This window comes from Sparus aurata, chromosome 3 (assembly GCF_900880675.1).
Source record: "Sparus aurata chromosome 3, fSpaAur1.1, whole genome shotgun sequence".
Classification (NCBI taxonomy): Eukaryota; Metazoa; Chordata; class Actinopteri; order Spariformes; family Sparidae; genus Sparus; species Sparus aurata.
In genome coordinates, this window is record NC_044189.1 from 19,824,651 (window position 1) to 19,879,277 (window position 54,627).

The window sequence follows — 54,627 nt, forward strand, 5'->3', positions numbered from 1 at the left end:
ATCTGTAACTCATGATGTAGTTATCAAAGTGATCTAACATCAGTTTCTTTTTCTGCTTCCACAGATGTCTCCACCAGCTTCCAAAAAAAGACTGTTTTTTGCAACAGTATCTGCTCTTGGCCTGATCTGCTGTGTTCTTACATTCTACATGTATTTTGAGTCTCCACCTTCTGTCTGCCAAATTGCATCTCCATTGCCCGAAGACAAGGATTATCCAAATGAAAAGCCCATAGTCCTGGTGTGGTTCTGGCCTCTTGGTGTGAAGTTTGATTTCAAAGATTGTTCTAAATACTTCAACATTGACAGCTGTGTTCTGACCGATGACAGATCCCTCTACAACAAATCAAAGGGAGTCCTTTTCTTCCACAGAGACATTGATGGGTATTTGTTAAACATGCCACAGGAGCTACGTCCAAGTTTTCAGAAGTGGATTTGGTACCATCTGGAGTCCCCAACGAACACGTGGAAGATACCAGGTCTGGAAAACCTGTTCAACCTCACACTTTCCTACAGAAGAGATGCTGACATCACGATGAGGTTTGATCTCACTGTCAGAGAAACACAAATGAAAGATAACTTTACTCTGCCCAAGAAAGACAAACTGTTGTGTTGGATTGTTAGCAACCACGACCCAAACACTGGAACAGGTACAAGAGAACAATATTATCGTGAACTGTCCCAACACATTAAGATCGACCTCTTTGGTGCAGCTTATGCAGGGTATCTGAGCCTTGAAGAGTACTACCCAACTGTGGGTAGCTGTAAGTTTTACCTCTCATTTGAGAACTCGCTCCACAGAGACTACATAAACGAGAAGGTTAACGGACCACTTGTGGCTGGGACGGTCCCTGTAGTTTTGGGTCCACCCAGAGAAAACTATGAGGAGTTTTTTCCCTCTGACGCCTTCATTCACATAAATGATTTCCCTGATGCAAAGTCACTGGCTGACTATCTGCTCTTCTTGGACAAGAACGATGAAGAGTACATGCGTTACTTTGAGTGGAGGAAGTTCTACTCAGTCACTCCTCATCTGCTGGGAATGGCAAATGAATTCACTCAGCCCGTCTGTCTCGCCTGTGACTACATGTCAAGAGACGAAGGCTACAGTGCTGTTCATGACCTTTATGGGTGGTACTTTTCATGAAAATGGCAATAGGAAAATATATTGATGGTGGCCCAAACATGCACATTAATACACAGATTAGTAGCTGGGGAAGCCCCTACAAAAATATTTTCAAATTTCTTAGAGGTCCTTTCAGGCCATTTTGCCACACCTAATCCTGAAGTTAAAATCAGTTTGATTATTTCCCCAGAAATCAAAGTGACATTTGACCCATCAACCATTGAGTTTGTGAACGATAAAATGTGGTGGCATCAGTTGATTGCCAAAGGAAAACTAAGTTTACTCTTGTCACTTGTATTCTGTTTGTGCATTGCTCAGATTATCACTGCTTTGATTCATCTGCTGTGTCTGTGTGTTTTTATTCATTTATGCTTTGTTATTAACTTAATAAAAACCATAATAGAGTTATTTCATGCTCTTATATGTGAATGTCACAGATTTGGATACTTTTTATTTTATTCTAGATAGACAGAGAGACAGACAGATAGGTAGATAGATGATAACGAGAGGTACAGCAATGCTGTACATCATCACCCCACGTTCACCTTTATCTTCTAGAGCATCCTGGGTAATGAAGTCTGTTTTTAATGTAACTCCAAATCAAATGAAATTAAATGCAGTTCTCCTTTTAACTACATATTTTACATATCAACAGTCTTTTTGAATAGGAATGTTAACTTATATTTCAACTTATTCATTCTTACAAATATGTTCTTTCAAAATAAATTCTCAACAAGTACTATATACAATAAAATGCTTAAGCAGTTACAAAATTAGTACTGCGTTAAATAAAATAAAATGTTGAGGTATTGTGGAGATTAAGATTCAAGATTCGAAGTGTTTGGTGTCATATGCACAGTAAAGAAACATGTTCTCAATTATGCAATGAATTCTTCCTTTTCTGTCCACAGAATGCCAAAAGTGTAATAAAGAAATATACATCTGAAATATACTTTCACATGTGCCTTTTACACATGGCACATGTGATAAATAAGAAAGAGCAGCAACAATATAATAATAATAATATATTATTATTATTATAATAATAATAATAACTATACAGCTGAAATCTGGGCAATAACTGTATGTATGTGCACAAAGGTAAACAGTAGGGACAGTCGTGAGGTAGAATTAACTCCTATCTGCTGTTTAGGAGTCTGATGGCAGTGGGACAGAAAGGGTTCTGTAGTCTGGAGGTCTTGGACTTAAAGCTTCTGCATCTCCGGCCTGAGGGTAGAAGTGTGAACGTACTGTACTGAGGGTGGGTGGGGTCTTTGAGGATGGAGGCAGCTCTCCTGTGGAGCAGTGGTAGATGCTCTGCAGAAAGGGCAGTGAAGTTCTGGTGATCTTCTCCACAGTCTTAGGTAAGTGGAACACCGGTGCAAGAGAATAAGGTTATGTGTGTGTTTTGAGTGAGCGTTGTAAAGTCTGATGGCAGCAGGTAGGAATGATTTCCTGAGCCGTTCCTTTAGGCAGCAGGTTGAAAGAGTCTGTTGCTCTTTAGCTTGTCCAGAGTTTTGTGGATGGGATGAGAGACATTGTCCATGATTGCCAGCAGTTTGGCGGTGGTGCTAGCAGTGGTAGCAGCATCCTGCCCCCCACCACCGCCTCCAGAGTGACAAGTACAATTGTTCAGTTACTTTATATTTTGGAACGCCTGTCTGTGGTTCAAGTAGTACATTGAAATCAGTCCTTTTTATCCGGCCTATCAAACTTGCCGCATGTTCAGGAAACTCTTGCGATGTAAATGGCAGAATGTTTGGGCAGAGCAGCAGGAGGACATCAGAAGGAAAACCAGGGAACCTTGTCTCAAGTTTCACCCAAATCAGTGAATTAACTTTTACAATTGTGTTCTCATACTGTGATCAATGAGTTCAGCCCCCCCAAAAGAATAGCTGCGCTGAATTTTGAATGATTTAACACTGATATTAAAATTCATGAGAACCAAATACACAATCTTTATCGAAATAAATTGTGTTAAAGTGAGCTCTCAGAGTTTCACATGCTGACACAGAGGCGGTCGAGGTAATGGGTGGGTGGCGCATCAGTCAAATATCACATCTGAGGAAGGTGCAAGCAGGATTTTAGAATTCCGAGGTCCAAAATTTAACATTACCCCTTAAATGATGACTTCTGCTGAATTTTGTGAAAACTATTTGATTTCAGATAAATATATTTCATACATTATAGCATATTACAATACAGCCTATCAGGCCTAAAGAAAACCTACACAGGTTGTTATATTCGTCTCAGTTATAGAATACTGTGGTAGTCAAGCAACTCCACAGTGGCAAAGCCCCAGGGATCAATGAGATACCACCAGAAATGCTGAAGGCTCTGGGTGTTGAGGGGCTGTCTTGGTTGACACGCCTCTTCAACATTGCGTATGGGTCGGGGTCGGTGCCGAAGGAGTGGCAAACAGGTGTGGTGGTCCCTCTCTTTAAGAAGGGGGACCAGAGGGTGTGTGCCAGTTACAGAGGTATCACACTACTCAGCCTGCCGGGGAAAGTCTACTCCAAGGTGCTGGAAAGGAGGGTCCGGCCGATTGTCGAACCTCAGATTGAAGAGGAACAATGCGGATTCCGTCCTGGTCGTGGAACAACGGACCAGCTCTTTACTCCGGCAAGGGTCTTGGAGGGGGCCTGGGAGTACAATCTCCCTGTCCACATGTGTTTTGTGGATCTGGAGAAGGCGTACACCGGGTCCCCCGAGATGTTCTGTGGGAGGTGCTGCAGGAGTATAGAGTGAGGGGGTCCCCTCTTAGGGCCATCCAATCCCTATATTCTCAAAGCGAGAGCTGCGTGCGTGTACTCGGAAGTAAGTCGGACTTGTTCCAAGTGGATGTTGGCCTCCGCCAGGGCTGAGTGTGAAGGGGCAGGGATGAGGATCAGCACCTCTAAATCTGAGGCCATGGTTCTCAGTAGGAAACCGGTGGATTGCCTACTCCAGGTGGGGAATGTGTCCTTGCCCCAAGTGAAGGAGTTCAAGTACCTCAGGGTTTTGTTCACGAGTGACGGGATGATGGGGCGTGAGATTGACCGGAGAGTCGGAGCAGCGGGTGCAGTGTTGCATGCGCTTCACCGCACGGTTGTGACGAAAAGGGAGCTGAGCCGGAAGGCAAAGCTCTCGATCTACCGGTCAATCTTCGTCCCTACCCTCACCTATGGTCATGAGATTGCGGGTACAAGCGGCCGAAATGGGTTTTCTTCGCAGGGTGGCTGGGGTCTCCCTTAGAGATAGGGTGAGAAGCTCAGCCATCCACGAGGGACTCGGAGTAGAGCCGCTGCTCCTCTGCGTGGAAAGGAGACAGTTGAGGTGGTTCGGGCATCTGATGAGGATGCCACCAGGGCGTCTTCCTAGGGAGGTGTTCCTGGCACATACAACTGGGAGGAGACCTAGGGGTAGACCCAGGACCAGGTGGAGGGATTATATCTCTTCTCTGGCCTGGGAGCACCTGGGAATTCCCAGTCAGAGTTAGCTGATGTGGCTGGGGAAAGGGAAGTCTGGGGCTCGCTACTGAAGCAGCTGCCCCCGCGACCTGATTTTGGATAAGAGGTTGACAATGGATGGATGGATGGACAAATGGATGGACAGATTGAACCATATAGTGATGAAACATATAGGCCATCATGATAATTTGGCCAACGAAGAACCATGGATTTGACACATTTTGTTAACTTAAAATTATCATTTTGATTTTGTAAGTTTTTGCTTCTCCTTTGGCCAACACACTGACCTGACATCAGCTGGACTGATTTAAATATTTACAAAAATACCTGATCAAAACAGGGCTGTCAACATTTTTAATTAGATTTAATACTTATTTCATATCATATATACAAAATGCGTTCGGCCCAGCGTCTGTTGTTGGTGAGCCGATTTTAAGACACTTTGTTTGAGTTTAAGGTTACACCAGCTATGGTTCTGAAGTATTTATGGACATCTGGACCATCACAATAGTGTAAACTCTGCCAGTGGGTAGGCTACCTCGTAACATACATCCATTTCGATTTTCATAGTTTATCAGTCTATGGTTGGAGAGATGATTTGCAAATACTCTGGTGTCTCTGTCCGTACTGAAGACATCACTGGTACTGACCTGATATTTTTTTCTCTCTCATCCTTGCTTTTAGGGTAGGTTCATGGTTGGTTGGCTTCTGCAGCGCCCCCCATCGTCAGATGATAGAAGTGACAAAGTAATACTTTGTTTCACTGATTCGAAAGCTAGTGAAATGATTCTCTCTGTGTATGTACACTAATAAACCACTGTTATTCCAGTGCCACCGATCAGATGAGAAAATCAGTTATTTTAGTGCAGTAAAATATTTACGCATCTTTCAAGCAGGACAACTTTTATGATGTGTACTTGGGATAAAAATACTGAGGTCCAGACCTCGGTGACATCATTGATGGGTACAGCCATAAATGAGAGGGGATAGAATTACTGTAGCATATCTACACACTCACCTCCCAAGCAGCAGTGTTATTTGAGTCAGTATTTTGATATTTGGACCAAACTTTCCATTTGCGTTACACATTTCTGCTTAGAAAATGTCATAATTGACTCAACTTTTTATTGCAGGAACCGTTTGTAATGTAGAAGTTATGCTCATCTGGATCCAAACAATGGTTTTTCATACTACATGTGGTTATACCATCTAATTAGAATTAGAATTAGAATTTTCCGTTCAATCTAATGTAGTAGTCTTCTTGACTGGCAGGTTTGCCATGGCTTCCAAGTCTTGTATTCTACAAAAACCCCATGACACTGATTCTGGTCCTGGCTGGATTAGTAGTTCTGTTTTTAATGTACTACAAGCCATCCCCATCTCCGAGATGCTGTCGAGATGTCTCCTCATCTAGGGCATCTGAAAAAAACTGTACTGCTGCTGTGGTTCTGGCCTGAAAACAAAGGGTTTGATTTTTCAGGACTGTAAGACACTCTTTAATAATGACAGCTGCCACCTCACCGATGACAGAGCTTTGTACTCCACAGCTTGAGAAGTCTTGAATAAAAAAGGCATTGAAGCACAAGTTTGCATATGCTATCTGCCAGGCCTGTCATCATGTTTAGGGAGTACAGATTTGTTGCTGATTTGTATAAGTGGTTATTGTCAAGCCTGGACAAAAAGGAGGAAGAACTTGAACTTGATGCTTTAGTCTCTCTATCTCTCCAACAGGCAGGCTGAAGACCCTTCTTAGCACTGGCTGAGTCCACCTGCGTCTAGACTTAAAACAAAATGATTGAAATCAAATTAACATGTACACATGCAATGAATAAACTAATTATCAGGCAAACATCTAAGTTTGTTAATCAGATTTCTCATAATTAAATAACTGCCTTTTTCCAGATGAAAGATATCAGATTATGATATTTTCTCTCTCTCTCTCTCTTTCTCTCTCTCTCTCTCTCTCTCGCAGTGTTGCACTCTTGCACTGTCAGCATGTTCAAATCAAATGTTTTTAAAAAAATGTATCAAAAGTAATGATAATTATAATAATTGCATTATACTGTATTAGTCCTTACCCTACCTGTATACACGTTCTTGTTTATTCAACCAGCAATACAAAACAATGGTATTAGGTGGAAGGTGGCAATAATACACTTTATGTGAACACATCTGACATAATACCTTTGTTCACTGTTCTAACTTCCACCACAGTCCATTAAATATCTTTACAAGAGGTAAAAGCTCCAAACAATCCCAAAACTAAAGGAAATACCTTCAAGAATAATCCAACATAAAACAATTTCTCAAAAATATATATTTATTGTGTTGTCAACAAACATCTGACAACTATGCCACAAAACTGTATGTATTCTAACTCTCTATCTGTAAAACAGTTTTACAGATAAGAGAGATAAGAGAGTTAAGACAATTAACTCTGGATAACTGGATAAAACCTTCCTGTAAATAAATCTAAAATGTCAGTAATATCTGATTCTGACATTTATATCCAGACAGTCTTTTAGAATGACAAAAATAATTAAAACTGCAAGCAGTGATGAACGGGCCCTCGCAGTCCCCGCGCGTCGGGCTGCAGTGTGCCGGACTGCGCTCTCACCTGTTACAAGCATGTCATGACGGGGAGAAAACAAGCAGTGAAGGTCATGTCAATCGGATGATGTTTGTCTGACTTCCTGTGTCCAGTGGGTGGCGCTATGGATATGACACAGTATTGATGCACAGATCTATTCATGGCGACTCCCTCTAGATTTCTGAGAGATTTGGCCGAGACAGGAAATTGTATGAAGAAGTTATTAGGACTCGATGCTTCATGACGAAGGATTTTTATGGCGGACACCGCCACGGCCAGAAGGTATGACATAGGACAAAAATTTTCCTAGCATGTCTTTGGCATGGTCCGAGTAGTATACTGACTGACTGTGAAGTTTGTGCTGTCCAATCTGTAGGAGAAAGAAGTGAAAGCATGATGTATGGCAATATTTCATAATGGCAGCCAAATTCAAAATGGCCGACTTTAAATGGATGTGTAGATGTATTCAAGGGAACACAGGTGGAAACAATCAGGGATTAGGGGAGACGTCAGACCGGTGACACAAGAGGAAGGGCAAGTGACCTGAAAGGGGAGGAGAATTACTTTTCAAAATAAAACATGAAATTCACAAGACAGAAAACCCAAGACAGGACAGTCCTCACCGCGGTGTGACAGTACCCCTCCCTCTAGGGCCGACTCCAGATGACCCAGACTGTTCAGGATGGTCCCGATAAAAGTCGTCGATGAGACTGGGGTCTACGATGTGACGAGACGGGATCCATTTTCTTTCTTCCAGTCCGTAGCCAGTCTACCAGGAACTGTCTGCCCCGGCCCCCGTTGTGTACTGCCAACAACTGCTTGATCTTGTATACCGGGCCTCTATCGATCACCTCCAGTGGTGGGGGAGGTGCGGCGGCTGGAACCATGGAGCTCCCCTTGGCTGGTTTAACCTGGCTGAAGTGGAAGGTGGGATGAACGCGGAGGGACCGAGGCAGACAAAGCCGGACCCCTGCAGGACCGACGAGTCTGGTGACTGGGAATGGGCCAACGAACCATGGCGCCAGCTTCCTGGAGGGGACCTTGAGATGTAGGTCCTTGGCGGATAGCCACACCCTTTGGCCTGGCTGGTAGGCGGGAGCAGGCCGCCTCTTGCGATCTGCCGCTTTCTTCACTCGATCCCCCTGTCGGATCAGTACCTGCCGGGCAGCTCCCCAGATGTGGCGGCAGCGGCGGACCATGGCATGGGCAGAGGGGATTGACACTTCCAGCTCATTATCTGGATAGAGTGGTGGCTGATAACCGAATGCACCTTTAAATGGAGAAAAAACACTGGCTGACGTGGGTAACGAATTGTGTGCATACTCTACCCATGTGGAGGAGTTCTTTGAGACCACGCACCGGAGGCCGGTTTCCAGTTGCTGGTTGAGGCGTTCGGTATGGCAGTTGGCTCCCGGGTGGTACTCCAAGGTCAGGCTGGCCTTGGCGCCAATAAGTCGGCAAAACTCCCTCCAGAACCGGGACATGAACTGGGGCCCCGGGTCTGAAATGATATCCTTGGGAAACCCATGGACTCGGATCATGACCTCCGCCATCTCCTTGGCGGATGGTAATTTAGGCAGGGTGATAAACCTGACCATCTTGGGAAATCTATCGACCACTGTTAGGACAGTGGTGTTGCCTTGAGAAACCAGGAGCCCCGTGACGAAGTTGATGGGGATGTCGGACCACGGTCTGGAGGGGATAGGAAGCAGCTGTAGGAGGCCCATGCGGGACCCGGAAGACGTCTTGTTCACAGACCAAACATGCCTCCCCGTACTCCCGGACCTCCGGCTCCATGGATGACCACCAGAAATGACGAACATCGTCTGTCTGACTCCTGGATGACATGAAAGCAGCGAGGTGTGAGCCCAATGAATCACCTGTGGACGTAGCTCAGGGGGAACAAACAAACGGTTATCAGGACATCCACTAGGTGACGGGGCTCCACCATTAGCCTGCTTTACTTCTGTTTCTATTGGCCAAGTCACCGCTCCAACCACATGGGTCAGTGGAAGGATGGTTTCTTGTTCCTTGGCATCGGGCTCGGGGTCAAATAATCGGGACAGGACGTCCAGTTTGACGTTCCGGGACCCTGGCCTGTAAGAAAGAGAGAAGGAGAAACGATTAAAGAACAGCACCCACCTGCCCTGGCGAGAGTTAAGCCTTTTAGCTTTTCTGTTGTATTCTAGGTTTTTGTGATCTGTCCAGACTATGAACGGATGGTCGGCCCCCTCTAACAAATGCCTCCACTCCTCCAAGGCGAGCTTGACTGCCAACAACTCCCAACTGCCGACATCATAATTTCTCTCTGCTTTGGACAGCCGTCGCAACAGGAAGGTGCAGGGATGCATCTTGCCGTCACGTTCGGAGTGCTGCGATAGGACTGCTCCTACTCCCTCGTTGGAGGCGTCCACCTCCACCACGAATTGGCGCTGTGGGTCCGGCATTGTGAGAATGGGGGCAGAGGTGAAGCGGTGCTTGGGAGTCTGGAATGCTTTCTCTGCTTCTGGAGACCAGCGGAACTGCACCTGGGTGGAAGTAAAAACATGGAGAGGAGCAGCTATTGCGCTGAAGCATCTAACAAACCGCCTGTAAAAATGAGCAAATCCCAAGAATTGCTGAACCTTTTTGCGGCTGTCAGGTGTAGGCCAATCTGCCACAGCGCTAACTTTAGCCGGGTCCATCTGCACTCTTCCAGGGGCTACAATGAAGCCCAGGAAGGAGACAGTGTCGGCATGAAACACACTCTTTTCTGCTTTGACACACAAGTGGTTATCTAATGGGGTGGGACGATACGGGTAACTCACGATTCGATACTGTGACGATATTTGGCCCACAATAATGATAATATCACGATACAAGATATCTGCAATATTCGATATATTGCAAGAAATTTCATCAACGATATATCACGATATGTGACTGAAAAAGAAAAAATACCCATAAAAAGGAAAACGTCTGATGCATTTATTCCATTTATTTTATTTTATTTCCTATAAATTTAATATGCCTTGATGTGTCCAGGTTGACCCAAAGCACTTTAATGTTCCCACTTCCCAGGTACTGGATGGGTGAACATAACTCTGCACATAATTGGTTGCATACTGAAATGTTCCCAATATTTCATTTAATTTTTATGTTATTCTTATCTTGTTTAGCTATTGATAAACTAAAACGGGCCCAAGTTTACATAAAACAAGTTGCTACTGACTTTTCAGTATCAGAAAGCACTGTCCTGGTTTACATAAGACATGTTATTAATGTTCATGCACTTTTATGTGTCCAGCTGTACAGTGTTTATTCTTTGTACATTGTACGAAGTTTTGGAATACATTTTTTATTACCTGAGAGTAGTTCACCGTGATAGTGAACGAGGTGGCTTTGCAGATTCGTAGTGTTGCTGTTATATTTTACCTTCGCAAAACAGTTCTTGCATATTGCATATTCTTTATCCAGTGTTCTCCAGTCATCTGTCTCGTAAAAGCCAAAGTGGGTCCACACTTGTGGAAACTTGCGGGTGGGTCTATGATTTGTTTTTCGTTGTTCGTATTTTCCGCCATTCTTGCATCTGTTCTTCTTCTGTTGTTAACTCGTCTTCTTCACTGGCCGCTGCTTATGCCTACTCTACCCTAATTTACGGGATTAGCACCCCCACAAAAAGGACAGGAGAGATTAAGTACTGATGGTGACAACGGGGTAAATCCATAATGTGTGTTGTAATAAAATATCGATATTTGCCGTCAGTGTATCGATTATTTATTGCGACAGAGAGCACAACAATATATTGCACTATCAATTTTTTTTCCCACCTCTATTATCTAACAATCTTGTCAGAGCCTGGGATACATGATCGTGGTGGGTGTCAAGGTCGGGTGAATAGATCAGGATATCGTCTAGGTAAACGTAAACAAAGTGGTCAAGAAACTCTCTCAGTACGTCGTTGATCATGGCTTGAAAAACAGTGGGGGCATTGGTGAGTCCAAAAGGCATGACTCAGTATTCTAAGTGCCCACTCGGCATATTGAAACCTGATTTCCACTCATCCCCCTCCTTTATCCGAATCAAGTGGTAGGCATTTTGGAGATCTAGCTTGATGAACACTTTAGCTTGTTGAAGCTGGTCAGAAACAGAGGACATGAGAGGGAGAGGGTAACGATTCTTTATTGTGATGTCGTTGACTGGACTATAATTGATGCAGGGTCTTAGAGACCCGTCTTTTTTCCCCACAAAAAAAACCCTGCCCCTGTCACCTCCGATGGGGGAGGAGGTGAGGGAGGGATCAGGCCCACTTCTAGTGACGCCGTGATGTATTCTCTCATGGCCTCTCTTTCTGGTCCTGAGACGGAGTACAGACGGCCCTTGGGGATGGTGGAACCGGGGATCAGGTCGATGGCGCAATCGCACGGATGATGAGGTGGGAGAGACAGAGCCTTGGTCTTGCTGAAACCGTTCGGAGGTGATGGTAGCAGGAAGGGACCGAGTTCAGGCCCGGTTATTCTGCATCTGTGGCAGGGTTGGCAGAAAACAGGTTAATCTCTGCGACATTCTCTTCCCGGCTAGCAGGGATAATACAGTTCTTGGTGCACCCCTCTCCCCATTCTCTGACCTTTACTGTTCTCCAGTCTATATGCGGGTTGTGAGGAAACAGCCATGGTTGTCCAAAAATCAGAGAATGTGATGATGAGTTGAATAAATAGAAGCCAATGTGTTCATGGTGATTGTCAATGTGCATCTGGATGGGCTCGCTAATGTGTGTGATAGCAAACAGTTCCTTACCATTTAGTGACCATCTCTGATGGGTTTAGCTTGCGGCTCAGAGTCAAGTCCCAGCTCCTTTGCTAAACCCTAGTCCATCAGGCTCTCGTCTGCCCCAGAGTCAATGAGCGCTTCCAGATCAGTGGCTGTATGATGCGTTATGGTGACTTTAGTGAGGGTGCGTGGCACAGGGCTTGAAACCGTTACGTGACTCACCGCCTGGGATCCCTTGGCTGGACATGAAATGACAAGATGGCCGATCTCTCCGCAGTAGAAACACCTCCCCTCCAGCTGACGCTTCCTCCGCTCCTCCGGTGTCAGCCGGGCTCTCCCCAGCTGCATGGGCTTCTCCTCTCGGTCCGTGCGGGGGTGAGGAGACGGCTCCGGCGGAGAGCGATGAGAATTCGGCCTGCTCGATGTAGGTTAGTGCGGAGGTCTCTCCATTGCTGCTGGTCTCCCGCCTCGCTGCCATCTAAGCTGGACAAGCCTGTTGTCCGTCCAGATCGCAAGTGTGATGAGGGATTCCACGTCAGAGGGTAGGTCCAGAGGAACAAGGAGGTCTTGTATAGGGGCTGCCAGCCCCTTCAGGAACACGTTGTAGAGCGCTGTGGCATTCCACTCGCTCTCCGCTGCCAGGGTGCGAAAGCGGATTGCATAATCACATACGGACCCGCTGCCTTGCTTCAAACGGCTCAATTCTTGAGCCTTCTCTCGGTTGGTAGTGACAGGATCAAAAGTCTTAGTGAGCGCTGTCTGGAAATCTATGAGAGAGTTGCAGATGGATGAGCCCCGACCCCATTCTGCTAAGGCCCAGGTGTGAGATCATAAATGCAATCTTGGATCGGTCCGTGGGAAAAACATGGAGTGTTAGTTCAAAATGAATAGAGCAGTCAATCAAAAATATCTTGCATAGTCCTGGTTCTCCGGTATACTGGGCTGGGGGTGCCAACTTACAGCCCGCTCCACTGATAGGCGTGGTCGGAGCTGGTGCAGCATTCATTGTCGGAGGTGGAGCTGCAGAGAAATCTTCAAGAAAACGACTATCGGTGAAATATTTTGGGGAGTCATGTCATTATTGTCCTGTAAAAAACATGTATCCCTCCAGTACTTTCCATGACCAAAACAAGAAAAATACATGATGGTTTATTTTGCTTAATTTCCTCAACTGGACAGTGACTATTGTTGTGTGACAAAATTATATCTTGGGTTAATAAACAACAGAAATAAATATCAAGAAATGCATCGATCTGCTTCCCGGGTCGTCTCCTCCCAACATGCCCCATCCTTGCTCATGTAAAAGAAAAGAAATAAGAAGACTGACAAAGAAAAGAGCAGTGCAAAAAGAAAGAATTGGACCAAGCCAGAGAGAAAACAAGGATACATTTTCAGAGGTGGAGGGAGCTGCGGGATCTGTAAGGACTCAAGAGTGACGCAATGTTGTCCCCTTTTCTGCAGGACAAGTAAGGACGCCTGCTTAATATATGTTTCATTCTATGTTTTAACCACAAGGCTATGGTGGTGGCGGTTACAGTAATACTCGCAATGGTGCATATTGTCGTACGATGTTGCAGTTGAGCTATGTAGCTTGTTGCTAAATCTTGCTTGTTATCTTGCATACTAACTCCGGTGTTTAGCTCTGTCTTTATGGCTACTGGTTAGCAAAAGTGTCTTTCAAGTGACCGGGCAGTTATAACATTAGTTTGTGTTCAGGACGCTCTGAAGTTTAATTGGTTTAGAGAAATAACGTTACTCATGCTTCAGAAAGGCAGCATGGCGTTGCACCAAGTGATGATTAGCTGGTAACTCCGTCTAAAGCGATGTGACGAATATTGTTTGTTATTCAGGATATCTAGTGATCAGAATGAGGCACACCTCATTGTAATTTTGTATTGGTGAGAAAGAGAACTATTAAGGCTCATGTTGTTGTTGTTATTTTGAATGTGCCATCTTGGTTATCCAGCGTCCTCTGTTACCGTGGTTACAAGCCTGCTCATGCACACCCCTCTGTGGGGAGAGCTTTGAAGACAGAACTGCAGTGCAAGTCCACTTTTTTCTCATAACTCCAGACTGCAGCTTTAAGTAAAAGACTTTTTACTTTACCTAAACTCTGTATCAAGTTGTGCTTTTGAGCCAAAACAACTGACGTCACCCAGTTGTGATTAGAGGTTCTCATACATCGTACAGGAAGGTTAGGGGGCAGACACTGGTAAACAGTATCTGTGTGAAACAAACAAGCATAACAATCAAGAAGGTGTTGGTGTGAGTAACTAGGATGCAACCATCAAATACTGGCAGGAAAATTACACATCACATATCACTTTTTTTAAGACTTGCTTTAGGTGAAAGCAGGACTGACACTATATAAGTACTAACGTTTCACAGAGCCACAGTTATACAAAACAAACACATTCAGCTGAGTCGAACCACATGACCCTGTCTGACTAGTTTAGACACTACAAATTTGTTGGACGACAAAGTACACTGATGGTGCTCAACTGTGTGTTTAAGTATCACATGCCTGCTACAGCTGCTGGATCCCAGAGAGAGTGATCGTACTCTTATTCTGTATGGGAAGGTAAGAACATGTTTTAATTCCTCTAGAGAATAAGCATATTTACTGCAATGTAAGTGCTTATTGTGACTCTTCTGTTGATTTAGGTAACATTATATAACGTGGTGTATCATTAGACTATTTGATAAGTACCTCTCTTTTCTTGCTTGCCTGCTTTTCCGTCTCACTGGGACACACTGAACTTGAGACACGCTGCAAAATAGTCGTTCCAGACTGACAGCCCCAATCATGGTTCTGAATAAAATAAATACTGGTAATTAAAATGAATTGTACTTTAAGTAATTTGTAGGTACGGGGTGCATTACTGTTAAACTGAGCCCAGCAGCTGACATCGATTGTTATGTAACATATTAATGGATGAATAAATTAAACCATGAAACCAAAAAATGTTGCCCTTTTCTAATGTAACACAATCCCATTAATAAATGGCATTGGCTATATAATATATTCTGTAGACATGTTTTCCAGCACTGCAGCAGCTCATAATGGGATGGCAGAAGTAGAAACCAAGCCTTTCTCAAATACACAGCTATGGTACGCTTGCGTTGTCATCTGTGTAGTAAAAACCAACACAATACAGTACACTGTTTAATTCAACATGACCAAAGCACACAGATGCTCACAGGATTGATGCGAGCAACAGGAAAAAAGGCAGGACGATCACCTTTCTCAATAAATCTTCTTTTAACAGTTTCCAGTGTTAATTTATTAGTTATCAAAACACAGTGACCACTGTAAAACTTTAGGTTATTTACATAACCCCGGATCTCTGAGTAATATGAGTGAGACATCTCACAATGGGATGCACACCTCGCTGCAGCACAGATGTCCTGAACATATGTTTTGGTACTTTTGTACGCCTTTGCCAAATCAAATCATCAGCGTACTTTCGTTGGCTAAGCTAATGTTAGCCAGGACCATCGAGTCAAGTGGATAAACAGCCTTCACGACACATGACACTACATACATCACTCGTTGGATGATAATTAAAGACTATTTCTCTTTCCGTTCCCTCGCTCTCTGCTCATAATCGGTATGGACGCCAAATAAGCAATACATTATACGAAGAAGAAACTTCCGCTTGGGACTTCCAGTATGGATTGGATATATGGCGGCGCCCTTGTCGGCCATCTTGACTGCAGATAGGTGCCTCTCGTTCACCCTGTACACCGCAGACTTCTAGCACCAATCCCCTCACTGCCATCTACAAAAGTTCTCTGAAGACTCTGCTATCGTCGGCCTCATCAGGAACGGGTACGACAGAGCATACAGAGAATTTATTTAGGACTTTGTGGACTGGTGCCAGCGGAACCACCTCCAGCTCAACACCGGGAAGACCAAAGAGCTGGTGGAGGATTTTCACAGGCACAGACAACCCTGCACACAGGTGAACATCCGGGAAATGAACATTGCGATGATGACATCTTACAAGTACCTGGAAGTTCACATGAACAATAAGCTGGACTGGACTGATCACACCACAAGTTCAGTGCGTGGCCATGCTCTCTCACTCTGGACAGAGTGGCGGCTATGGGCATAGAATACTGCCATAAATCGTGCGCGTGCATTAAAACACCTGCGCGCATTTTTTTTTCCCGAGCGCTTTTCCAAGCACTCGCGAGCTATTTTTTATCCTGCCTCCTGGAGCAATGTTGTTGCCTGCCAGGAGAAAAACAGCTCGAGCGTGTGCAGAGTCCGCTCGCAATACTTCATTTTCCCCTGCTCGTTCGCGCGCGCGCAGACTGCTCACTCGCGCAACTCTCCTCTCCTCGCTCAGAAAACATTCACTCTGCTCGCGCGTGGGTGAGTTGGGTTTCTGACGTCGATCATAGTTAATCTTCATTTTTTGGTGTCGAAACCCGGGAAATAATGAGCCAGGGAGACTCAAAGGGAGCTGGAGCAGCCGCTCCTTGGATGTCCGAAGAGGAACGTAAAACAGAAATGGAAAGAATGAGAAGATAGCGGGGTACAGTCAGATGTACTATGACACGTCTTTTGAACCAGATTGACGGTGAAATTGCCAAGCCAGATCCAGACATGGATAACTTGAGCACTTTATTGGATATGTTGTCCGCGAAGGAGGACAGTCTACCTGAAATAGACTATGGAATTGAACAGCTCACAGCGCTGGATGACTTGGAGCATGAGATTGAAACAACGGAGGACTACAAGCAATGTGTCACCTCGTTTAAGAGCTGCGCACAGCGCATGATAAGGACAAAGGAGGATCAAAGCCAGAGCCAAGCAGCAACGCAGCACAGGGTGAGTGATGCTAGTTCAGCTAACTCATTAGCACACACACAGTCTGTGAAGCTACCGAAATTGATTATTGACAAGTACGACGGAGATGTCAGTAGATGGCAGGAGTTTTGGAGCCAGTATGAGACTGCAATTCATACGAATGATTCACTATGCAAACGTGAGAAGTTTACATACCTGAAAACATATCTCTCTGGACCAGCTGCAAAGGCAGTAGCAGGACTGATACTAACTGATGCAAATTATGACAGCGCGATCGCAAAGTAGATTTGGAAGGAAAGATCTGGTAATCAGTGCTCACATGTCAAGGCTGTTGAATCTAAATCCTGTAAAGAAATCCTCTGATGTGCATGCATTAAGGCAGCTATATGATGAATGTGAAATTCAAATTAGGAGCAAGAGTCACTGGGTGTAGTGTCAAACACCTATGAAATCCTACTATGTCCAATTTTAATGAAGATGATTCTAGATGACATCTCTCTTGAATGTAGCCGTCAGAGGGGAAGTGATGATGAATGGAAAGTTGATGAGATAGTCAAACTCCTACAGAAGGAGGTTCAGAGCAGAGAGAGAGCACTGCAAATGACAACGTCACACACCCAGAAAGAACAGAAACCAGAAAGAAAGCCATGGAAGCAGTCCACATCATTCAATGACACAAAAATGAACAGACCCAGCATGCAATCTGCTGCTGCACTGCACACAACTGTTTATTCTATGACAGTGCAGAGCACAAATCTGAAAATTGCCCAAATTACAGTGTAAAGAGGACATCACGAAAATGGGAAGATGCTTTGTGTGTCTGGGACAGAAACACATGCAAAGTAAAGGATGTGTCGTTTCACATTTTGTTTTGTTTTGTTTTGTTTTCCGCTTTTTCCGTGAGGGTCGTGGGATGTTGCCGCTTTTTTATCCCCCTGAGGGGTTGTGGGGCTTACTGGGGCCAAATCCAGTGCTACTCTTGGGCGAAGGCCAGGGTTCACCCTGAATGAGTCGCCAGCTCATTGCAGGACCCTTACTGATGGCAGTGGCTGCCCCACAAGTTGCCAACTGCACATCAGGAGCAATTCTGGGGTTCAGTATCTTGCTCAAGGATACTTCGACACGTAGCTCAGTCCCACCCCAAGGGAGCCGGGGATTCTTCTACCTTCCGATCACTGGTCCACCAGCTCTACCCACTGAGCTACAGCCACCCACAGTAAAGGATGTGTCATGTGAAAAATGTGGAAGGAGGCATCATATTGCTGTGTGCACCGGTGAGGTGCAGCCCCCCACTGTAACAGGAGATGCTGTTGTTTCCTCAGTCATTCCTCACTCAGCGAAGATGAAACCAGATGGACAGAACACTGTACTACTACAGACTGCCAAGGCATGGGTGGCTGGCCCATTAGGTAGAAGAATAGCCCGCTGCTTGCTCGATGGAGGGAGTCAGAGAAGCTTCATCCATGAAAACCTTGTGAAGAGCCTGAACTTAGCAATAATAAGACAAGAGACACTCACTCTTCACACGTTTGGCTCCTCTGTCCCTACAATGTCACGATGCAACACAGTGAGAGTAATATTGGAGAATGTCTGGGACAACCATGGAATTGAAATTGAGGCCGTAGAAACCCCACAGGTGTGCACAGATGTGATGAAGATTCCTGGTGACCGGATTCAATATGAGCTCAAGAAAAAAGGATTACGACTAGCAGACTTCCCAGACAATGATGATGATCAAGAAAAAAAGAGAAGAAAAGAGAAGAAAAGAAAAAAAGTAATTTGCAAAAGACAAGAAAAGATCAGAATGAAGATTTTATCCTGTGGATAATGGGGGCGGGACTTGATAAGCTTTGGCTTCTCCCGCTTTTCCCTTTCGGCCATGTGTGTTGTATTATTTGAACAATGATGAAATGTGATGCTTATGAATTGACATGTCCGAAACAAACAACATAAATAAATACATAAATAAATAAATCCTGATCTCTCTGTCCTGATAGGAGCCGACTACTACTGGCAAATAGTCTCAGGAAGAGTGGAGAGACTGACAGAGACGTTAGTTGCTCTGGAGAGCACCTTTGGATGGTCTGTGCAGGGACCAGTGTCCATGTCAAGTGTAGCCGAGGCAACCTGCATGTTCATTCCACTTGAAGAGGACACACTTGTCTCCAAACAGCTAAGTGCATTCTGGGAAATTGAGTCTCTGGGTATCACAAGTGAGAAATCACAGAACCCAGCTGAGGAAGAGGCTGTGCAGATGTTCGAGAGAACAACCACCTTCAAAGATGGACGATACCATGCGGCATTGCCATGGAGACCAGAAAGAGCAGAGCTCCAAGACAACTACAGGGTTGCTAAAATGCGATTTGAAGGTCTGAAGAAGAGACTAAAGAAAGATGTCACATTCTACAGCAGGTACAATGAAGTAGTGAAGGACTATTTACTGCAGAACATTGCAGAGGATGTGCCAGAAGACAACCCAAGTACAGACAATGTGAAATACTACTTACCACACCACGCAGTGCTCAGAGAAGACAAAGTGACCACAAAACTGAGAGTGGTGTTTGATGTGTCGTCTCATGAAGATGGATGTCCATCCCTCAATGACTGTCTGCTCACAGGACCCAACCTGAATCCAGATCTCCTCACTGTTCTCATTGAATTAAGAAAACATGAAATAGCTTTAATGGCAGACATAAAAAAGGCTTTCTTGCAGATCTCCCTAGTGGAGAGTGACAGAGATGCAGTGAGATTCTTGTGGCTCACAGGCCAACCAAGTGGAGAAGAAGATGGAGGACTGCGTGTGCTGAGGATGACCAGAGTGTTGTTTCGGAGCCTCCCCAAGTCCATTCCTGCTCGCAGCAACAATCAGAAAGCTCCTGAAACAATATGAAACAGAACAACCACAGGTTGTAGAGACACTAATGGAGTCGCTGTACGTGGATGATTTCATCACAAGTTCACACAGTGTTGAAGAGGCCTACCATGTGACCACAACTGCCAAACAAATACTGTCAACTGCAGGCATGGACCTCTGCAAGTGGATGACTAACTCTCATGAGCTGGAGAAGAAATGGGAGGAGAGCACAACAGACCACACACTGGTGCCAGAGACGCACGGAGCAGTGCTAAAGGTGTTGGGCTTAGTGTGGAGACCAGGAACTGATGACTTCACCTTTGACCTCAGACCGCTATTAAGCATCCTAAAGGAAAAGAAGAACACAAAGAGAAGCGTTCTGCAGTCAGCTGCATGCATCTATGACCCACTCGGGTTCCTGACACCTTTCACAATCAGAATCAAGTGCATGTTTCAAGAAATGTGGGAGAGAGGACTCTCCTGGGATGAAGAGCTACCACCTGATCTGACCTGAGAATGGCAACAGTGGTGTTCAGAACTACCGCAGCTACACTAGCTCGCCATACCAAGGTGGTATCGAACAGACATGCAGCCAGAAAACAAACATGCCCTGACACTACATGTGTTCTGCGACGCAAGTGAACGAGCTCACGGTGCTGCAGCCTACTTGCAAGGTGAATCACCAGACGGAGAACCTACAATGAGTCAAGTCACATCCAAATCCAGGGTGGCCCCTCTCAAGAAAATGACACTGCCACGCCTGGAGCTCATGGGAGCTGTGATTGGAGCGAAACTAGCCAACAACTTGATGACTACTGGAACCACACCAGATAAGAATGTGGACAGATTCTATGATTACGCTGCATTGGATTTGCAGCCCAGCTCAGAAGTGGAAACAGTTTGTTGCAAACACAGTGACCGAAATCCAGTCACTGACCAGCCCTGAGACATGGTCACACATCGCAGGGAAGATCAATCCAGCTGACCTCCTCACAAAGTGATGAAAGCCTGATACAGAATCAGCTATGGTGGAACGGACCCAGTGTTCTGACATCACCCGATCAGTCAGAGGAGACTGAAAATGACGACGTTCCAGTCAAGGTGAATGCAGAACTAAAGTCCAGTCCACAGATCACTGTGCAGCTTGCTGCAAATGACACTGACCCCATTGAACCAGTGTTTGAACTGGAACGATACAGCAAGCTGAAAAGAGTCCTCAGAGTGACAGTCTGGATAAAGAGATTCATAGCCAATGCTCAAACAAAACCGAAGATAAGAGGAGAACTGGCTGCTGACGAGCTCTGCGAGGCAGAAAAGTACTGGATCAAGACAACACAAAACCAGAGTTTCAGCCAGGAAATAAAACAACTGAACGCCACAAAGAGCCTAAACAATGACTGCAAGATCAAAGAACTCAAACCGTTCCTGGATGAACACGAGCTGCTCAGCGTGGGAGGAAGGCTGCAGCAGTCCGACTTCACATTCAGAGAGCAGCATCCATGGATTATGCCCAATAAACACCGATACTCAGAACTGCTGATACAGAGCTGTCATGAAAAGGTGATGCACTCAGGAGTGAGAGACACTCTTGTGCAAGTGAGAGAGAGATACTGGATCCTACGTGCAAGGCAGCTAGTCAAGAGCACTGTGGCTGACTGCACAATATGCAAAAGATTCAAGGTGTGGTTTCTGGGCTTTTCTTCCTTAAGGTGTCGGCGTGTAGTTTGATCATAAAAGGAGTCTGCGGAGGCAAGGCGGGTGGAATGAAGAAGCAATCTTTATTAAAACAGAATCTAGCGCCTTGAATCCGGGTCAGAAAGCGGCCGCTTTCTGATATCACCAAATCTGTAGACAAAACAATGCCAAAAATGCTCTGCCCTCTGCTCCCTCAAAAACCCCAGCCTTTGCTTCTTAGGAGGTTTTTCCAAATGCCACCCCCGTTTCTTCCCCTGCACCGGCCTTTAGAGCCCCCTTTCCAGTAAACACCCACTTCTTCTAATTGGTCATTTTGGCATATTATCCAATAGACTAAAAGAGGAGTTGACCTGTTTCTCTACTCTTCTCTCCTAACTCATCTGACCTGGCTGCTGTCAACTGTAGGTCTTGTCCCCAAAATGACCCAAATGGGTTCCCCATCCCTCTACGGGAACATAAACGTTCGGTCATCTCCCACCATTTGGCAGTGGCCAACCTCAGGTTTTAGTACTTTATGATGGCCGGCCGTGTGTTAACCTTTAGCCTTCACCAGTTGAAAAACTACTTTAGGACCCCTGGAGCTGTGAGCCTCACTCTGTCTGCACTCCTCCATTCACATGAGGAGAAACAATTAGTCATCATTCAATCTACACTAAGTAAATTAAAAATCAGAATGTGTTGCCCTCGAGATACCTCAAAGGTAAAAGCCGGACAGCAGATCACTGCGCCCTTGCCCAAAGACAGAATAACAGAATCCCCACCATTCGAAGTCACAGGTGTTGATTTCGCAGGGCCGCTTTCTGTGAAGGCAGATGATTCTGTGAAAAAGTCATACATTGCACTATTCACCTGTGCTGTAACCAGAGCAGTACACCTGGAACTGGTCTCAGATCAGTGAACAGAGTCGTTCCTGTTAGCGTTGAAAAGATTTATCTCCAGAAGAGGATTATGCAAAATAATCTACTCAGACAATGCAAGAACGTTCAAGAGAGCTGATCAGAACCTCAAAGAGCTATGGAAAGCTATCAAAGAACCCCAGCTGTTAGAGTTCTTCTCAGAAAGAGGCATCACTTGGAAGTTCATCGCAGAGCGAGCAGCCTGGTGGGGCGGATTCCGGGAGAGACTCGTCCGATCAGTAAAGACATGCCTGAAGAAGGTACTTGGGAGAGCTTCACTCAACTTTGAAGACTCACTGAAGACAATACCTCCAGACAAACCTGGAAACTGGGAAGAATTGTTGAACTGTTGAACTGTTTACAGGCCGAGATGGACTTGTCAGGTCGTGCACAGTCCGCACTCCCTCAGTAGTTCATTGGGGGGAGGATGTTGTAACTTATGGGTTACATTAGTTAATTTGTGACATTATTTTATTTACACTATTGATTGAAAGCTGTTATCTAAGTTAAAAACAGAGTTAAAAGAATTGAATTCATAATACAGTCTACTGATATTGATCACATACGACATTGAATTTCTATTTCTATTTGCCTACAGAGGGTTCACTTTAAGAAAACAGCATGTCCCATAATGCTTTGCGTGCTTACCCGGATGCTATTTAAGAAAAGACCGGGAGCAGTTTTTTTCTCTTCAGAGCAGCTACTAGTGAATGAATGAATGCCAAGTTATGCCAAAGTGATATTTTCTGCACTTTTTTGTGTCACCTTTTTTTGTTAAGTAAAGCCAAGCTTTATTTTAAATTTCTGACGTCGAGTGAAGTTATTTTGATCGTAGTTAATCTACATATACTGTATAAACTGTACATTTGATTATCTGTAACTCATGATGTAGTTATCAAAGTGATCCATCATCATTTTCTTTTTCTGCTTCCACAGATGTCTCCACCAGCTTCCAACAAAACACTGTTCATTGCAACAGTATCTGCTCTTGGCCTGATCTGCTGTGTTTTTACATTCTACATGTATTTTGATTTTCCATCTTCTGTCTGCCAAATTGCATCTCCATTGCCCGAAGACAAAGATTATCCAAATGAAAAGCCCATAGTCCTGTTGTGGTACTGGCCTGTTGGTGTGAAGTTTGATTTCAAAGATTGTTCTAAATACTTCAACATTGACAGCTGTGTTCTGACCGATGACAGATCCCTCTACAACAAATCAAAGGGAGTCATTTTCTACAACAAAGACATTAATTTGTTAAACATGCCACAGGAACCACGTCCAAGTTTTCAAAAGTGGATTTGGTACAATGTGGAATCCCCAACGAACACGTGGAAGATACCAGGTGTGGAAAACCTGTTCAACCTCACACTTTCCTACAGAAGAGATGCTGACATCACGGCGAGGTTTGAGCTCACTGTCAGAGAAACAGAAATGAAAGATGACTTTACTCTGCCCAAGAAAGACAAACTGGTGTGTTGGATTGTTAGCAACCACAATCCAAACACTGGAACAGGTACAAGAGAACAATATTACCGTGAACTGTCCCAACACATTAAGATCGACCTCTTTGGTGCAGCTTATGCAGGGTTTCTGAGCCTTGAAGAGTACTACCCAACTGTGGGTAGCTGTAAGTTTTACCTCTCATTTGAGAACTCGCTCCACAGAGACTACATAAACGAGAAGGTTAACGGACCACTTGTGGCTGGGACGGTCCCTGTAGTTTTGGGTCCACCCAGAGAAAACTATGAGGAGTTTTTTCCCCCTGACGCCTTCATTCACATAAATGATTTCCCTGATGCAAAGTCACTGGCTGACTATCTGCTCTTCTTGGACAAGAACGACGAAGAGTACATGCGTTACTTTGAGTGGAGGAAGTTCTACTCAGTCACTCCTCATCTGCTGGGAATGGCAAATGAATTCACTCAGCCCATCTGTCTCGCCTGCGACTACATGTCAAGAGACTCAGGCTACAGTGCTGTTAATGACGTTTATGGGTGGTACTTTTCATTGAAACGGCAATAGGAAAATATATTGATGGTGGCCCAAACATGCACATTGATAAACGGATTGTAGACAAGACAGTTTAGTACGGTGGCCAGGAGGTGCAAACCAAAATTACAAAATGTGAAACACTTTTACGAAGCTTGAGACAAATTTACATTTTGGAAAACCAATGTACATTTCAGAAAACAAATTAACATGATACAAAACACTTTTACAAACGCGGAGACAAATTTACAAGTGGTGAAACACTTTTACAAGTCCCAAAACAAATTTACAAATAACATCAACCGGAAAGGGAATGTACCAACTCCGGGGTTGAACCAACCAAGCAATCTGATTGGTCAACAAGACATTTTGACCGTGCTCAAATCAGCATGACAGCACCCCTGACTCATTACTCAAAATATTACTCCGCCAAGTCCGTGGCAATAGTGTATCCATCTCCATGGCAACATAGTAACTGTCAGAGCTGGAGCAAAAAAAAAAAAAAAAAGTACGGCTTGAAATTCAAACTTTCTGCCGTAAAATATGCAGAGGAAAAGTCGGGAGAAGCAGCCGCTAGACATTTCTCTGTCGACCCCAAGAGAGTGAGAGACTGGCGATAAAAAAAAACGGAGCTGTCTGAGGTGGACAGCAGCAGGGCCAGGCTGCCTGCTGGAGGGAGGAAGAAGGCTAGCGAGGAGCCTGAGATAAACATGCAGGAATTAGTTATCAGCAAACGGGCACGACAGGAGAGAGTGTCCCACAAAATGATCAGGGCGATGGAGAAACAAATGTACGCCACCGTGAGTGACAGCAGAGATGAGGAATTATCTGTGAGTGCTGGTCGGCTGAATCGTTCCTCCGCCGCAACAACTTCAGTTGCAGAAAACAACTATTGCCCAGAAGGATGCCGGAGAATTCACAGAGAAGCTGGAGAAGTTTGTGACATTTTCATCCCGGATTTTTGAGAGGAAGGAATTAAACGCCTGTCCTAAATAAACGCCTTGTCTGTTAAGTGATTGAAACAAATAAACTCCCCGGCTATTATTTATTTTCCCTTCAGGGTGAGAGACACTATTGTGGCTGCGGTGAAAATGTTTTATAAAAAATATAAAAGAAAAAAAAATCAACATCTTTGTTATAACTTGGGCGATAAAAATAAGCCTTTTCTGTTTATCTGTGCAGTATTGATTTAGTTCAGGAAATTCCGAGATCGCGATAAAACATGAACGTCAGCTCAGACTTCACTCTTCTGGGATTAGAACATCTTTTCTGTTGCTAGGTCGTTACTAAGGGTTGGATTATTTGATGGAGTGGTAAACTACGTTCCATTACACATATGAGTCAACTGACGTGACTGATTTTGTTTCAGTTATTAGTCAGACCCCATGTGTTTCCGACGTACACTCGCAAAAACCTTTAAAATTTGAGAGCAAATTGTCCATCAACATGGATATATTTTGATTATACATTTTATTTGTGTTGGTATTAGTTGTATAATCGCAATATTACCCTCGAGGGTGTGCTTTAACATCATTTGAGCACTTCAGTGCTGCTTGTGGGTTAGATCGATGGACCAGATATGCTGCAGCAGTGCATAAAATATTTTAATGAGGGACACTCGTACGCTGTAATCGTGGACATGATGTCATGTTTACACGGTGTTCACATCAGCTTGAGGTCTCTGAAAAGCAAACTGAATGGAGCCGGGTTATATCGCAGAAAGGATTACTCCTCTACTCCTGATGTGAACACCGTGTAAACATTACATCATGTCCACGACTACAACGTACGAGTGTCCCTCATTATAATATTTTATATTGGTCAGTTGATCTGGTCCATGCCCCTTAAAAACTCTAAAGACCGACCACACGAAGAACAAAACCGCGTTAAACGGCTCATATGTTGTCCACAAAACGGGCAAAACCTCACTCGATGGCTGTCCATCTTGAGCTCACCATGAACTCCATCAACAACAACAACAACTCCAATTGGCCGCTGCCGGGTTATCACTTGCGGTTCAACCCCGGAGTTGGTACATTCCCTTTCTGGTTGATGTTATTTGTAAATTTGTTTTGGGACTTGTAAAAGTGTTTCACCACTTGTAAATTTGTTCCAGCGTTTGTAAAAGTGTTTTGTATCATGTTAATTTGTTTTCTGAAATGTAAAAATGTTTTCCAAAATGTAAATTTGTCTCAAGCTTCGTAAAAGTGTTTCACATTTTGTAATTTTGGTTTGCACCTCCCGGCCACCGTAGTTTAGCCTCTTAACTTTGAACATTTGAACACTGTGTTGTTAAAATAAGCTATGCTGCCAGTGTTGGACATCTTCCTCAAAGGTTAATGTGAAGCAATTGATTTGTTTGTATGATAAACTTGAGGCTAGCCTTGATCTCAAAATACGACCACACGTCAGCTTTTTTTTACACATTTTTTTGCAAAGACAGAAGAATACAAGATTGACATATAACATTTCTGTAATGTGGATAAAGGTTGATGTGATTGGCCAACTAATCAATGAGTTTGTTGACAGTAGATTAATTGATGTTGAGGAATTTTTAAAGAAATCACAGGATCATGTTTTGCAAATTTGAATATTTGTTATTTCTTACTCTTTCTTATTATTTTCTGGCATTCCATAAGTGCTAATTTTGATCATTTTAATGGTTATAAAGTGAAGATGTTAAATGACTCTATTTCTATGGTACTCTTCTCTTTCGTACAGAAATGTTCACTATTTTCGGACCCTAATTTATTCAGGCCCACACACACCGCCCAGACTCAAACCAACAGCCGACTGCCTTTATCCGCCAATCTGTCGGCTCTCGTCTGACCCGTTCGGGAGAAAATTTGCATTGAACACGTGCAAATTGCTGCGCTGCACAGTAGCGTGTACATTCTGCACTTGCGCGAGATGCAATAAGCGGGTTACATGAAAACAGGAAATGACGGAACGGAGTGCATAGAAAAACAAACTGTACCTACTTTGTTTTTAAAACAGATTTTTTCATTTCTGAGTCAAATGTTGCAGTCTCTGTCAATCTCCAATTAAATTATCACAACTTAATGAATTTTCAACAGATTTTGTTGCAGTATTGTCAGATGTGTCAGATCCTATTATTACACATGATATTCATTCTGGAGTTGTACACATTTGACAGTAAAAATGTGTGTGTGTGTGTGTGTGTGTGTGTGTGTCAGTCAGCCAGGTCAGTTGAAATGGCAGAGAAAAGAAAAAATAAAGACACCAGCTCATTTTTCAGTGCACCAAAACGCAGAGTAAGTGTGAAAACCTCAGTAACAACATGACAAGTTGATATAAGATATCAATAAGAAAGGAATTAAGTACTTATGAAAATGTCTCATGATGGATTCATTAGGCAAAGCCAAGTCAGGAAATACAGCAGAGCACAGAGAGCAACACTGCGAGAGAGAGAGAGAAACAGCATAATCTGATATCTTTCATCTAGAAAAAGGCAGTTATCTGATTATGAGAAATCTGATAAACAAACTTAGATATTTGCCTGATAATAAGTTTATTCACTGCATGTGTACATGTTAATTTGATTTCAATCATTTTGTTATAAATCTAGACATGAGCAGGTGGACTCAGCCAGCGCTGAGAAAGGTCTTCTGCCTGCCTGTTGGAGAGATAGAGAGACTAAAGCGTCAAATTGCGGTAAAAGATTCTGTAAAAAACACAGGCTACAACTTTTATTCCGTGTCCCCCCCTGGAATTATTCTCTAAATGTTAACTGTTTATTGTCCCCCCAACTATGAAATGGGATTTTCGCCCCTGTACAGCATTAACCACAAAAATAAGCTAAGTACAACATTTTTAACTAACATGGCTACAATTGCGAGTTACTTGGTGGGTGGAAGCATCTAAGAATGCCGTCGGTTTTTAAGGGAAGCAAACTGGCAGCTGCTTCGTCACTTTCACTCTCTTGGTCTGTTTGTTCTCCTTCTCTCTCTGTGATAACTTAATCTTCCTCGGTCTCTTGATCCATCTCTGGATCCCCTCGCTCTCTCTGGCTTGACCTTGTCTGTTGATCTCTTTCTCACTCAGCATCTCCTTCTGCCTGACCCTTCAAGATACATTGAATAACAATGAGTTGAGTCAATAATTGTTTGCTCCCAAATATTTTGAAGTCGCACAGATTACATATTGGGCACATGTGTGACTAAAATGCTTGTAATTTCAAGCCCTGATATAATTAAATATTACTTAATTTCTTGAATTAAACTAATATTAAAATACTCTTGAAAATATCTGGGTCAGGCTAATTTGGCTTTTATATATATATCTTGGCTTTCTCCACTTTCTAATCATTACTCTCCTCAATAAAAGCTCAAGTTAAATAAGTCTTATATGGTGCATCTTGACTGAAATGTTTTCATATTTCATATTCACATTGAGTTCCATAAAATTCCAAGACTGTCTGCATCACAAATGACTCTATCCAGTGAAACCCTTTAGACTCAGCTTCCCAGTAGAGGTCTCTCCCCTCTCACTCCCTGTGCTCCTCTGCCCTGACTCCTGCAGGTCAATAGGAGCGGTGGAGTGATTATTATTAGTGTATTATTATTATTATCCACTGATGATAATCATACCTGAATGAGCTCAGCTCCTGTTTCACGGTGTGCACCGCAAAGATAGTATGTGGTAAAAAGAGTGCACACTGAACTCTTTAAACAACCAGGGCCTTCACAGTGCAGTTCAGACCAGCTAGCTAGCTAAGTAGCAGCGTTCTTTTAGAGCTGGAATGTAACTTTTGACCACGAAACAACAAAGGTGAGATGTGTGCAGAGATTGTCTAGAGTCTGCAAGCAAGCTTTTTATTTGTCAGACAGGGAGCACTTGGTTCATTAATTCCATGGGACTTTCTGCTGTTAGCTGGGGGCAGAGCTAACTAACTGTTACTACCAGCAGTGATGAATACTTACTTTCTTAAAAAACGTTCTTATATCTATTCTTCTTCATTCACGTTCTTCTCCTCATGCTGTTCTAGTTGTCTGTGTGCTTCAAGGTGCACACCCTGCAGGTACCGAGTGCAAGCAAGGTCGGACTTGTTACTTTGTACGAAACGAATAGTGTGTTGGTGAGGGCGTGGCGCTCCTGACAATAGACATAACATACGTAGACGCCTTATAGACGGACGCCGCCTATTTGAGCTCATGTATCAGTGCGGCTGCCATCTTGGATGGGTCCCCAGTGCGCCCCTCCTGCATGTATTTCTACTGAGGAAGGTTTATCCCCAACTACAATAATCATAACTCCCTGAATTTTTACCAGATTTTCACACGGTTACAAACGGCAGAGATTTAGTTATGATGCAGGACGCTGTCACAAAAATTATTTTAAAAGAAAATAAAATCTTGTGAAAGGTAATCCCCCGCGATCTGGTAACAATACTGCGCCGGTTATTGCAACCGTAAACTGCACAAAATATGGGCATAGTTGCTCGCTCTCAGTTGATTCCGACTGACTCTGGTGCTAGCCTAGAGTGAGGAGACCCAACCAATGGCGGCTACACAGGATTACGCTCCAGCACGCCATGAGGCGTCTACGTACATTATGTCTATGCTCCTGACTCCCACTTCTGTTTTTGTACACACCTGTCCGCTCATCATCAGCTCACTGCTCCTCCCACTCTGCACACAAGCTTCGTATGACTTCAGCCGGCAGCATATTTACCCAGATAATTGTTTCACCTCTGCTGTGTGCACACACCCAGGTCAAACTTACCTGTCACAGTGAGTCATTCTATAATTATGGGTACATTTAATTTCAACTAAAAAGTCATGATATCAGTATTCTTTTGATAAATAAACTAGATATTTCGCGTGTGATTACGTGTAAATGAAATTACGCAACAAAGTGCAAACACCTGCAGTGTGTTCCTTTCTGCTCCGTAACTTACTAAGGTAACATGCAGTCTCCAGCAGTTGTCCACTCGCCGTCCCCGCAGCTGCAGTTCAGCCACTTTATCAGCCAACTTGAATACAGTTGTCCATCTCCCTCTTCTTCCGTCTCATCATAATTCCTTTTTTCTTTGCAAAGTAGCTCTCCGAAGACGTTTGCTTTACAGTCAGTGTAGCTAGCTCGAGGGCTTATTTTTTAGTGTGTACTTTGACTGAAACAGGTACGTATCAAGTGCGCCAGCAGGAACAGACGGATGTTGTTAAAAGAGAATCAAAACAAAACAACTTTCCGAGTATGACTGTCAATATAACGGAAATAAAATAACGTATTCATTCTTTCTCTGCGGCCCGGTACCAAACGACCCACCTACGGGTACCGGTCCGCGGCCCGGTGGTTGGGGACCCCTGATATAAAGTCATATCTACAGTCCATCTGATCTCTACCGTAATCACCGATCAGCGCAGCCTCAGTTTGGAGAAGTAGAGAGCCGCTCCAGCCCAGACGCTCAGCTTTGTACTGCAGTGAACGGAGTCCAGATGTAAAGCAAATTTTAAGCACCTAAAACAAGACCCACCTAAAAAAATCTAAAACAGTTCAAGCGTACGTTATATAGAGAAAATGCACACGGCTTTACATCGCCATCAGACCGCCCTTTCTTTTGGCACTACATTTTCTCAACCGTAGAACCTCCGTATCCCTACGTGTTAGCGTAACGCATTAATAGGTGATCTGCGAGCGGCGAAATACAGTGTGAGGCCCAGCTGCGCTAACACGCAGATATGATACTCGCAGCCTACTGCAGGGGTGCCCACACTTCGTTAGCTTGTGAGCTACTTTAAAATAACGAGGTCAAAATGATCTACCTACATAAAAAATACTATACATATACTTCGAACCAGCAACCCTCTGATCACTAGTCGACCAGCTCTACCCACTGAGCTACAGCCACCCCTGAAAATAAACATTTAATTCATTATTTTGTAGGTCTGTCAAAGTTAACACGTTAATTACGCGTTAATTACGCGTTAACACACCATCCTCTTAACGCCATTAATTTTCTAACGCGCGATTAACGCTCGGTATTAAAAGAAAAAAGAAACGCACATTGTTTGATTTACGGCCGTCAGTGGCACCTGTAGTCTTGATCCAGAGGGTGGCAGAAGAAGAAGAAAGGGAATCAGAAGAAGAAGAAGCAGGGTTGGCGGTCGAGTCTCAGATATCATTTGCAAGCCAAACACACGGCAGATGCAGAGAGCCCCTCGCCAAAAGCAGACATCACCATGTTTTGATCCCATTTAGGGTGAGGGGATATTTTTTGAGCCTTTTATTTTCCTGCATGATTTAAATTGTTGAATAAACATTTTCATAAAGCAAGCATATTTGCCCTTTCTTATGTTGTTAAAAGTATTAAGGACGTGAACAAAATACATTAAGGTACATTTAGAACAGAAAAAAATGTGCCAAAAAAATTGCGATTAATCGCGATTAAAAAAATTAATCGTTTGACAGCCCTAATATTTTGTCAACTGTGTTATGGACAATTGTTGTGTCATATAAAACATATGTGAAATACAACACATTTTGAAAGTGTTTAAGTCTATTCACCAGGGGTTCACCAGAGGGTTTTGAGGTTATCTGTCAAACTTATTTTAAAATATTAATATAATTATATTAATATTAATATTAATTTTGAGCTTCATGATGGAAATTCTGCGAGATGCTATGATGAAGCATGAAACTTTTTTCAACATAAATCCACATTACACTGAATTTAGAGTTATTCATCATCCTTTAGTCAGACTCCAGAGACATCCCCCATCTTTTTTGTTACAGTTTATCCAACATTTAAAAGATTTATGATACAAACCACACGTAACACAGCTGACAGGACTGGAGAACAACAGAAACATTTTCTACAGCTAAAAATCTTTATTTTGATTCAACAAAAATTTCATTTCATTTCACACAATACATCTGATGTGTTCAACTGAACAGATATATTTAAAAAAAACGAAACATTACAACAAAAGCCAACAATTTATGGAATCTCAAAAGTGGCACATTTGTAGTCCCTCGTGTCTGTGGTGTCTCTCTAGTCCAGATGTGTCTCTATGGTGTCCCGACTTCATTTAACTGATTGTATTTCATTTTTGTTTGTTTTGGTTATTCATCTCATTTACTAAAAAGGAACTTTTTTACTGATCCTACTCATAGTCAGTTTAATCTTTGTGTTTCTTTTGTTCTTTCGTGTTCCTTTTGATTTTGGACAGTTCACAGGTCTGAGATCTTGGACCCTGTTGATCTCCACATGATGTGAGGTCACAGTAGTTGGAGGAATCACTGTGATGATATCTCCATGCAAATACCACAGGACATCATCCCGCTGTGGCCAGAAAAAAGTGGTTGATTCCAATCCGGTGCATACATTTCACATTACATGCGTTTCATTCACCTCCTGAATCACTACATCATAAATCTCATCATGATATTTTAGACAGCACCACTGGCCAATGATGTCTGAGTCTTGCCAAGGAATTACAGATGGATTCTGACTGTTGTCCTCCTGTGTGGATTTCTGTTGCCTGAATCTCGAAGGTGAAGGTTTTGGAGTTATAACACTGACACTCAAGTGTCTGGCTCATTGAGCAAAGGCAGCTAACATCACGATAACTGATTTATCCCGGGGTAACTGTTACGACTTGGTGAATGCTCATGGTTGATGGCACCACCGGGAGTCCTTCTGTCATTTATGTTATCCTCACTGATGTGGAGCAGTTTTACTGAGGTCTGTGTATCCACCAGTGCTCAAAAAAGGTTCCAGGTGCCTGATTTGAACCCACACTGCTGCAGTTTAGTGCAGAACAGAACAATTGTCTCTCTGCCTGTATGGTGTGCTTGGCCCATTGCTGAAAAGATGCTCCATGGTCACATTTGGATAAGAATAGTTTTTAAGTGTCTTAACGGTCTTGGGCCTTCTTACCTATCTGATTTGCTTTTACCTTATCAGCCGCCGCGGACCCTGAGGTCCTCCGGCACCGGCCTTTTAACCATACCACAAGTAAAGTCAAAAAAGCACGGGGAGGCGGCTTTCAGTTGTTATGGGCCCCGACTGTGGAACAGCCTGCCGGAGAACCTCAGGGTCGCGGAGACTGCTGAGGTTTTTAAAAAGAGGCTTAAGACCCATCTTTTTAACCAGGCTTTTAATTGAAATCTTAACTCTTTTTAATTCCTTTTAGGCTGTGCTAATCAGAGCACTTTTTATCCTTTTTTACTGTTTTATTCTCTGTGTTTTAGCCTTTATGCTTTTATTTTTTATAGTCTCTCATGTCTTATGCTCTTATGCTTTTATGTTTTAGTCCCTCATGTTTTTAGCCTCTATGCTTTTATGTTTTAGACTATCAGTTTTTAATCTCCAGTGTTTCCTCAGGGGGGCCTGCCAGATTGGGAGTTGTCTCTGGTCTGGCCGCGGGGGGTGCTGTCCCGTGGACGGTTCCGGCCTGGGCGACTAGAGGGCTCTGCACTTTGGTGCGGGGCCTCCTGTCTGCCCGGGTTGGGGTGGTCTCTGTGGCGGTGCTCCCTGCGACCTTGGACTGGGATCTCTCCCAGTGTGGTTGGCCCCCCAAAGGTAGCTTCCTAAAGCTTCCTCTGTGCCTCAGGTCTTGCTGCCCAGCCATGTCTCTGTAGTGACAGCTAGCGTTTGTGTAGGTGTGAGTGTGTGTGTCTGTGTGTCTGCGTGGCTGTGTGTGTAGGTGTGAGTGTGTGTATGAGTGTGTATATATTTGTGTGTGTCTCTGTGCATGACTATGGGGGTGGGAGGGTTGGGTTCTTTTAAGCTTCTTCTCCTGATTTTATTTGCTGTTTCTCTTTTTCTGCTGTAAGGCACTTTGTGATACTTTCTGTATGAAAAGCGCCATATAAATAAAGGTTGATTTGATTTGATTTGAAGAAGTCTTAACCAGGTCAAATATTGGTGATAGATGGTCCATATGGCTGCAGGGCCTTTTTCCTTCCTGATTGTGCCAAAGCAGCTGCAGGTGCGTCTGTGACAGCGGCTCCGGTCATCGAAAACTCCGCCCAGCCTCTCTAAGCACCTCTGTAAGCACAAGCCAGAAAACACAAGAAACCACACAACGCACCACAACCCCACAAAATATTACAGGACATGACAACCCATAAGCGGCCCTGAATGGAGTCATGCCAGAGTCAGAGAATTGTGCGCGTATTCAACCTACAGGAGGAGGGAGACCAGGAGGTGGGATTTCGGGCAGCTACGCTGCGAATGGTGGTCTCCAGATCCTGGTTGGCTCTCTCAGTACCGGTGGTACCAAAGGTGGTACCAAAAGCCCTACAGAAAGCCTGCCATACCTGGGATGTGAATTCGCTGACCTCGTTTGGAGATGATGTCCGTGGGGAGCCTGTGGAGTCGGCGTGGAGGATGATGATGATGTTTTGAGGTGAGGGCACGATGGGCTCAAGGTCGGCATGAGGTGAGTAAGCTGAGAATTACGGGAGAGCGTGTCAGGTTTTCCATTCTTAGAGCCGGGACAAAAGGAGAGGGTGTATGGGAAACAGCTTAAGAATAGTGACCAGCGGGCCTGACGGGAATTAAGTCTCTTAGCAGAACGTAGGTAAGCGAGGTTCTTATGATCCGTCCAGATGACGAAATGCTCCACGGTACCTTCAAGCCGCGCCACTCCTGCAGCGCCAATACCACGGCCTGCAGCTCTCTATTTCCAATGTCGTAATTCCTCTCCGCAGAGGAGGGGCGTCGGGAAAAGAAGGCGCAGGGGTGGAGTTTCCCTTGAGCTATCACAAAGCCCAAAAGCTGATCTCAGCAGAGTGAAACTCACATTTCTTAGGTTTCACATACAGTTTATTGTCCAAGAGTCGTTTTAACACCAGCTGCACCTGTTCAACGTGCTCCTCCAGTGTTCTCCAAATTTCATCAAGGTAGACAAAAACAAAATGATTAATCATGTCTCTGAGTATATTGTTGACCATAGCTTGAAATACAGCTGGGGTGTTAGAAAGGCCAAACGGCATCACCTGGTACTCAAAGTGTCCCAAAGGGGAGTTAAAAGCCATCTTCCATTCATCCACCTTTTGAATGTGGACCAGGTGATATGCATTTTGTATGTCCAGCTTGGTGAAGAGTTTGGCGGGACACTGGGGCTCGAATGACGGGTCAATAAGGGGTAGAAGGTAGTTGTTCTTTATGGTTATATCATTTAATCCTCTGTAATCAATACATGGGCTAAGACTCCCATCCTTCTTCCCCACGCCAAGAGAGGCCAGCGCCGAGGGGGGACGAGGAGGGCCAGATTAAACCAGAAGCTCGTGAAGTATTGATATATTACTCCATCGACTCCCGTTCGGGGCGTGATAAATTGTAAAGCCGACTTGAAAGGAGAGGAGCACCAGGGAGTAGGTCAATGGCACAGTCGCGTGGGCGGTGAGGTGGCAAAGTCAGGGCTCGCTCCTTGCTGAACACTGTGGCCAAATCATGATAAGCTAGGGGCACTAGGAACAGATCGGGTGAGGGAGGAGCTATGGAGACGGGTGGTTTGACAGTAGTGGCGGCAGAACGGAGACAGTGGGAATGACAGAAAACGCTCCAGCTAGAGATGGAGGCGGAACACCAGTCTATGTGGAGATTGTGTAGCCGTAACCATGGGAGACCCAGAACTACAGGAGAGGAGGGGGAGGAGATGACGTAGAGCTGAATTTGTGAGTGTTCAACTAGAGAAGAGTCAATGAAACTGTCATCTGCCCCGGAGTCCACAAACACATGTAAAAGTAGCAACTCACGTGAACACTGGAGAGATGCTGGGAGGAGGATACGAGTTGTAGGGCTGGGTAAGGATGTTGTCTGGCTCACCAATGTGCCCCTATACACTGGCGAGCCAGACCTTTTGGCAGAGCCGGGCAGGTGGAGAGATGGTGTCCGGGCTGACCGCAGTGGAGGCACAGCTGTTGGTTGAACCGGCGTTGTCGTTCCTTGGGGGTCAGCCGAGTCCTGTCCACCTGCATGGGTTCCTCCAGAGCAGGAGTAGTTCTGGGGATCCAGGTGGGACGTGGGCAGCTCTGGGGTATGGGCAGGGGGTAAGGGAGTTGGCTGGAGGTGGAGTTAACTGTTCCGCGGCTGGAGGAAGACTTCTCTCTCTCTCGCTCTCTTAGCCGATTATCTAGCCATATTACCAGGGAAATTAGCTGCTCGAGGGAGGCTGGTTCTTCCCTAGAGGCTAATTCGTCTTGCAATCTGTCTGATAACCCTCTTTTAAAGAAACTCACGAGCACAGGCTCGTTCCACCCTCATCTCGGCTGCCAAAATGCAGAAATCCCTGGCTTAACGAAAATAGTCTGGTGGCTGCTTCTGAACCCTGAACAGGGAGATCAAACACCCTCCTCATCTCTGTCACAAATGTGTCGTGAGACTCAAGAGCTCCTGAACCCGCCTCCCACAAAGCTGTTCCCCACTGGGCTTCTCTTCAAACTGTCACATGAACCTAAGTCTCTGGAGTACTGTTCTGGTGGGGGAACAAAAGGTTCCCTGGCCGGGGTAGAAGAGGGCTGCGCCGAGCTCGTCCTGGGGGGGTTACTGACAGCAGCAGGTGTAGTCGAGGAGGTGGCAGGTGTTTGGGTGGTGAGCAGGTTGACTTGATCTGGTTAACAGTGGTAGAGAGGTTCTGAAGTGTCTCCATTAGTCCCTGAAGCATTTGTTTGTGTCTTCCCACGAGGACACCTTGAGCGTTCAGGGCCTGGTGGATGGGGCTTGGATCTGCTGGGTCCATGTCTTGGCCAGATGATTCTGTTGTGCCGGGTGGAGCGAGAACCCAAGTGCGGACACTGAAGCAGAAAATGGTTTCAACAAAGGTGATTTATTAATCTTAGATATTGCGGGAGTTGAGCGCTCCAGGCGGAATCCCCGTCTGGTAGCGTGGAGGTGGTGGCGCAGGAGCTGCAGCTCACAGGGATGCAGGTGGCGCCAGGTGCCCCGGGGAGCACAGAGTGAAGCAGTGCCTGCAGAGGTGCAGAGGGCTGGATGGCTGGAAAAGGGCGCACAGGAAGCCAGCGGGTTGGTGATCACTGGAGGGAGAGCATGAAATAAATTAATCTCACAGGAGAACGAAACAACACAGTAGAAGCCGTAGTAATCTACAGTCTATTTGCAGCCTTGTACCACATCAATATAATCATCTGGCAGCAGGTAGCGTGAAGACAAAGGCTTTATCAGCAGCCGCTGATTGCCAACCTGCTGCAGGTGCGTCTGTGACAGCTGCTCCGGTGTACTATATAAAGCGGAAACTATTAGTTGTTTAATTACTCAATTCATCACAGATTTGTTTTAGCATTGTCATCATCAAAACCTGTTAAATACACCAGAAAGAATAAAACCCTCTTGTATACCAATGTGAATGATGCATACAGTATAGCTCTCTTGGCACTCTTTCTCCCCGCATGGGAGATCAGATTGATGAGATTTGGTTGCTTTGGTAGTTTTGAGCTGTTTTATAGCTCCATGAGACTGTCTACCGGTATCACAGATTTAAATTTAATGCAATTGAAGGCCATTTTAGGTAAATTTAAGACCTATTGGCTAAATCGTCTCATTCAATTTGATAGTTTAATTTTCATAAATGCCTATCTTCAAAATTCCATAAAATAATCTAATAAGGGACTTCCGGTTGACAATGTAAGAGAGCAGACGTTGGCTCGGGTCTCCCAATCATATTTGCTTAATTTTCTTCTTAGCCATTGGACTTTCTTTTATCCAACTGTCACAGCGCATTACAAAGTTATTTCGACACCTTTGACACCAAAATGAGCTGCTCTAAACATAACAAAAGTGGTGCACAAATTCCAGTTGTAATACGAGCCAGCACTAGCATAGCTAGCAAACTCTCGGCCATGGCAGCTAACGTAGCTCCTGCTAACAATAGGTAGCGAAGGTGCTAACGCTAATGCTAACGTTGGCCCGCCTGTCCAAGGAGATGAGAATGGTAAGGACCCGGTCAAGTTTATTTCTAAGCTCCTGGCGGAATGTATGGGTCCTGACGTGTTTACTGATCCACCTGAACTAGAGAGGGCTTACCGGTCACTCGGTCCAAAACAGAAAGAGGGGAAACCAGCAAGACCATTCGTCGTGTGCTTTCTTCGTGTGCTTGAGTCGCACCGAGCAGCACGATTTGAAACGGGCACTCCAGAAGGGAGTTCGGTTCCGTATGAAGAACCTGGCCTGAACCTGAAGACGCCAAGAAATTTTACAACCGCCGGGTAATTAAGGAGTGATAAAAACATCCCAGGGTACATACAGAAATTCTTAAGTTGACTAAAATACCTTTTAATACCTTTTTTAATACATTCCCAGTATTTTTTAATACCAACACGACATCGAGCTGCAACTGTAGTAGCAACCTTTCGAACTTCAGAGTTGGGGGTAACTAATTATAAACGGATTGTAAACGGATCACTGTCATTTTGTTACTTAACTTTCGGAGTGAATAAGTGTAGTAATGCTTACAATTCAAATCAAGTACCTACCATTACTGGATACTCTGTTACTTTTTTGCCTCTATAAAAACACTGACCTATACACAATTATTTGTTATTTTATCCTGAGATGAGCAGCACAACAACATCTGACAGCTGCAGTTTGTCTCCTCACTCTCTGACCTCACCTCCTCTACTCCATGTGGCTTTTTGTTTGTTTGTTTGTTTGTTGTTTTTCTACCATATTGTATTAATATATTGTTGCTAATTGTTTCTATCTTTATTGATCCTAATCAAACATGTATTACTTCTATATACAGTAGACCTATGACACACACACAAACAGTCACATACACAAAACATGTTTACGATTTTCTGCCATTTTTTCTTTTTATTTCTCTATTTTATTTTATTGTTGTACTTTAATTGTATAATCCTTGATTTGGCAATATTGTTCACCTGACATTCATGCCAATAAGGCATCTTAAATTGGAATTGAACTGAGAGAGAGAGAGTCTACCTTTGAGTTAGGCAGTGAAGAATAATCTTTTTAAAAGTTTCTTTACACAAGGTGCTGGTAGGTGGTTATCAGACTCCATGTGTGACCTGACGGTATTCACTTCCATCCAGGAGATATTCATTGCCTTTTTACAGACATGGCAATAAGTCTTTGAATCTCGAGTCCTCTAACCAGAGGTCCCAAACATTACATTTCCCCATGACTTCGTCAATAGTAGCAAACTTTTCGAAACTTTTGGCAGCAAGCCAGCCGTGTGCTATCCAGTTGGAGCGTAGACTGAGGCGCTAACAGTTTCACCACGTCGCACACTGTCTGACATCACATCATCGATATCTCTCAGGTCCTACTCAAACATATCATTTGTATAAATAAATTCCCGTGATTTTCAGGAGACAGAGCTGCACTTACCACAAATGGAATAAAAATCATAATAGTTGGATAGTGGTTTGAAAATGTAGTACCTCGTCAGATGACATTTATTAGTTTTTAATACTTTTTAATGGCCTTAATTTTTGCTAATTTCATTTACTACCTTTTAATACCTTTTACAACCCCGCAGAAACTCTGCGTCCGTGACTGTTGGCGCTCATTATTGAGAAGAATAGCCTCTACATCAGGAACTGGACTTTACACAGACAATACTTACACTCACTCTCATCAATCAATCAATCAATCAATCAACTTTATTTATAAAGCACTTTTCATACATGAGTATGTAGCACAAAGTGCTTTACACAGGAAACATAAAACAATAATAAAGAAAGCCCCTCCCTCCCACCCTCCGTACTATATACATGCACACATACGTACACACACACACACACACACACACACACACTCTTACTACAGGAAATAAGGAGACATGGCAAGGCACTGAGGACTGAGGAAACGCCACCTTTGGGGCCGTCCACACTGGGAGGAGTCACAGGCTGTGCCACGGGGGGCACCAGAGCCCAGGCCCCCCGACCCTGACAGACAACGACTGGCTGGGCCAAAGGGACCCAAGGACAGCACCCCCAGCAGCATCCCAGACACAGCTCCCAGTGTGGAGGACCCCCCTGAGGAAACTCTGGAGTTAACCCTTAAAAACTAAAAACATAAGATAGGATAAAAACCCTGACAAAAGATAATTAAATGAAGTGAACAGTTAAAAGGATAAAATGCATAAGATAATAATAAATAAAATAAAATAGTATCGAAGATAAATAATTAAAAAAAAATTATTTAAGATGAAAATAGTTTAAAAAAAAACAAAAAACAAAAAAAAAAACAAGATAGGAACAACAACATAAAATACGATAGAACCACATAAGAATGGAATAAGAATTTAAAATATTAGTTAAAAGCCTGATTAAAAAGGTGTGTCTTTAACCTCAGTGGACTCAGGTTAAAGACAATGTACTTATTTTATTGTCTGTTTCTTTTATTGCTGTTTCTGGTTATTTTAGGTGTTGAAACTATCTGTGTGGCATGTAAATATTATTACTTTAGAATTCCCCCTAGTATGTAAATAATTTAATATCTGATGCTAGGTTAAAGCCCATCTAACTTTGTTTTTGCTCTAGTTATCATATGTGCTTAATATAATTCTTCTTTTTTTTTTCTTCTTTATCCTGACAACCTCATTAGCCATACTTTTAAATAGTGATGTTACTACTTTTGCACAAAATGATTGGAGTACCTTGAGCAAAAATAGAGTTAATCTTGTTCTCATCATTTTACTATGTATTTTTAAGTGGAGGCACTTTCTCTACTCTTCGGAGTGGATGCTGGGCTGTGGTGTGTCGGATCATGTATTCCTACAAACAGTACTGATGGATCTAGTAGACCATGAACAGGACACAGGAAAGTAATCGGAGTACAGGAGGGAAAAATGTCTTTTGAAGGGTTTTTTTTCTTTAAAGGGTTTGAACGGACCTGTAAAGCGAGCTAGAATATTTGCACATCTTAAACTTTTAAAATATGAAGTTGCTTTTTTGCAAGAAACACATTTAATGGTTAAAGACACATCAGATTAAAAAAAACGTGGGCTGGCCAAATTTTTCATTCAAGTTTCAATTCCAGGTCACGCGGCGCAGAAATCATAATTCATAAAAAAACACTCTTCAATGCCACAAACATTAAATCTGGCCATTTTATTATCGTTTCAGGGTCCCTCTATCACAAACCTGTCCTACTGGTTAATGTATATGCACCTGACTGGGACGATGAGAAATTCATAGAAAATGTATTCTTTTATATAACTGTCTTTCTGTACCTTGTTCTCAATAAAAAGATAGTTAAAAAAATGTAAATAAAATAATCTAAAATGTTAGCAGCAGTTTTTTAGCAAACTGCAGCACATTCATGTACCAGTCTCTATGTATCATTGTTAATAATTAGATGCTAAAATCATAACATTTTTACATAGGCACTCTTTTAAAAAATCAATTTAATTAAAATACCACTAAGCCATCAGCTATCCTGGATTGCACAACCTCATCTCGAACAGGCTGGGCTTTGAAACTGTTTTCTTTACCTTGTAGTCCCTGATTAGCCTGATTAGCTCCTCAGTCTTTTCATCAAGGTAGACAACGAGGCCTCTGATCACAGCCTCTCTTCTGGACTCAGTGCTGTTGTCCTATAAAAAAAAGAAATGAGATCATGCTACGTACAGACATCAGAAAGCTAATACATATAGCTAACTATTCAACTGTTGTGCAATAAGTACATGCCTCATTTAACATGTCAAGGGTCTCATCAAGTTTCTTCCCAACAGCGCTTCCCTTCCTCCTGTAGAGGCTCAACAGTCTGGGTGTGTACAACTTCCCCAGGAATGTGGACTGTAGTGGCTTCAGTGTGATCCTGGGAATTCCTCCTCGATCTGCAAAAGAGGTCAGAAGAGAGATGGAGAGACATCATGAGATACAGAAAAAAAGAATTACAGAGACACAGAGCAACAAATACAGGACAGAGAACCCTTAGGCTAGACTTGGTTCATCCCCGCCCCACCACAGGGAATCAGGTAAGTTTAGCTTTTATTCTGACAGTCTCATCAGGTTTTATCCACAGGTAATCAGAGAGGTTTCATCAGGTAAACATCGTCTTCATATGTTTTCACAGGTAATGCAGTCAATGTTTTTTTCTTTGTTATTTGTGTTGGCAAATGTCAGGCTGAAGACTTTGAAACTTTACCATTACTACCTCTATTGGAGAAGACACAATTAAAATGTACAACACACCTGTGAAAGCTCAAACAGGGCAGGCCATCGAGCTTTGAAGTCAATCACAGCTGCTCTATTGAGGATTACATCTTTTCGACGCAGTGAAAAGGTTTTGCCATCTTCTCATTGATGATTTTGGTGTTGTCCTTCTTCTTGTACTCATAGAGAAGCTCTACTCTCCCCTTTTCAAGGGTTTCATCAGTTTCACCTTGAGGATGAGGTGGGAGATAGTTTACCTCAGATTTCTTAGCTTTTAGTTGGAGGTCCATGTAGGATACTATGGTATGTGGTCCTGCCATGGGCAGCACCATAAATATATAATGTAGGAGACACTGCTCACACACTACTTTGATATATATATGATTATTAATCACTGGCAATTAATATTACACTCGTTAAAGGGGCACCACCTCCGTGTTTAGTTATTGGAATAATCCGGAGGACATTATTCCAAACACCCAACTGTACAAGTTGGCTTGGACAGTTAGAGTCCATTCAAAATCAATTTATTCAATATCAATCAATATTCAGTCTCAATATTCTGAAGTAGTGAATTCTTTGCACGTATCCATCGGTTCTCCATATTAAAATTAAGTTCCAGACAAAGACAAACAATTACATGTTTATTGACTAAATAATTTGGGTAAAATAAAAGACATGACAATTTTAGACGAACAACAGATAACAGAAAATGTAAAGACTGTAATTAGGAAAGTAATAAAGTCGTGTGACCGTCGGCAGATGGTAAAGTTAAAGGGTTGGGTTTTTATATATTAAATATTACGGGAGTAATCTTTTTTATACTAACGAGACCCTAACCTCAACTTTCTTAAGTTCATAAGATAGAAGTCAGAACTTTGACAGAAGTCAGAACTTTAGACAGAAGTCAGAACTTTGACAGAAGTCAGAACTTTAGACACCACTCATTCTCACGTGTGTGGATCCAGCTGCATGAAGACGTTCAGCCGGTTTTGTCTGGGAGTCAGGAGGCACTGAAGTTTGGTGTTCTTGAGAGTTCTGGGTTGGACTACGGCACGGCGCGTCAGTCCAGTAGCCAGAGGAAGGGCCGGTACTCTGTTGAGGAACTCTTGGTCCGAAGGCCCAGCGGGTTTTCCCGCCTTGGGAGCGCTGGGGCAGAGTCGGTCTCGGCTGGGAGCACACAAAGTTTCTTTCATTGGACTCTTTGCAAGGCTTGCAATTTTCTTCATCAGATGATCACAGTCTTGAAAAAGACTTTTCTTGATAGTTTCAAATAGTGGTACTCAAGTTCTGATTCTGAAATTAATTCAACTTCTTCTGGATCAGGCGGTGATACTTTAACAGTATAGAATCAAAAAGAAAAGAATTCGTTCTATTAAAAACTTGAATAAAAGTGAATACTTAAAGTAGGGATTCAATTCGCTTGTCTTAGCTTGTTGCAAAAATAAAAGTAAAGATTACTTTAAAAATAAAAATAAAATAAAAATGAAAAACAAAGAAGAGAAGAGAAGAGAAGAAGAAGAAGCAGGGGGAGAAAAGGACAGAGAGAGAAGCGTGTCCGGAGAAAAAGAGCAGAGTAAAGTGTAGGAAGAGGTGAGAGCAGAGCAGAGGGGTCTGTTTATGACCTGCAGCAGGGGGGGGGGCGGCTGACAGTGTCACACCTCCCGTGATCTGAGTTGAGGCTCTCAAAAAGTTAATCTAACTATACTATTGGATTTAATGTTTTGAAATCATGTTTTAACCTTCCCAAAACTTCACCATCTTAAAAGTCGAATTTTTGTCTTTGTGAAAAGATGCAACATGATAATGATCATTTGTCATTCAAAAGAATTATAACCTGATTAAGACATGAAGCACTTAAGTATACAACATATGACAATAAAGTATACAACACACAGTAGAACCAAGGACTTATACATATTCCCTGTAGTTCTATCTTTAACAAAACATATCAGACATTTAACTGGTAAATAATACAAGTATTACACAAGGAATGATGATCTTCAAATCTCTCCTCCCTCGACAAAGGGGAGGGGGTTTCTGTTGACCTCAAACTTATTGAGTAATAAACTTCATTTGGGCTTCACAAGAACATAAGAAAGATCTGTCGAATGACGTTCTTACTCTATTTCGGGATCCGTTAAATTTAAGAAATTGAGATGTAGTTTATTTGTTATTTAGGACTTTTGGGTGAGAACAGAAGACTGAAAGGGGGGACTGGTATGTCAGACCCAGGAACAACAACGGTCGTAAATAACAGTTGTACATGTGAGAAGGAGAACACACAGATTAGGTTTCCCATTAAGCCTTCCCCCACTGGAGAATGTTCCAGAGGGAGAGAAACGTAGAGTAAAACATCTTAAATCACCACATCTATGTTAGAAACCAGTCCTTCTTCCTTTTGGTGTGACCAAAGAAAACTCTATCGGGCTTGACCTTGTTTGACCTGAGGAACAGGGGTTCATCTTCTTTGGAGGAAGAGGAACAGACCAGATGTGCTTTAGTCGTTGTAAATTACAAAGAAGATCTCTGGTGATCTGTTTATTGCAAGAAAAACAACATCTTCCCACTCTGTGGAGAGGAGAGGAATTTGCCAGGCCAGGATATGGGGCTTTCAGTCCCAAATGCTGGAAAAAGGAGTTGATTTGGGTTAAAGGTAATCATGGCCAAAATGAGACCACTTTAAGATGCAGAGACAACGGCTTGTGTTCCTACATATTCCCCCACTTCGATCCGATGTCCGTGGTAGCAGGAACTTTGGATCGATGAAGTCACACTGTCCGTCGTCGAGGCATCTTCGTGGCACACTTCAAGATCAGAGTGAGTGTCTGTCTCTATATGCTAAGGTCTAATCATATAGCAAAGGAACAGGAAACAATATTGATAACAATATTGATAACCCTAACTTCTTCTGAGGGTTAGTAAGAAGTACTAGTCTTATAGTGTTAGTGACTATCATGACTAGCTGTAAGACTCATTGGAGTCACGACCTTCAGATTATTTCAGATAATACATTTGTGCATTTATCAAGTTTACACCGTATTCTTCCTTAATTTATGTTTCATTCTTGGGTCCAAAGTAGGCTTAATGAGGCCTCTTGTAGGACTCTTAAGGGATTTTTGTCTTCCCTGTTTGACAGTTAAATCGGTAGTTAGACCTGTCTTTAGCGCGCAACTTTTAAATTATTTAATCAGTACTTTGCTTATTTTATTCATCAAATATGATCTTTTAATTTGAATTAAATGTGGAGTTTGTTTGGTTAATTGACTTGAGGTTTGATTTAAACCACAGTCATCTAAGTTTTAACACAGAAGCTAAGTATTTAATCTAATCGTAAAGCTACTTTGATACTAGTTAACAGTTTAATTGTTTGACTTGCATACGCGTAGCATATATCAAAATCAAAATTCAAATAATTTCGAAAGAAAATTAAAGTTTTAATTAAATTTGGATTAAATTATCGAATGCGTGATTCTACAATTTAATTATTATATTTACCTGTGTAATGAGACACATCAATTTACTATGTTAAGTTTTGCAGTATTACAAGTTTTAGTATCAACAATTGATCAACTCAGTGTTTGGAATTTCAGCCTGTTTAAAGCTGAAAAGATCACAATTCCATTTACCAAGTCAATCCTCAAAACAGGTTATTTTAGAGGTATTAGTTGTTAACACAATCAGCCACTTAGGAGTAATTTAACAAATTCAATTTACTAGAGCCGAGCACAGATGGGTGCTATTCACAAATTTGGGATGTCTTACTGCAGTTTGAGCAGCAGATCAAGGAGTCAAGAGGCAGGACTTTTTTAGCTCCACCCACTGATATACCCCCACTTGTTTAGCAGGATTTGGCTCAGTGGTGGTTTGACCACTGAGGGGGTAACTTCTAAGCTGTGGAATTCACAGCAGTTGAGTTCACTTTTCACTCAACAGCAACTTCTGGGCGACGGTGGCCAGAAGTGATCTCTTTTTCACAGACAGTTTTCCAGTGCTTTAGAAAACCTTTCAAACGACAGCCAGTATTTCATTCATTTTACTGGTATTTTCACAATTTAAACTGATAGAGCGATCTCTTCGTCTCTTTTACACAGTCTAAACTTTTTCTTTAAATCGCAGCATGCATTTCATCCATTTACTTCGGATTTCATAATTTAAACCGGTAGGAGGATTTCTTCGCTCCTTTTTCACGGTCTAAACTTTTTCTTTTAATTCGCAGCAAGCATTTCATCCATTTACTTTGGATTTCACAATTTAAACCGGTAGGAGGATTTCTTCGCCCCTTTTTCACGGCCTAAACTTTTTCTTTTAATTCGCAGCAAGCATTTCATCCATTTACTTTGGATTTCATAATTTAAACCGGTAGGAGGATTTCTTCGCCCCCTTTTCACGGCCTAAACTTTTTCTTTTAATTCGCAGCAAGCATTTCATCCATTTACTTTGGATTTCACAATTTAAACCGGTAGGAGGATTTCTTCGCCCCTTTTTCACGGTCTAAACTTTTTCTTTTAACCAGCTACAAGCATTGCTTTTCTTTACTGGTATTTTCGCAATATGGACTTGAGAAAGGGATTTCGTCGCCTTTACGCAGTCAAAATACACTGTCTTCTTGTCAGGATTGTTGCCATGGCAACCGATCTTGGTATTACACTACACAGAGTGATACCTTAACGAACAACCTCACTGTTAAAACAGCTGTCTTTTGTTTAGTTAGCTACTCTAATCAGAACACTTGAGGGTCTAAGCAAATTAAACATATCGCTGGAGCATCGCAGGCCGATAGCAATTTAACTTAGGGATAAAATCAATCCTCTGGCAAGTACAAGCACAAGAAAGCTAAGACCTTAGAGATTACTACAGAAGTGTCAGAATGAAGACATGTGTTACTGTGTCAGAGTAAATTCATCAGGAACACAATGAAATGATGTCATCGTCATTTAGAGTCAAATCTACCTTTGAACCATGTATGAATCTAAGATGATCTAACAATTTGTAAAGTAATATCTCATGAGTAACTGTGCAAAAGTGAACCTGAGCAATGTCACAGATGTTTTAACACAGATATGTCCAGGTGGAATCTGACCTTTCTGGAAAACTAATTATATTTCACTAATATGTCATAATGGTCGGGGGCATACGACAGGCTTGTAAAGTGTTCGGAGATTAGTAATAACAGCCAAATAACACAGTTAACACCAACACAGAGAGCACTTGTTGAGTCGGAGGGCAAAAAGTGTATCATCACGCCGCATCATCAGGACCAGCGGTCCCGAACCTCTTCTGCACCACGGACCGGTTTCATGTAGGACATTATTTTACGGAGTACACGGTAGTAAAATTCAATTATACAACTGATAAGTGCCACACGATGTGCCTTCCTTATGTCCAGTCTACTCCGTAACTCACTAAGGTAACATACTCCAGGCCACCGTGGTTTGCAGTCTCCAGCAGCTGTCCACTCGTCCTCCCCACAGCTGCAGTTCAGCCACTTTATCAGACACCCTGCAGACAGTTGTCCTTCTCCCGACATGTAGCTTCCTTCTCCCGGCAGTCATCGGCTCTTCTTGTCTCTTCATTGGGCCTCCTCCTTTTTCTAGCGAAGCTCTCCGAAGACGTTTGTTCCGCTGGTTGTGGTCAGCTGGAGGGCTTATTATGTTTATAACGTGAGTCAAACAGGTCCGTGTCAAGCGCATCAAGAGGAACAGACGGAAAGTATTAAAAGAGAATCCGTTTTTCAAAATAAAACAACTTACAAAGTTTGATCGTCAATATAATGGAAATAAAATACCTTATTTATTTTTTCTCTGCGGCCCGGTACCAAACGACCCACAGACCGGTACCGGTCCGCGACCCAATGGTTGGGGACCCCTGATCCGGACCATCTTGATCATCATCATGCCAGAGGTGTAGAGTGAGCAGAGAAACATGTGTTAAAGCCCCTGTACAGACTTTTCATTTAGTGTTGATTTTGGCGGCCCTGCTGGACGGAAGCGGTAGTGTTTTGCCGGAATGGAGACTGCATTTCCCATGAGCTCTAGCGCCCACTGTCGTGAAGACGTTTGTCTGGCCGGCGCGTGTACATTTGTTTTGGAAACGTCGGAAAGACGACGGGACTTGCTTTGAAAACTTTTTTTTTTTTTAGCAGCTATCTGCAGCGTGCATATTGACGAGGTAATGTGTCTGTTTGTATTTCTACTTAATATAATATGCCGCCGGTGAAACAAAGTAATGCTGCTGTTGCACTGCAATTTCCCAGCTATATATATTACCCACAGTGCTACAGAGCTAGCGTTACAGCAAAGTCACAGTGATTGTGATGGATTTTTTGTTCTAAGTAAGAAACTGAATCATTTATAATGACAGAGGATATTACCGATGCATCGTTGCAGGTCGGCTGGGCTGATACACACAGCTGAAATGGATGCGTGATCTAAGACGTTTGTTGTCGTTTTCACGAGTGTAGTATCTAGAGCTAATCTAGTGGTAACGTTAGCCAGCTTTGTTGTAACAACATAAATTCATGTATTGCTGTAAACTACGTCCCGCATTACATTTCATAAATGAAATAAAATTTACAAACCTGTCTAGGAGGCATCGAGCAAATTCTGGATCCGACCCTCCCTTCAAGCCCCGCAACTCTCTCCATCTCTGGAAGGAATCGCCAATGTTTATCCGTGTTTAGCCCTAGCTCGATCAGATTCCCTCTTGGCCTTTCGTTGGTCTTCGGTTCGAATTCTTTTTCTTTTCTTTGTCTCATTATCAGCCATGACAAAAGTTTTAGCTCGGTTAGCACTGGCTAGCGTAGCAACAAAACAGCTATGCCGTATCCTGAATGTCGTCAGTTCCGGTCTGACTGCCGTAAATCGTTTCGTTAGTGGTCCGACCCGACCAATGCCTTTCAGAGGTATAGAATTAGACTACTTAGAAAACGCGTATCTTCACGCTGATGGGCTCATTTGCTGTTGTAGTTAACAGAGACACATCAGCAGAAACCAGAGACATTTCTATATCCAGTTAAAAACTCCGTACAGGGGCTTTAATTAAAAACACTAGTGCAGTGCCCGTAGGAAGCATGTATTTCTATAGAAAAGTGGGAGGTTAAGTAGCTTTTTCATGGATGGCCAAATGAGGCTGTTTGAAGGTGGGACGTCAGGGATATTTAGGTTTGATGTGAAATCTGATATTCCAGGGTATAATTGGCTGTTTTTGACTATTTTTGATTTTGCCATTATATTTCACCTTAAAAACTATTTAATAGTTTATTATTTTTAGCACAACCTCACATGTGTGACTGTACAGTTATTTTTTCATTTTAAGGTACTATATTAACACTATGGACCTAAAATCACAAAATAACATAAAATCAGAGGCTCCTCAGCTCATTCCTGCCTGTTCCACATTCAGCCGTCTCCTCCTTGGTTTGCCTCACAACACGACTCCACTACTCACTAAACACACCACACCAAACACTACATAACACACTAACTATACACTCCAAACACGCTATATGTCACAAATCTCTCAACTCTCAAAACTCGCTATCTCTGTCGCCGTCTCCAACACATCACTGCTGCTGTCAATCATCCGCCGATGTCCCTCCCACATCTTCCTGTTCCTCAACAACCAAACTTGCTGCTTGGACACTTTCGTGACAAAAGCACATTTTTACTGTTTCTTCCTGCACCAGACATAAAGCAAATGTAACGGCAATGTTCGCGAAAAAGCGTGTTGGACATAATTTACCCTAAACCCAGTTTTGGACGTGCCAGTGCATCTGCTCCGTCAACTCGGGAGGTGGGCCGTGTGGGTCGGTTAGCGGCTAGCAGCTAGCTACACACGAACATCCACAGATTCCGATCCCACTTTGTTGACTGCGCGTCTCCGGATCTCCTCAGACCCGAACAGACTCAGTCTGGACTTGTTTAATCTCATTACAATCCACAGCAGTCAGTTTAGATGCACAGAACAGAATGGGACCGAACCGCCGGCAAAATCCCGGTCCAGCTCGCGCCGCTGCAGGTATAAATCCGCTTGTGACAAAAGCACATTTTTACTGTTTCTTCCTGCACCAGACATAAAGCAAACGTAACAGCAAAGTTCACGAAAAAGCGTGTTGGACATTATTTACCCTAAATCCGGTTTTGGACGTGCCAGTGCGTCCGCTCCGTCGACTCGGGCGGTGGGCCGTGACACGAACATCCACAGATTCTGATCCCACTTTGATGTCCGCGCGTCTCCGGATCTCCTCAGACCCGAACAGACTTGGACTTGTTTAATCTCATTAATCCACAACAGTCAGTTTAGATGCACAGAACGGAACGGAACCGCCGGCAAAATCCCGGTCCAGCTCGCGCTGCTGCAGGTATAAATCCACTTGTTTCTTCAGGTATGTCGTGGGCTTGAGCTCTGCAGTGATTGGCTCTGGTGCTAACGTGACTGTGGTGGCTCCGGTGGACAATGCTTGCAGAATTTGTAAAGCATTTTATGAAATAATTTATTCACACTATCATTGCAGTCCAAGCAAATGCTTATTGCACACCACTGAACCACGCAGCAGCCATGTTGAAAGTCTCAGGTCAGTCTGATCCTGATCCGCAGAGATATTTGAGGAACACACACACACACACACACACACACACACACAGAGACAGACAGACAGACAGAGATTTCTTGCTTTTATAGAGAGATGTGTTCAGCAGGTACAACCAGTTTGTCTTGTAGGGCTGAGGAGCTCAGCCTTTATGAAAAGTCACAGGAGTTCTACTGGATACCAAAAGGAGACACTCGGACGTTTTTCTCTCTGGAAAGGTAAAAACTGCATGTTTTAATTCTTCTTAAGGGTGATAACGTCTGTCGGGTAACACTATGTAATTGATTTATAGGTTTGTTTCATTCTTCTGAACCCACTGTGTCATTGTTGTAGTATATAACATAAGTTGGTTGGTACGCAGTGACTCCCTGTTAGCCGAGCTTGTGTGGGCAGACAGAGTGTAACAGTGATGACGTATTTCTGAAGGCAACCGCCTGGTTCCCTCGTCAAAAAGCTTATGGGATTTTCAAATTTTGCGGAAAATAATATGTTTATGATACTTACACGTTTTGTTCAGCAAGATAATGTTCACAGATGAACACTGCCTTGGAGATTTTCAAAGGGTAAGATGAGTCACTAGAAGTAAAAAGCTAATGTTAGGCTATAAACAGACTGCATTGACTGAAATGTCACCACCACTAATCGTCTCACTACATAATTACTGTACACGTTTTCTGTAAACTGATCAGTCTACAACTTGTAAAGAATAATGAGAGAATAATTTGCAGCTAAAATCCGCCTGTAAAGACAGATTTATTAGTAGATGAACTCCTGGTCTCCGTGTTCTGCATAATAATGTTTAATGTCTTTGACAACTTTTGCAGTCTCATTTAGCAACTTGTTAACAACTGCTGTTTTTAAGACGCGTAAGTGCTTTATAGTTAAATTGTGGGATGTTTATTGATGTATTTTATGTCATAAATTAAAAATGTGTAAATGTCTTAAGCTGTGGTAACCACAGACCTTATATCAGGCATATAACTGAAAAATAATTCAGAAACCTCACAGCCTTTAAGATGAAGGAACCAGATGTGCAAAAATACTTGTACTTTTTTTTCTGGTTTTAGGACTACAAGCTACATCACTCTATAGAGCCACTAAGCTCCACCTCTAACTGAGCTACCTGCTGATGGAAACTAGTTGGTACTAGTGTTGTGTCGGTCGCGAACGTGTCGTTCGATCAAACAAATCTTTTGAGTGAATGAAGTGAACGGAATGACTTCATGAACTGATTCGTTCCTTTCTCAGTTCAGTTGAGCTCAGCCGCGAGCATGCCGGCCGGTTCACGTACTGTGCTAAAAGTGGCGCTGTGTCACTCACTCACTCAGGGCAGAGGAGTTGATTCACGTTAAGTAACTGTACTGCTAAAATTAGCACTGTGTTGCTAACATCCATGTAGCATCATGTTAAGTGATTTTACTGTGCACAGAGGACACTTTCACCGTGTGACACATGAAAACACTTTTTGCCATAAGCTGACGTAGTGACAGAATGGTCCGTAAAACGGTGGATACATTTTATTTAATACTCTATGTGATGTGCAAAAATGTAAGATGAGGCTTTTATTATAACATTGGTGTTTAGCATGCATACTTGGACAAGCAATAGAGGTTATACTGTATAAACTGTACATTTGATTATCTGTAACTCATGATGTAGTTATCAAAGTGATCCATCATCAGTTTCTTTTTCTGCTTCCACAGATGTCTCCACCAGCTTCCTACAAAAGACTGTTTTTTGCAACAGTATCTGCTCTTGGCCTGATCTGCTGTGTTCTTACATTCTACATGTATTTTGAGTTTCCATCTTCTGTCTGCCAAATTGCATCTCTATCAGCTGAAGACAAGGATTATCCAGATGAAAAGCCCATTGTCCTGTTGTGGTACTGGCCTGTTGGTGTGAAGTTTGATTTCAAAGATTGTTCTAAATACTTCAACATTGACAGCTGTGTTCTGACCGATGACAGATCCCTCTACAACAAATCAAAGGGAGTCCTTTTCTTCCACAGAGACATTGATGGGTATTTGTTAAACATGCCACAGGAGCTACGTCCAAGTTTTCAGAAGTGGATTTGGTACCATCTGGAGTCCCCAACGAACACGAGGAAGATACCAGGTCTGGAAAACCTGTTCAACCTCACACTTTCCTACAGAAGAGATGCTGACATCACGATGAGGTTTGATCTCACTGTCAGAGAAACAGAAATGAAAGATGACTTTACTCTGCCCAAGAAAGACAAACTGTTGTGTTGGATTGTTAGCAACATCGACCCAAACACTGGAACAGGTACAAGAGAACAATATTACCGTGAACTGTCCCAACACATTAAGATCGACCTCTTTGGTGCAGCTTATGCAGGGCGTTGGTTGAGCCTTGAAGAGTACTACCCAACTGTGGGTAGCTGTAAGTTTTACCTCTCATTTGAGAACTCGCTCCACAGAGACTACATAAACGAGAAGGTTAACGGACCACTTGTGGCTGGGACGGTCCCTGTAGTTTTGGGTCCACCCAGAGAAAACTATGAGGAGTTTTTCCCCCCTGACGCCTTCATTCACATAAATGATTTCCCTGATGCAAAGTCACTGGCTGACTATCTGCTTTTCTTGGACAAGAACGATGAAGAGTACATGCGTTACTTTGAGTGGAGGGAGTTCTACTCAGTCACTCCTCATCTGCTGGGATTGGAAAATGAATTCACTAAGCCCGTCTGTCTCGCCTGCGACTACATGTCAAGAGACGAAGGTTACAGTGTTGTTAATGACCTTTATGGGTGGTACTTTTCATAAGTACTATTCTAACGGCAAACAGATCAACCTCTCTTCTTGTCAGTTGTATCCTGTTTGACTAAAATAAGAATTGTTTTGCTGGATTAAAACAAAGGTATTGCGTCTCTGTGACTGGGTTCATGTAATGTCCACATGAGGATTTATGTATGATTCTGACAATTACAGTATCTTTTATGAATATTAAAAGGGCGAGGTGACTATCTTCATATATTTTTCTCTGTAGAACTAATAGTTCAAAATGTATAACAACCAAATACACCATCTTTATCAAGTAAGATCTCAGAGTTTGACATGCTGACACAGTAGTGGTCCAGCTGGTAAGTATGGGAGTCAGGTTAGTCAAGCATGACATCTGAAGGCTAACGAGAGGTGAGAGAAATCCATCTGAGAAGTCTGATATGATGTCCTGTGGATTTGCATGGCGATATCATCACAATGATTCCTCCAACTACTGTGACTGCACACTATATGGAGATCAACAGGGACATATGGTCCAAGATCTCAGACTTGTGAACTGTCCGAAATGAAAAGAAACATGAAAGAACAAAATAAAAACAAAGATAAAACTGACTATGAGTAGGATCAGTAAAAAAGTGCCTTTTTAGTAAATGAGAAGAATAAACAAAATAAACAAAGATGAAATACAATCAGTTAAATGAGTTGTAAAGTGCTGTAATAGAGACACCATAGATACACATCTGGACAAGAGAGACACCACAAACACTATGGATTAAAGATGTGCCACTTTTGAGCTTCCATAAATTGTTGGCTATTGTTGTAATTTTTTTTTTTTTTGTATCTGTTTAGTTGAACACATCAGCTGTATTGTATGAAATTAAATTTAAATGTGTTGAATCAAAATCAAGATTTTTTTCTGTAGAAAATGTTTCTCTTGTTCATCAGTCCTGTCAGCTGTGTTACATGTGGTTTGTATCATAAATCTTTTAACTGTTGGATAAACTGTAACAAAAAA

General features: G+C 43.0%; 3 protein-coding genes across 4 annotated transcripts in view; all 3 read left to right on the forward strand.

Annotated features, from left to right (window-relative positions):
* The window catches only part of LOC115578387 (alpha-(1,3)-fucosyltransferase 9-like), an 11,894-nt gene extending 10,337 nt beyond the window's left edge, over positions 1–1,557 (forward strand). For both annotated transcript variants that reach the window (XM_030411335.1, XM_030411334.1), the window contains exon 2: positions 65–1,557. In XM_030411335.1, the coding sequence (XP_030267195.1) occupies positions 65–1,144 (1,080 nt within the window). In that variant the 3' untranslated portion in view covers positions 1,145–1,557. The remainder of the gene's footprint in view (positions 1–64) is intronic.
* Positions 1,558–14,386: 12,829 nt separating this feature from the next.
* LOC115579085 (alpha-(1,3)-fucosyltransferase 9-like) lies at positions 14,387–24,284 on the forward strand. The gene is made up of 2 exons (XM_030412570.1): positions 14,387–14,492; positions 23,112–24,284. The coding sequence occupies exon 2, from the start codon at positions 23,112–23,114 to the stop codon at positions 24,195–24,197; it is 1,086 nt and encodes a 361-aa protein (XP_030268430.1). The 5' UTR covers positions 14,387–14,492; the 3' UTR covers positions 24,198–24,284.
* Positions 24,285–51,035: 26,751 nt separating this feature from the next.
* LOC115578453 (alpha-(1,3)-fucosyltransferase 9-like) lies at positions 51,036–54,405 on the forward strand. The gene is made up of 2 exons (XM_030411413.1): positions 51,036–51,086; positions 52,572–54,405. Exon 2 carries the CDS (start codon positions 52,572–52,574, stop codon positions 53,652–53,654), a length of 1,083 nt encoding a protein of 360 aa, XP_030267273.1. The 5' UTR covers positions 51,036–51,086; the 3' UTR covers positions 53,655–54,405.
* Positions 54,406–54,627: the final 222 nt, after the last annotated feature.

Excerpts from the sequence above, each read along its gene's own strand:
- LOC115579085 (XM_030412570.1), top strand. The coding sequence starts at position 23,112 with ATGTCTCCACCAGCTTCCAACAAAACACTGTTCATTGCAACAGTATCT.
- LOC115578453 (XM_030411413.1), top strand. The coding sequence starts at position 52,572 with ATGTCTCCACCAGCTTCCTACAAAAGACTGTTTTTTGCAACAGTATCT.